Consider the following 65,553-nt stretch of genomic DNA (forward strand, 5'->3'; position numbering starts at 1 on the left):
TATGAGATTAGACCTAATGACCACTGAGGTCTCTCCAAGCTCTAGATCCATGATGCCATGATCCTAAATATCAAATAATTGGAGCGTTGGCAACTATAGGACTCAGGGAAAGCCTGTTGAAATCGGTAGTTCCTGAGCTATGCTTTTAAGGACCTGAATACAGTCCTGGAGGGGGCAGCTAGGTGGCGCAGTGGATAAAGCACTGGCCCTGAATTCAGGAGGACCTGAGTTCAAATACAGCCTCAGACACTTGATACTTACTAGCTGTGTGACCCTGGGCAAGTCACTTAACCCTCGTTGCCCTACAAAAAAAAAAAAAACCAAAAAACACACCCACAAAGAAACAAACAAACAACCAAACAAAAAATACAGTCCTGGGCCATCCACCACCTGGTCCTTTGTCTCTTACAGAGATAGATGCCCCATCGTAGACTCCATCTTTGAATGAGGACACTGAGCCCCAGAGAACAAGCTTATTCAAGGCTAAATGGTCCTAGAACCCAGGCCTCTGGACTCCCAGTGTGAGCATCCAGTCTTGAGCCGTTCTGGGTTGCAGACCACCTGACTCTTTGCCACTCAACGAAGAAACCTCGACCCACCTCTCACAACTTCCTTGCTCAGGTCACCTAACAGGAAGCCGGTGGGTCGTTCAGCCACCACCCTTTGCTCACAAGTTGCTTTCTCTGCCTCTGGATGGGGGTGGGGGAGAGAGAAGCAGCAGGAAGGGGCTTGTTTGTGTTTAGGCCTGCGGTGCCCTGGCTATACCATTCAACACTCTCCATGACAACGGGCTCCAGCGACGGGCAGAGAGATTGCCACTCATTAGAGACAATGCAGGGTCGGCGGCGGCAGCAGCCGCTGGGCGTCTCCACAAGCCTCATCTTCCCAAATGGCCTGAATTAGCCCAATTATTCCCCATCACCTCCAAACCCAGCAGAAAGCGGCCTCTTACATAAAGCTAGTCTGTTGAGCTGAGTATTTCTCAGACAGCCCCGGACAGACAGGGCAGAACAGAGCAGGGCAGCACCAAGGGAGAAAGAAGCCCAGAATCAAAAGACCTGGGCTCCCATTCTGTATCCTCTACATGATAACTGAGTGACTGTGGTCAAGTCACTTCCCTTCTCTGTGCCTCAGTTTCCTCCTCAGTAAAATGAATGAATGAAAAACTATGTGCCAGGCACTGTTCTAAGGTACAGTTGATGGACTCCTTGGTTGAGAGTCCAAATGGTTCTCTGACCAACTTACTTTAGTGCAATATATGCTTATTAAATGCCTACTATGTGCAGAAGGCAGCTAGGTGGCACCATAGTGCACAGACTGCCAGGTCTGGCATCAGAAGACTCATCTTCCTGAGTTCAAATCTAGTCTGAGACACTTACTAGCTGTGTGACCCTGGGCAGGTCATTTAATCCTGTTTGCCTCTGTTTCCTCACCTATAAAACGAGCTGGAGAAGGAAATGCCAAACCACACCTGTATCTCCGCCAAGAAAACCCCAAATGGGGTCACAAAGAGTCAGTCATGACTGAAAAACGACTGAATGACAGCATGTGCAGAGCCTGGCCGGTTTAGCAAAAAGATGAATAAAGAGACAAGACTAACTGATCATTCTGAAGGTCAACCTCTCAATGTGCATCTAAACAGCCTGCCAGTGTACAAGCAAGTCCATTTCAAGTCTTCATAGAGTCCAAGGCTTAGAGCTGGAAGGATGCTCAGAGACCGCTTGGTCCAACTTCCACATTTAATAGATGAGGGAATTAAGTCCTGAGGAGATCAGCAATTTGCCCTGAGTCACTAAGGCATTAATCTCCTGACTCCCCTGCACCGTGCTGCCTTCTGGAGACAGAATGGATAAAGCTCTGGACTTGGAACCACAAGGACCTGGCTTCAGTCAGCTTCAGGCACTTATTAGGTAATTCATTTATCCTCCCCAGCTTCGATTTCCTCATCTCTACAATTGAGGGGGTTGCAGTGGCTTGCATGGGCCTCTAAAGTCCCTCCCACCTCTGAATCCATGGACCTGTGATCTCTGATTACCTCCATTGATCAGGCTTCATTTGGCCTCTTAGGTAGCCTGTCAATCATTGATGTTGTTCAGTTGTTTCAGTCGTGGCTGACTCTTCCTGACCTCATTTGGAATTTTCTTGGCAAAGATAGAGAAGTCAATCATTAGGCATTTACTAAGTGATTGGTATGTGTCAGGTACTGGGGTAAGTGTATACAGAATACACACACATATATGTATGTACACACACAAATAAATACCTGGTGATGGGGGGGGGTAGATTCTACTAACAATGGAAGGAATGGAGGGGAGGAGGGTCTCTTGAAGGAAGTGACACTCTAACTTGGCTTCCAGGGGAGCCAGGGGATCCAAGAGGAGAGAGAAAGTTCAGGAACCGAAAAAAAGGAAATTCTCTCTTTTTTTCTTCCTTTTAAATTTTTTTCCAATTACAGGTAAAGATAATTTTAAACATTCATTTTCAAAATAAAAATTTGAATTCCAAAGGCAAAGTCTTTAAACATGTAAAATAGACCATGTTTACCAGTCCAGCAATAGAGAGGTGACCCCTAAACCAGGAAGACTTGGGATCACATCCTGCCTCTGGACAAATATTGAGTGAATGACCCTGGGCAAGTCAACCTCCCAGGACTTTAGGCCAGTGGTGTCAAACTCAAATAGATAGAAGACACAGGGGCATGAATCCGTGCCCAAGAATTCCTGCTGGCTACATATTGATTTACTTTTAAAATGTGATGTATGTTTTTATTCTATTATTTATTTTGTTCACCATTTCCATTTTTGTCAGGTTCAGAGGGCACTAAAATGTTTGACAACTCTCAAAGACTGTGAATTAGATGGTAGAGTTCCCTCACCAATGAAATCACAGATCTAGTCTCCATCCTTATCTCAGTCTAGCTAGATGGTCATGTGTACATAAATGCTGTTATCAATTTAATAATTTATCCAACAAACTTTTTTTTTGTGAGGCAATTGGGGTTAAGTGACTTGCCTAGGGCCACACAGCTAGTAAGTGTCAAGTGTCTGAGGTCAAATTTGAACTCAGGTCCTCCTGACTCCAGGGCCAGTGCTCTATCCACTGTGGCATCTAGCTGCCCCTATCCAACAAACTTTTAAACGATCTAATTAATAGCTTTTGTTTTTATGTCATCTATTTAATTACAGATCCCTCAGGTCCCAAAGGAGGTAAGGGACTTTCAGTCTATCACAAAGGGGTCCCCACCTCTGGGCTCATGCTCAAGAACCTGGGTTTTGTTCTGTCTTCTTTAAAGACAGGGGTCAACAGCAATAGCTGGGCCATTGCCAGTTATATTGATTTATGACTTGCTACTAGACTGCGATGTCTCTGAAGGAAAGAATGAGGATCATGACTGAAGCTCTGAGGCCTCACTTAAATCCAATTCACTTGAAAGTCAAGACATCCCCTTCATGATGCCATTGGTCCTCTTTGAGAAAAAAGGATGAACAACAAATAACAACAATAATAGCACTGCTAGTTCTGTATCCCAAAGAGATTTTTTAAAAAAAAAAAAGGAAAAGGAAAAAGACCTGTATGTACAAAAATATTTATAGTAGCTCTTTTTGTGGTGGCAAAGAATTGGACATTGAGGGGATGCCCATCAACTGGGGAATGGCTGAACAAGTTGTGGTATAATTGTGATGGAATACTATTGTGCTATAAGAAATGATGAGCTGGATGCATTTAGAAAAACCTGGAAAGATTTACATGACCTGATGCAAAGTGAAATGAACAGAATCAGGAGAACACTGTACATATTGTAACATGATCAATTGTGACTTAGCTCTACATTGATCCAAGACAATTCTAAAGGACTTAAGATGAAAAATTCGATCCACCTCCAGAGAGAAAGAACTTATAGAGTCTGAATACAGATTGAAGCATACTTTTTTTTTTAATTTTTTTTTTTTTTGCAAGGCAATGAGGGTTAAGCGACTTGCCCAGGGTCACACAGCTAGTTAAGTGTCAAGTGTCTGAGGCCGGATTTGAACTTGGGTACTCCCGAATCCAAGGCCAGTGCTTTATCCACTGCGCCACCTAACTGCCCCCAGAAGCATACTTTTTAAAACTTTCTTCATTTTTCTTGGTTTTTGTCCAAAATCTGTGTTTTCTTTCATAAGGTGACTAATGTGGAAATATGTTTTATGTGACTGCACATGTATAACATATCAAATTGCTTACCTTCTCAAAGAGAGGGGGAGGGGAGGGAGGGAGAGAGAATTTGGAACTCAATTTTTAAAAAAAGAGTTAAAAATTGTTTTTAATATATAACTGGAAAAAATATTTAAAGCACTTTATAAACATAGAGATAGTTTCATTCTTTGTGTTTGTATCCCTAAAGAAGGAAAGGGAATAAATATATATTAAGCACCTACTATGAGCCATGCACTGTGCTAAGTGCTGGGGATACAGAGAGACAAAAGAGAGTCTCTACTCTCAAGGAGCATACAATCTAATGGGAGATACAGTATGCAAACACATATATACAAAGCAAGCTACATATAGGATAAACTGGAAATAATTAAGAGGGAAAGCACTGGAATTAAGAAGGATTGAGGAAGGCTTCCTATAGAAGGGGAGATTTTAGTTGGGACCTTAGGATAGCTAGGGAGGTCAGTAGTGGTTAAATGGTTTGCCCAGGGCTAAACAGCTACACAGTGTCTAAGGCTAGATTTGAACTCTAGTCTTCCTGATTAAAGACACTGCATTCTATCCACTGCACCCCTTACCTGCTTCTCTCTGCTGTACCACAGCATATAGTAAGCACTTAATAAATGCTTGCTGATTGATTGATGGATCGTAGTCACTTTCTTAGCATAAATCCAAATTGTCTTCCAGAAAGTTCTTTTTTTGGGGGGGGCAGGGCAATGGGGGTTAAGTGACTTGCCCAGGGTCACACAGCTAGTAAATGTCAAGTGTCTGAGGCCGGATTTGAACTCAGGTGCTCCTGAATTCAGGGCCGGTGCTTTATCCACTGTGCCACCTAGCTGCCCCTTCTAGAAAGTTCTAACCAATTTACAATCCCACCAATAGTGTACTAGTGTGCCTCAACAAATATTAATTACCCAACTTCTGAATATAAAGCACTATCCTTAACACTTTAAGGATAGAAAACTTAGGCAAGACATAGGGCTTGTCCTCATGGAGCTTATAGTCTAGCAGGAAGAAAAGACATACAGATGATTCTACGGTGAACACACTGAAGAAGTGCCAAAAGAACAGGCTATATACCTAAGACCTAAGGTCTGAAAGAGAACAATAGGGAGTATAGCAGTTGGGTTGTTCTTTTGTTTTTGTTTTTGTTTTTTGCAGGGCAATGGGGTTTAAGTGACTTGCCCAGGGTCACACAGCTAGTAAGTGTCTGAGGCTGGGTTTGAACTCAGGTCCTCCTGAATCCAAGGCTAGTGCCTTATCCATTGCGCCACCTAGCTGCCCCCAGCAGTTGGGTTGTTCTTTAAATAATAATAGTTCACATTTCTATAGAGTCATGAAGATTTGCAAATCACTTTACTTACATGATCTCATTTGATTCAAACAACAATAGGCTGAGGTATGTGCTTTTGTTATTCCATTTTACCAATAAAGAAACTGACTTAGGGGGCAGCTGGGTGGCGCAGTGGATAGAGCACTGGCCCTGGATTCAGGAGGACCTGAGTTCAAATCCGGCCTCGGACACTTAACACTTACTAGCTGTGTGACCCTGGGCAAGTCACTTAACCCTCATTGCCCCACAAAAAGAAAAGATTTTTTAATTCTTTTTTTAAATTATAAAAGTATTTTATTATTTTACAGTTACATGTAGAGATAGTTTTCAATATTTGAAAGAAACTGACTTTGGGGCAGCCAGGTGGTGTAGTGGATAGAGCAGCAGCCCTGAAGTCAGGAGGGCCTGAGTTCAAATCCGACCTCAGATACTTAACACTTACTAGCTGTGTGACCCTGGGCAAGTCACTTAACCCCAATTGTCCAGCAAGAAAGAAAGAAAGAAAGAAAGAAAGAAAGAAAGAAAGAAAGAAAGAAAGAAAGAAAGAAAGAAAGAAAGAAAGAAAGAAAGAAAGAAAGAAAGAAAGAAAGAAAGAAAGAAAGAAAGAAAGAAAGAAAGAAACTGACTTTCATCCAAGTAAAATGACTTACCCAGAATCAAACAACTCATAAAACTCTGAGATGGGACTCCCACCCAGACCTTCCTGACTCCAAGTTCAGGTAGGGATCTCCTACATGAGCGAATTGGGGGGATTAAAACACTAACTGGTAGTGGGAATTGAGTGAACACTGCCACATCTTGTAAGTCAATTCTGGAGCTAGCTCAGTTCCCTTTCTATCCAATTATGGGTCTGGTCTGACTTCTTTCTTGTGAGAAAGCTATTCAATTATGGGAATTGGGAGAAAACCTTATTGTATTGTTTGAACCTAGCCCTGCCTAGCTGGGAAGCTAGACCACCTATACGAACCTGCTGTTGTATGTTTTTTTTTTTTTGGGGGGGGGGGTTGAGGTCAAGTATTAAAATTTAATATTTTATTTTTTCTAATTACATGTAAAAACAATTTTAACATTCTTTTTTTCTTTTCCAAATTTTCAGTTCCAAATTCTCTCCCTCCCTCATGCCTACTGTTTAGAGACCCTTAACTAGGGACCTGGGTTATGCTGACCAGAAACCGGGTCATATCCAAAGATTGATGCAAGGAGTTTTCTCACAGTTGTCCATCTCAAACAACTCCTTTACTTTATCTGAAAACTGGCCCCGTACTGCTCAATCAGTTATTGTTTTCTTTGATTGTGTATAGAGGCGGGGGGGGGGGGGGGTGGCCCGTGGGCAGCCACACGCATCTCTTTTTCTGATTTCAGGGAATTGCACCTGTACATATTCTCCCCTTCCCAATTTGGAAAGTCTCTAATCTTTCCTCCAATTAGAAATCAGATTACCTAATGTTATATCCTGGTTAGTTGTTTCCTTTTCATCCAATAGTCTTAGTTGGTTAATTTTTTTTTTTTTGTGGGGCAATGGGGGTTAAGTGACTTGCCCAGGGTCACACAGCTAGTAAGTGTCAAGTGTGGTTAATTGTTTTTAATATATACAAGTCTGTCCCCCACCCCCGCCCCATTCAGGGTCCAGGCCCAAGCTGAAGGGTCAGGTCGTGCTTTGTCAGTCAATTGCCGTGGATCACTTTTGGAAGATGAAACCTTTGTTTCCTCTGTCATTTCATCTGTCACCCGCCCCACATGGCCCCGTGGCCTCTTGTGGGAGTGGGGTGGGAAAGGAGGCTCAGGGCACCAGGAACTCTGCTCTGCTCAAGACTTTCTGTGTGACCTGGAGCAGTTTTCCCATCTGTCAGACAATTTCCCTCACAGGAGCTGTGTGTGTGTAATGAGGATCAGAGGAGAGCAAATAAGGAAGATTCATGAGAAGAAAAGAGAAAACACCAGGACTGGAAGCAATCCCCAGCAGCCCGCTGGCCTGTCAGTTCCCTCTCCCCCACCCCTACTCCCTTAAGTGCCCCAGGGTGACAAGGCTGGCCCCCCACTGGCGCCTCTGAAAGCTTAATGTGCCTCGAGGCGCCTGCAAGTGTTCTCGGCCCTCCCCAGTGGACTGCAGAGCTGGGAGGAAAGGCCTGCATAGTTGATAGCCCGTGCACTTAACCTTCGGGCCCTTTGGCGGGAGGCGCCTCGGAAGGCCCCCCCTGCCTCTGGCCAGACAGCCCAGGGAGAGGACTGGCGAGGCTGGGAGGGCTGAGGTCCCCTCCCCCGGACTCCCTGGCCAGACTCTGGCTTGGGCTAATTCTAGAGAAAAGAACCCACGGCTAAATGGTAACTTAAGTATTACAGAAATGCTGTCCTCACAACAACCCTTCCAGGAGGTATGTGCCTGAGTGTTGCCATTTTTCAGATGGGGAAACTGAGTTTCCGCTATGTGAAGCAGCTTGCCTGCAGTGGATGGAAGAACTTGGGAGCCGGCAGACTGAGGGTTTAAATCCTGCTTCTGCTACCTGCCAGCCGGGTGACATTTTACTCATCACTTCAGCTCCCCTGGCCTCAGTTTCCTCATCTGTAAAATGAGGGGGATTGGGCTAGGTGGCCTTTACATCTAGTTCCTTCTAGTTCTTCATCTGTGAGCCCATGATCCCAGGTCTTATACCCTTTCACAGAGGCCAGTTATGGCAAAGAAACTTGGTCCTGGAGGCCAGGATTTGACTCCACTCCCCATTCCTCCCTTCTTGCTACCCCAAGTCAATTTTTAAAAATAATAAACATTTTTACTTATAGTTTTGAGTTCCAATTTTTAAACCTTTTCCCCTCCCTCCCCGCCCCCTTCCCTGAGGCGGCAAACAATCTGATATGGGTTATACATGTATGATTATGTAAAACATTACCATACTTGTCATTTTGTACAAGAAAGCTTGCTTACAAGGAAAAAAAATGAAAGGGGAAAATAGCATGCTCCAGTCTGTTCTATCGATATCAGCTCTTTCTTTGGACGTGGATAGTATGTTTCATCAACAGTCCTTTGGGACTGTCTTGGATCATTGTATTGTGGAGAATAGTTAAGTCATTCACACTTCTTCATCAAACAATATTGCTGTCTCTGTGGACAATGTTCTCCTGGTTCTGCTCACTTCACAATACATCATTTCATACATGTCCAAATCAATTTTTTCATTTTTAAAAATTGTTTTACTTTTTTGTGGCGTAATGAGGGTTAAATGACTTGCCCAGGGTCACACAGCTAGTAAGTGTCAAGTGTCTGAGGGCAGATTTGAACTCAGGTCCTCCAGAATCCAGGACTGGTGCTTTATTCACTTTGCCACCTAGCTGCCCACCCCCCAGTTGATTTTTTAAAAAAAGATTTTTATTAATATCTTTTGGTTTTACATCACTTGTATTTCTCCCTCCATGTTCTTTCCCCCTCCTTCTTCCAGAGAGCAATCCCTTACAATAAAGAATATTTTCTTAAAGAAGAGGGGGGAAACCAATCAACACCATCCCCCAAATTTGATGCTATTCCATACCCATGGACCCCCACTTCTGCAAAGGCTAGGGAGTGAGATGTGGTCTCCTATCTCTACTCCTAAGCCAATTTCTTTTCTTCCTTCCTTCCTTCCTTCCTTCCTTCCTTCCTTCCTTCCTTCCTTCCTTCCTTCCTTCCTTCCTTCCTTCCTTCCTTCCTTTCTTTCTTCCTTTCTTGCAGGGCAATGAGGGTTAAGTGACTTGCCCAGGGTCACACAGCTAGTAAGTGTCAACTGTCTGAGGCTGGGTTTGAACTCAGGTACACCTGTATCCAGGGCTGGTGCTTTATCCACTGTGCCACCTAGCTGCCCCCAAAGAACATTTTTGTTATCAAGCACTGTTTTTTGTGTTGTTTTTTTCCTGCGGGGCAATGAGGGCCAAGCGACTGGCCCAAGGTCCCATAGCCAGTAAGTGTCAACTGCTTAAGTCAATTTCAATTCTTCCTCCTGGATTTCATTCTATCAAGACTGGCTCTCTCGAGGAGACCACAAGCCATTTTGATTCCCCATCTCTGCACCTTTGCACAGGCTGTGCCCCATATAGGGAATGCTCTCCCTCCTCACTTCTACCTCTTAGAATCCCTTGATTGATAGGTTAATTCCTCCTCCAGGAAGCAATAACTCCCATTTATAGGGTACTTTAAGATTTACAAAGAGTTCTCATCTCAATAAGCTCCTGCAGTAGTGGACAGGTGGGGCAATGTGTTCATGTCTACCCTACAGATGGAGAAACTGAGACTTGGAGAGGGGGATGGTGTTGATATTAATAAAAATCTTTTTTAAAAATTGACTTGGGGGGCAACTAGGTGGCTAGGTGGTATAGTGGATAAAGTACCAGCCCTAGATTCAGGAGAACCTGAATTCAAACACTGAGCTTAGAGTCAGGAAGACTCATCTTCCTGTGTTCAAATCTAACTTCAGACACTTACTTTGTTGTTGTTGGTTTTTTTTTTTTTTTTAGTGAGGCAATTGGGGTTAAGTGATTTGCCCAGGGTCACGCAGCTAGTAAATGTTAAGTGTCTGAGGCCAGATTTGAACTCAGGTCCTCCTGACTCCAGGGCCGGTGCTCTACCCACTGTGCCACCTAGCTGCCCCAACTTCAGACACTTACTAAGCCGTGTGACCCTGGGCAAGTCACTTGACCCTGCTTGCCTCAGTTTCCTCACCTGTAAAATGAGCTGGAGAAGGAAATGGCAAACTTTTCCAGTATCTCTGCCAAGAAAACCCCAAATGGGGTCATGAAGAGTTGGACATCACTGAAAACCACTGAACAACAAATCCATTAGAAGGCTATATCAGAGCTGGAAGAGCTCTTAGAACAGAATGTCACAGTTGAAAGGGACCACAGAAATCATGAAACTCAAGTGCTTTTTTCTTTTATGGACAGGGAAAGTAAGGCCCAGGGGCTGGAAAATAAGTTGCCCCCAAATCCCATATCTAGTCAGTGGCAGAGCCAGGCAGTGCAAGTTGTCCAAGGTCCCTGTTTGAAGTTATCAATATCTTTCTTCCTTCCTCCCTATCCCCCACCACCCCCATTGCCCTTTCATCCAGAAAAAAACCCCCAAACCATTGCACCTTGAGAAGGCAGGGAGGGGAATCTTTATTTTTAGGTGTTGCCTTCTCAGAAATAGCTTTCCGAGGATTGTGCCCAGCCCTTTGTTCAAACACCCCCAACCAATTGTTTCAGAATGGCCTCAAAGGATCCCTTTCCAAATTGCCCTCCTCCAGGGTTTACTGCCCTCTGGGGGACTGGGGTTAATGATCAATTGTGTGAGCCAGGGCCCCCTTTGAACACCAAAACCACGAAGTCATTTTATTGCTTTTCCTGGGGAAAAAGAAGGTGTTGGGAGGATCCCGACCTTTCTCCCTACTTTCTCCCCCTTCGGCCCTTCCCTGGTATTTTCTGATAAGAGAAGAGTTGGAGAAAGTTTCCCTTAGGCCCAGATGTTCCTCCCTAGGCTGAGAGGCTGGAATTCCCCCTCTCCATCCTCTCCTTCTGTATAAGGTGTTTTTTTGTTGGTGGTGGTGGGGTTTTTTTGTTTGTTTTTTGTTGTTTTTTTTTTTTTTTAGTGAGGCAATTGGGGTTAAGTGACTTGCCCAGGGTCACACAGCTAGTAAGTGTTAAGTGTCTGAGGCAGGATTTGAACTCAGGTACTCCTGACTCCAGGGCCGGTGTTCTATCCACTGCACCACCTAGCTGCCCCTTGTATAAGGTGTTTTTTCCCAAGAAGTCCCCTACAGGAAAGTAAAAGGGTAGCCTGTGTAATAGTAATAAAAGCAACAAAGGAAGCAAGGGCAACAGACATTTATGAGGCATCAACTGTATGCAAAACCCCGTTGGAGCATTGGGGAAGATACAAAGTTTAGGCATGACCCATCTCCTCGTCTTCCTGGAGGTGTACATCTAGTTAGGGGATAAGATGAGCAAGACTGATACCTATAGGGGGCAGCTAGGTAGTGCAGTGGATAAAATGCCTGCCCTGGATTTAGGAAGACCTGAGTTCAAATCCGACCTCAGACACTTGACACTAGCTGTGTGACCCTGAACAAGTCACTTAACCCTCACTGCCCTACCAGAAGAAAAAAAAAAGACTGATACCTATAAAACACAATCAGAGCAAGCATTTCTATAGGTTTCAAAGCCTTCACATAAACTATCTCATTCTAACCACATACTATCCCTAATTATTGTACAGGCACTATTAATCCCTTTGTGGGCAGCTAGGTGGCACAGTGGACAAAGCACTGGTCCTGAAGTTGGGGGGCTTGAGTTCAAATCTCGTCTCAGATACTTATTAGTTGTGTGACCCTGGGCAAGTCACAACCCTCATTGCCTTAAGTATCCGGGGCCATCTCTATCGTCATGATATAGATCTCGCCACTGGACCCAGTTAGCTCTGGAGGAGAGAGTGAGGTTGGTGCAAGTCATGATATCACCCAAATGTCATGGGTCCTCTTTGAGAATGAAGGACAAACAACAAGAAAAGAAATTGACTACCTGTGTGACCCAGGGCAAGTCACTTAACCCTATTTGCCTTAGTTTCCTTATCTGTAAAATGAACTTGAAGGGACAGCTAGGTGGCGCTGTGGATAAAGCACCGGCCCTGGATTCAGGAGGACCTGAGTTCAAATCTGGCCTCAGACACTTGACATTTACTAGCTGTGTGACCCTGGGCAAGTCACTTAACCCTCATTGCCCCCCCCCCCAAATGAACTGGAGAAGGAAATGGCAAATCACTCCAGTATCTCTGCCAAAAAAACCACAAATGGCGTCACAAAGAGTTGGATACAACTGAACAACTATGTACCAGGCACTGTACTAAGAGCTGGAGATACCAAGAAGGACAAAGGATAGTCCCTGACTTCATGGAGCTCATAGTCTAATGAGGGAGACAACGTGCAAGGTACATCCAGGAGAAATTGGAGCTAATCCACAGAGGGAAGGCACTAGCATTAAAGGAGACCAGGAAAGACTTTTTGCAGAAGGTAGGACTTTTTTTTTTGGTGGGGTAATGAGGGTTAAGTGACTTGCCCAGGGTCACACAGCTAGTAAGTGTCAAGTGTCTGAGGCCAGATTTGAACTCAGGTCCTCCTGAATCCAGAATGGGTGTTTTATCCACAGAAGGTAGGATTTTAGCTGAAACTTAAAAGGAATCCAGGAGGCAGAGATGAGGAGGGAGAACATTCTAGACATAAGAACAACCAGTGAAAATGCACCTTAGTGGTTTTTTGAGGGACATATAATGTCCAGTGTCATTGTGAGGAAGGGATTCAAGTGTAAGAAGACTGGAGAGAGAAGCTAGGTTATGAAGGGATATAAAAGCCAAATTGAGGGTTTGGGGAGCCATGGGGAGTATATAGAATTGGGGCGGGGCGTAACTTGGTCAGATGTGGGCTTTAGGAAGCTCACTTTGGCAGCTGAGGAGAGAGTGGACTGGAGTCCCTGGAGACCTGTGGCAGAGAGACCACCCAGCAGGCTGTTGTAATAGCCTGACTGTGACATGATGAGGGCCTGCATTGGGGTAGTTTTGGGAGAACTTTGAAGTACTTAGGAATTAGTGGAGCTTGGGAGAGAGTTACTGGGCCATGGGGGACAGCCAGGAAAAATGGAAGGGAGTCCAAAGATGGAATAGCAAGGAGGCTGGTATCATCGGATCACAGAGGGCAGGTGTCCAAAGTGTAAAAAAACTGGAAAGGTAGGAAGGTGGGCAGGTTATGAAGGACTTTAAATACCGAATGGAGGGTTTTCCATCAACAAAGAGATGATAATTGAATAATGGGAGCTGATGAGATTACCAAGCACAATAATATAGAGGGAAAAGAGAAGAGGTCCCAGGATAGAGCCTTGGAGGATCCCTATGTTTAGTGGATATGACCTGAATGAAGATTAAGCAAAGGAGACTAAGAAGGAACAGTGAGATAGCAATCAGGAGAACCCAGAGAGAGCAGAGTCATAAAAACCTATGGAGAAGAGAGTATCAAGAAGATGGTGCTCTATAATGTTAAGGCTTTGCAAGTATTAAAGGTCAAGAAGGTTGTGGATTGAGAAAAGGCCATTATATTTGGCAAATGAGAGATTGCTGATAATTTGTGGAGAGGGCAGTTTCAGTTGAAATGATGACATGAGAAGCCGGATTGTAGAAAGTGAAGAAGACAGTGAGAAGAAAGGAAGTGGAGGCATCGATTGTAGGTATTCTCAAGGAATTGAGCCTCCCCCAATGGAGGAGAGCTATGGATAACTGGTGGGGATGTATAGAACAAGTGGGAATCTTTTGAGGATGAAGAAGACGTGAGTATCAAATATAGAATTCTTCTATTTGGCATTCAAAGCCTTTCATCACCTGCATCCCTCTTCCCTTTACAGCCTTCTTATACCTTATACCCCACCATGTATTCTGGAATCAAGTGACACTAGGATCAAGGGACTCTTTGCTGTCCCTTGAACAAGACACTATCTATTGTCTCTAGCCATTTTCACTCTCTTTTCCTCTTCCCAGGAATATTCTCCTTCCTCATTTCTGTTTCCTGACTTCCCTGGCTTTCTTCAAGGCCCAACTGTAATCTCACATTATATAAGAAGCTTTTCCCAGTACCCCTTAAAGTTAAGAGCCTCTCTGATGTTTATTTTCTCTAATTTATCTGGTATTTAGTTTGTTGATATGTTGTTGTTGTTCAGTCATATTTTAATTGTATCCAACTCTTCATGACCTCATTTGGGGTCTTCTTGACAAAGGTACTGAAGTGGTTTGCCATTTCCTTCTCTGGCTCATTTTACAGATGAGGAAATGGAGGCAAACAGGGTTAAGTGACTTGCCCAGGGTGACACAGTCAGTAAGTGTCTGAGGCCAGATCTGAACTCAGGAAGATCAGTATTCCTGATTCCAGGGCTGGCACTCTATCCACTGCAATGCCCCCTAGCTGCCTGTTTATAAGTAGTTATTTGCATGTTTTCATGTTGTCTGTCCCATTAGATTGTGAACTCCTTAAGAGCAGGGGCTATCTTTTGCCTTTCTTTGCATCTCAGCACAGTACCTAGTATATAGTAGGTGCCAAATAAACGTTTAATGACTGACCAGTTATTGTAGGCAGTTAGGGAAGAGCAGCCAGTACATAAGGAGAGTTTGAAGATCAGTGAGAGTGGGGATGATACAGGAGAATATCATGTTGGAGAAGACAAGATGGAATAGGATTACACGTGCATGCAGAGGGGTTGCCTTGTCAAGGAGAAGGGTCACCTCATTGGGTGAGAGAGGGGTGAAGGAGATGATGGCAGGAGGACATCTGAGTGATGAGAGATGAGGAGGAGTGCTTAATAAATGCTTGTTGATTTGACCTGTAGAAGAGAGGATAGAGGGGGCGGCTAGGTGGCGCAGTGCATAAAGCACTGGCCCTGGATTCAGGAGTACCTGAGTTCAAATCTGACCTCAGACACTTGACACTTACCAGCTGTGTGACCCTGGGCAAGTCACTTAACCCCCATTGCCCCCCAAAAAAACAAACAAAAAAAGAAGAGAGGATAGATATAGGCTGATAGCAGAAATGGTAGGATCTAGGGAGGGGTTTTTAATTTAATTTAATTTTTAAAATTAAATTTTTTTTTTAGTGAGGCAATTGGGGTGAAGTGCCTTGCCCAGGGTCACACAGCTGGTAAGTGTTAAGTGTCTGAGGCCGGATTTAAACTCAGGTACGCCTGACTCCAGGGCCGGTGCTCTATCCACTGCAGTTGGGTGGTGCTCTATCCACTGCGCTACCTAGCTGCCCCTAGGGAGGCTTTTTTAAGGCTGGAGGTGACTTGGGAATGTTTGTTTGTAGGTAGCCAGGAGATTGAAGATTAGAGAGAGAGCAGGGATAATAATGAGGGCAAGATCTGCTGGAGAAGATCCAAGGGGATGGGATCACTTGTATACTTAGAGGAATTTTCTTTGGCAAAGAAAAGGGTCACTTCTTTTTTTTTTAATTTATTTTATTTTATTTTTTGTGGGGCAATGAGGGTTAAGTGACTTGCCCAGGGTCACACAGCTAGTAAGTGTCCAGTGTCTGAGGTCAGATTTGAACTCAGGTCCTCCTCAATCCAGGGCCAGTGTTTTATCCACTGGGCCACCTAACTGTCCCGAAGGGTCACTTCTTTATCAAAATTTTAAAAAGGAGTACCTAGAAGGGTATGGGGGGCAGTTGGGTGGCAAAGTGGATGGAGTTCCTGGCCTGGAGTCAGGAAGAACTGAGTTCAAAACTGGCCTCAGACACTTTTACTAGCTGTGGGATCCTGGGCATGTCACTTAACCCTATTTGCCTCGGTTTACTCATTTGTAAAAATAACTGGGAGAAGGAAATGGCAAACCACTCCAATATCTTTACCAAGAAAATCCCAAATGGGATCACAACTGAACAACAATAGTGGGGGATGACTTTGAGGAGGTATGAGATGAAGAAGAAAGAAGAGGGAGATTGAGGCCAATGGCTTTGATTTTCTTCTTAAAGTATGAGGTAAGGTCCTCAGCTGAGAGAAGGGCGGGGTTGGTGTTGTGGGAGTTTTGAAGAGAGAATAAAAGGTTGTAAGTGGGACAGAGCATCACTTAGCAAGGGGCAAAAGGATTTCCTTGCTGCAATAAGGGTCCAGATGAAATGAAATAGCATAAATCTGTCATGATTTCAGTCAGCACTCTTCTTTCAGCTCTGACTTCCTTCAATTCTGTTCAACAACTTGGTCATTAAGAGTAGAAGCAGGGGGCAGCTAGGTGGCGCAGTGGATAGAGCACTGGCCTTGGAGTCAGGAGGACCTGAGTTCAAATCCGGCCTCAGACACTTGACACTTAACTAGCTGTGTGACCCTGAGCAAGTCACTTAACCCCCATTGCCCCTCGCAAAAAAAAAAAAAAGAAAAAAAAGAGTAGAAGCAGGGGGCAGCCAGGTGGCGCAGTGGATAAAGCACTGGCCCTGGATTCAGGAGTACCTGAGTTCAAATTTGGCCTCAGACACTTAACACTTACTAGCTGTGTCACCCTGGGCAAATCACTTAACCCCAATTGCCTCACTTAAAAAAAAAAAAAAAAAGAGTGGAAGCAGCAGATGTTGGGAATTTTCAAAGTTTGGATTTTAGCAAGATGTGATCCAGATAGGACAAAAGAATAAGGGATAATGCTTTATACCTTTCAAAACACTTGAAACTCATTCCATTTTAAACTTAACTAGGACAAATGCATTAAAGATAAGATGATGCAATGCATGGCCTAGTGAAAAGCGCTTTGGATTTGAGGTGAGAGGACAAAGATTCAGATCTTGGCTTTAGTACCTGACCTTAGGCAAATCATTGAATTTTTGGTGCCTCGGTTTCCCTATTTGTAAAATGAGGAGAGTGGATGGGATGAGCACTAAAAGCTCTTCTCACTCTAAATCTATGACTTTGTGGCCTCAACAGACCCAAATCATAGATCTGTACACAGGAAAGTTTCATTGGGTGGAAATTATTCTTCCCATTTCACAGAGCAGAGAAACAAAAGCCCAGATTGATTATGGGACTTGCTCAAGGTCACTTAGTTAATCATTAGGAGAGTTAGAACTAACATCTGGCTCCCCTGACTGGGATTCTCTGGATATTGCCTTCCTTTCTGGCAGAAAGCATTTGATGCTTAACAAGTCAGGAAACAGCTTTGGGTAAACCTGAAAGAGCTGAAGTTCATTCATTCATTCATTCATTCATTCATTCATTCAACAAATACATAATAATCATAATAGTATGTATATAGTACTTTGAAGTTTGCAAAGGGCTTTGCAAATGTCCTCTCATTTTATCCTCACAACAATTCTGGGAAGTAGGACCTGTTATTATCCCAATTTTACAGATGAGGAAACTGAGACAGAGGTTAAGCAACTCACCCAATATCACACACCTAGAAAGTGTCCGAGGCTGGATTTGACCCCAGCTCCTCCATCGCCTTAGCCAGGGTTCTTTCCATTGTACCACACTGCCTCCCATGGGTGGTATGAGTGGCAGCAGATTTCAAACTTCCAGCCAAGATGTCTCTCAGTGCTCCTAGACTCCCACCCTTTAGTGGGTTGGGAGTATAAAGGAATAAGATTATGTTGTCTTTTTTTAAAAGAAAAATACACTCGTTCAGGGGCAGCTAGGTGGCACAATGGATAAAGAACCCGCCCTGGATTCAGGAGGTCCTGAGTTCAAATCCGGCCTCAGACATTTGACACTTACTAGTTGTGTGACCCTGGGCAAGTCACTTAACCCTCATTGCCCTGCAAAAAAAAAAATACACTCATTCAAATAAACCTTTCCCAGAAGTTCTTATCTCCTCTGCAGAGGTCCTTCCAGCCTCCCTCCTTCCCACCCTGGCCACCATACTCAGTTTCCTGTCATGGATCAGTCCAGATGCTTGCTATCCCACCCATGAAGTCCCTTCTCCCCAGCTCCAGCTGAAAGCGTCTTAAAGAGGTGATCTCATGGATATTTTGTATATCTCTCAAGCCTTTATTCAACCCTGAACTCTATGTACTTGTGGGCATGGATTGCTCCTGCTACAATCTAGCTTGTCCTGCCTTGGTGGTAATTCAATTCTGGGTCCTCAAAGGTGATGTAAAAAGTACACAAGCTTCAGCAAGTTCTGCCAGGCTGGAAATCAAGCAACCTACCTGCAAATATTTACAAAGTGCTGAGAGAGGTAGACTGCTGGATAAAGTGCTGGACCTGGAGGCAGGACCTGGAGTTCAAACCCTGCCTCAGACTCTCATTGGCTGTGAGATCATGGGCAAGTCACACTGTCTCTTGGTCTCAGTTTCCTCATCTGTAAAATGGAGATAAAAAGAGTACCTGCCTCATAGGATTGTCCTGAGGACCAAATGAGTTAATAAATGTAAAGTGTATCACAAACTTTAAAGCATTATCTATTATTAATACTATGTGTCAGCCTGTTGTTGAGTGTCTCAGTTGTGTCTGACTCTTTGTGACCCCATTTGGGCTTTTCCTGACCAAAATACTGGAGTGGTTTGTCAATTTCTTCTCCAGATCATTTTACAGATGAGGAAAATGAAGCAAACAGGGTGAAGTGACTTGTCCAGAGTCACACAGCTCCTAAATGTCTGAGGGCAGATTTGAACTCAGATCCTCCTGACTTGAGTGCCTGTGCTCTGTGCACTGAGCCATCTAGCTGCTTATGAGTCTACTTAAGCTAAGCTCAGATAGGCTCATCACCAGGTGGGTCTCAGGATAGGGGACATTTTGGCCATAGTAACTCAGGAACCATGAAAAGGGCAATGAACCTGGAGTCACAGGATCTGAGTTGAGACTCAGGCACTTAGCAGCTATCTGCAACCCTGGGCAAATCAATTAACCTCTGTCCCTCAGTTTCCTCATTTCTAAAAATGAGGGCATTGGATTTGATGGCTTCTAAGGTCCTCTCCAGCTCTAAAGCGGGGCAGCTAGGAGGTACAGTAGATAAAAGATGAGCCTGGAGTCAGGAAGACCTGAGTTCAAATCCAGTCTCAGATACTATCTGTATGACTCTGGACAAGTCACTTAAATCTCTGTTTGCCTCAGTTTCTTCATCTTTAAAATGGAGATCATAACAGTACCTACTTCCCAGGATTGTGCTGTGGATCAAATGAGATAATAATCTTAAAGTGTTTTGCACAGTACCTGGCACATAGTAGGCACTATGTAAATGTTAGTTATTTTTATTGTTATATCAATGATTCAATGAATCTCTCTGTTCTGCTCTGCTTTATTCCTGTGTGACCTTGGAGAAGTCATTCAACCTCTTTGTGACTCAGTTTCTTCTGTAGACTAGATGTCCTCTAAGGTCCCTTCCAGAGCCAGGATGGTGATCCTTTGAGGAATATTCCATACCAGATTGTAAACTGACTGAGGACAAGAACTATGCCTTTTAAAAACTTTGTATCTTGCCCCAGTTCCCAGCTTAAGACCCTGTGTGTGCACAGTAGCCATTTAATAAGTGTTTGTTGAATGACTGCATGAATGTTGAATGCTAAAGTACAGAAGGGCTGAGATCTGTGCCGGTGAAGAGCAGATATACAATGACGATGTCAGATCCCTGAAGTAGTGATATAATTAGAGTCTACTAGGTAGTGCTTGGAGTCAGGAAGACCTGAGTTCAAATCTGGCCTCAGACACTCACTAGCTGTGTGACCTTGGACAAGTCACTTAATCTCTATCTGCCATAGCAACCTCTTCTATAAAATGAGGATAATGATATTAGCTGTTCTAAGGGTTGTTGTAAGGATGAAATGAGACTAGTAAAGTGCACTGCAAATCTTAACGTGCTATCTATGTAAATGCTCTCTATTATTAGTAATAATATCATCACTGTCTTGTGAACTCCATATTTCCCTGCACCGGACTTTGGTTTTCCCAACCTTCCTAAGTCCAAGACAAATGAGACAATAAACTGAGCTCCTACTATGTGCAAGTCCTGTTCTAGGCCTTATAGATCCAAATAGGTTTTACTCTTTAAAAAATGGCCATTTGTTCAACAAATATTTATTAAGTACGGACTGGGCACTAGGGGAGAGACAGAGTTTAGTTAAAACATTATTTGTGACCCAAGAGAAGTCAGACTGTAAGTCGAATCACATTAAGGGTAAGTGCAGAGAGAGGCAAAGGTGCAAAAAAACTTACTCCCGGGAGACTTCCATTTCAGTATCAATCAATCAACAGGCATGGGTTAAGTGTCTATTGGTGGCAGCAGCTATGCTCAGCCCTGGGTCACAAAAGCAGAAGTCAAGCAGTCTCTGTCTTCAAAGAGTTTAAAGTCTATGGGGAGGGGCAGCTAGGTGGCGCAGTGGATAAAGCACGGGCCCTGGATTCAGGAGTACCTGAGTTCAAATCAGGCCTCAGACACTTAACACTTACTAGCTGTGTGACCCTGGGCAAGTCACTTAACCCCAATTGCCTTACGGAAAAAAACAAAAACAAAAACAAAAACAAAAAAAAACAAAAATAAAGTCTATGGGGAGAGACCACACATACACCTAGGAATATATGAAAATGTATGCAAAATACATGCAAAATAAACAAGGTAATTGGGAGGGAGGGAGAGGTACTAGCACCTGGGGAGAGCAGGGCTTCATGTGGGAGGTGACGCAAGGGAAGTTATGAAGAAAACTAGGAATTCTATATAGGCAGGGAAAAGGAACGGAGAGAAAGCTATTGCAAAGGACGTGGTGTGTGAGGAACAAGAAGATGGTGATTTTGGCAGACCTCCAGAGTGTGTAAAGGGGAGTGAGATGTACACACAATGTTGTTGTTGCTGTTCCATTGTTTCAGTAGGGTTTGACTCTTTATGACCCCGTTTGGGGTTTTCTTGCCAATGGTACTGGAGTGGTTTGCCATTTCCTTTTCCAGCTCATTTTACAGATGAGGAAACTGAGGCAAACAGGGTGAAGTGACTTAGACCCCGGGTTACACAGCTAGTGTCTGAGGCCAGATTTGAACTTAGGAAGATGAGTCTTCCTGATTCCAGGCCTGGCACTCTATCCACTGCACCACCTAGCTGCCCCTAAGCACACGTGCACATGCGCACACGCACACATAGCTGTGTGTGTATGTATAGATATGTATGTGTATATATGTTATATAATGTATATGGTCACTATGACTATATTCTCTATCACTACATAGTGATGATATATCCCTATATATCACATAACATCTATTATATATTATATAACTTAATATAGTATATCACTAAATTACTATATTCTATTACTAAATATGATAATACATTATTGAAAGTCCTTCACAAACTAGCTTTCACCTACCTTCCTACTCTTAATATATGACTACTATATATTATAGTGATATATTACAATACATTATACATAATATATATCACTTACTATAGCATATTATTATAATATATTATATATCACTATATAGTGATATACTATATTATAATAACTTTATATGGTAGTTTGTATTATAACATATATTTAAATGTATTATTATATAACATCCTATAATAGATAATGATATATTATCCATCTATCTCTGTGTCTATATTAAGGATGGGAAGGTAGGTGGGAGCTAGGTTGTGAAGGGCTTTCAAGGCCAAACAGAGGAATGGGAATAGGGAACCACTGGAGCAGGGGAGGTACATGGTCAGACCTTGCTTTAGGAAATCACTTTATTCACTGTGTAAGGATGGATTGGAAAGGTCAGAGACTTGAAGTACCAATGCCAGTTAAGAGGCTTTTTCAATATTGTAGGTGAGAGGTGATGAGGCTCCCCTCATTAGGGGGTTGATTGTATGAGCACAAAGAAAGGCTAAGGTAACATTAAGTATAGGTCGGACCTTTTGTAACCTAAGAAAAAATGAAAAGGACTTGCACCTAAGTCTATATAAAGTCAAAACAATTCTCCTACCCTCTGTAGGGAGCCCTATCCTCCCTAGGAATGTTTATAATCCTCTAGTGGGGGTAGGGACTGCTAGGTGGTGCAGTGGATAGAGCACTGGCACTGGAGTCAAGAAGACCTGGGTTCAGATCTTACTTCAAACACTTACTAGCTTGGTGATCCTGGGCAAGTCACTTAACCCCAATTGCCTCACTAAAAAAAAAAAAAAATCAACAGTTCCTGTTCTCAAGGAACTGACATTCTCCTGAGGGGGTGAGGGTGGATTATGTAGTCCTGCTGATTTATATGGTAGTACCCTGAAACTGAGCCCTCCCCCCTGCCCCAGCCCCTGTAACGGGAAAATACTTGAGGTCATTAGGGGGTCAACCCATGTCCTTAAACCTGGACAGTCCACATAACTCACAATACCAGAGAATGGAAAGACCTAGAAGTGAGCTTCTATAAAATGACTCTCTCCTGATCTGATTCTAGGCTTCAGATCCCATTTGGTCCAGAAATTCCTCTGCAAAGTCCAAGAGTCTTAGTCAAGAATTCTCCCATTGGTCCAGAAACTCCTCTATTTTTCTGATCCAGCCTCTTGACTGCTATTGGTGGTCATTCTTGAAGATGCCAACTTGGCGCAGGAACTCCTCACCGATTAGTCGCTGCCAATCCCTGCTGCCCTCTCTGGGGGCATGTGGTTCCCTCCAGGTTTCCCCTATAAGAAACCAAGTCTAGATCTCAGTGTGAAGCCCCCCTTCCTGTTGTTATCTTTCTATGTTCTCTCTTCCCAGGTTAAAAAAAAAATCAATGCTCAAGTGTTACCTACTTCATGACAGAGAGGGGACAGATGGATTAAATATACAGAATGGAAAAATATTTTTGGACATTGTCAATATGGGGATTTGTTTTACTTGACTATACATATCTGTTGCAAAGGTTTTCTTTTCTTTCTTTTTTCTCTAGTTGGGGTGGTGGAAGAAAGATGAATTAAAATTGTGGGGATAATTCAAATTCTGAATCACTTTAAGAATTATAAAAGCACTTTCCCTGAAACAATCCTGTGAGGTAGGGAATACAAGTATTGTATATATACAAGTATTGTATATATTGTATAAGCCCAGAAGGGGCTTAAAAAGGTCCACTTGAAGTCCTCTTGTGTCTCACTAAGTATATGAGAATCCTTTGGGTTTTTTTGTTTTTTGTTTTTTTGCGGGGCAATGGGGGTTAAGTGACTTGCCCAGGGTCACACAGCTAGTAAGTGTCAAGTGTCTGAGGCCGGATTTGAACTCAGATACTCCTGAATCCAGAGCCGGTGCTTTATCCACTGCACCACCTAGCCGCCCCCTATGAGAATCCTTTGTAAAGGTCTTCTATAATATGTAAAGCTACCTGGCTTTAGGATAAGCTAGAGTACTATATTGCTAAGGAAAGATACACAAAGCTAAGTAATACATTACTTTTCCTTTTCATAGCTGATGTGCGGTTGGGACATATCAAGGAATTTGAGACTATTAAAGTTTAAACTGGCCAGCTAAACTAAAGGATATGGGTCTAGGATAACTGTCCTTGAGAAGCTAAGCTATCAGTCTGGACCTACCTAACAAGTAAGGGAGATAAATCCATTAGGTGTGGCTGCTGCCTGTTTGGCACAGGGGACAGAGATAACTCCAGAAGTCAGGACCACCACCCCTCACTCCCCATCCCCAAAGGGAACTTTCCATTGTCAGGTGGTCACCCCATCTGGTCACCATCTATAATAATAATATATATAATTTATATATTGTAATAATATATTATTAATATATAATATATAATACAATACGTAATAATGGAATAATAATAATCTACCATCTATAATAGCTTTTGCCTTTCTTCTGTTCAAGAATTATGTCGGGGGGGGGGGGGGAGGGGGCAACTAGGTGCCGCAGTGGATAAAGCACCAGCCCTGGATTCAGGAAGACCTGAATTAAAATCTGGTCTCAGGCACTTGACACTTACTAGTTGTGTGACCCTGGACAAGTCACTTAACCCTCATTGCCCCGCAAAACAAAACAAAACAAACAAAGAACCAAAACAACAACAAAAAAAGAATCATGTCTCTGAACCATATTCCCTTTAGGCGGTCTTTGACTTCCCTCTTGGTTCCTTTCTCAGGCACCTAAATAAAAGATTATTTTATTCTAATTGGATTTGTGTGTGAGAGGGTGTATTTCTTTAAAGAGGAATACCTAAGGACCTCCACACCACTCATTTCCCTGTGACAACAGCCCAACTCTCCAAATTCCTAGAAAGGGTCATCTTTATTCCTCATTTCCTTTTCCACAACTGCTACTTCTTTCTCAACCTCTTGAAATTCCACACCACTGAAATCCTGGTCTCCAAACTCTTTTAGCTGCCAGATCACATGGCTTTCTCTTGGTTCTCATTTTACTTGACCTCGATGCAGTTTTGGACATAGCCGGTCACTTCCTTCTCCTAGAATCTCCCTTCTCCCTTGGCTTCCATGACATTGGGACCTCTCGGTCCTCTTCCTATTTTTCTGATTGCTCCTTTTTACTCTCCTTTGTTGGATGATCACCTGCATCACTCCTCTGATCGTTAGCATACCCCAAGGTTCTGTCTTGGAGCCTGTTCTTTATTTTGTCCTGATGTTCGTATCAGCTCCCATGCCATCTATTATCATCTCTGTGCGGAGATGTCCCAATAGCCCTAACCTTTCTCCAGAATTCCAGTCTTGCGTTGCTAACTTTCTGCTGAGCATTTCTACCTGGATTTCCCATCATCACCTCAAACTCCACAGGACCCAGACAGAATTTGTTACATTCCTCTGACATATCAAATCCATTCTTCTAGTTGCCAAGTCTTGTTGATTCTAGCTCTCCTTTACTTCTTACATCTGTCCTCTTCTCCTCACTGAGGCAAACAACACCCAATTCAGGACTTCATCACCTCTCTTCACTGGACTATTACAATAGCCTTGTATTCTATTTGGTCTTTCTGCCTCCAGTCCCACCCCTCTTCAATCCATCCTCCATACAAATGCCAAATTTATATTCTTTTTTCTTTCTTTCTTTATTTTCTCTTCTTCTTCTTCTTCTTTTTGGTGAGGCAGTTGGGGTTAAGCGACTTGTCCAGGGTCACACAGCTAGTAAGTATCAAGTGTTTGAGGCTGGATTTGAACTCAGGTCCTCCTGACTCCAGGACCAGTGCTCTATCCACTGCACCACCTAGCTGCCCCCAAATTTATGTTCTTAAACCACAGCTCAAGAAGCCCCAGCGTCTCCTTATCAATTCTCCTATTAGGTATCAACTCTTTGTTGTTGTTGTTTGGTTGGTTTGGGGTTTGTTTTTTGGTTGCTTTTTTTTTTTTTTTTTTAGGCAATTGAGATTAAGTGACTTGGCCAGGCTCATATAGTCAGAGTAAGTATCTGAAGTCTAATTTGAACTCAGACCCTCCTGGCTCCAGGGCCAGTGCCCTATCCACTGAGCTGCCTCTTTCCTGCAACTCTTTTGTTTAACATTGAAAGCCCTTTACCCAGTGTCTGGCATATAGAAGGCAGTAATGAATGTTTATTGACTGAACTTGACTTTGAAATCAAGCTCCAGACTGCTTTTCCAGATTTGTTGGGTATTGCTTCCTTTCACACATCCTTCAGTCCTCTCTAGCTGGCCTACTGTGGCTGCTTCTCATCTGTGACATTATATTTCCCTGCTTCACTGAGAGGTAGCCAGATGAGGGGTAGTGGATCTAACACTGGAGCTCAGGAAGACTTGAGTTCAAATATGACCTCAGACACTCACTAGTTGTGTGACCCTGGGCAAGGGGCAGAGTTTCTGTCTGCCTCAGTTTCCTTATCTGTAAAATGGGGGTAATAATAACAACGACATCTTCTTCCTAAGGCTGTTGTGAAGCTCAAGTGAGATTATATTTGCAAAGTGCTTGGCAAACCTTAAGGCACTAGATAAATGCTCGCTATTACTTGCCTTCACATGGGTTGTCCTCCATGAGTGGAGTGCATGCCTTCTAAACCTCCTCTCCTCTTAAAACTTTAAAGTAGGGGCAGCTAGGTGGCGCAGTGGCCATGGAGTCAGGAGTACCTGAGTTCAAATCTGGCCTCAGACACTTAACACTTACTAGCTGTGTGACCCTGGGCAAGTCACTTAACCCCAATTGCCTCACTAAAAACAAACAAAACAACAACAAAAAAAACCTTTAAAGTATCCTGGGGCCGGCTAAGTGGCACCAGCCCAAATCTGGCCTCGGACACTTGACACTTACTAGCTGTGTGACCCTGGGCAAGTCAACCCTAATTGCCTCACAAAAAAAAGAAAAACTTTAAAGTATCCTAATGGAAATAGGTTTTACGTGATTGTACATATATAACCTTTATCGTAATTATTTACTGTCTTAGGGAGGAGGGAGGTGAAGGAGGACAAAAGAAAATTTGAAACTCAAAGTTTTATTTTTATTTATTTATTTTGGGTGAGGCAATTGGGGTTAAGTGACTTGCCCAGGGTCACACAGCTAGTAAGTGTCAAGTGTCTGAGGCCAGATTTGAACTCAGGTCCTCCTGAATCCAGGGCCAGTGCTCTATCCACTGTGCCACCTAGCTGCCCCCAAAGTTTTATTTTTAAAATGAATATTAAAAATTGTCTTTACATGTTATTGGGGAAAAATTTTTTAAAAATAAAATTTACTTGACCTAGAAAAAAAACCTTAAAGTATTATTTTGGTGGGAGCCCTATTTTGACCCTCCTAGTTCCTAGTGCCTCCCGATTTCTTTGGGATACATAAATAAGTAGTGCTTTAAGATTTATAAAAATATTTTAATCTGTTGTCTCATATTTACTTTGTATCTATTTTCTATTCATTTTCCCGTGTACCTGTTGTTCTCACACACCTCCCTGTCTTTCTTTGCCCAGTCTGTCTCCTGTACCTAGGATTCACTCCCTCATCTCACCCTGTTAGAATCCACTGGCTTCCTTTAAAGGCTCAGCTCAGGTGCCGCCTCCTATAGGAAGCCCTTCCTGATGTACTCGGTTAATTATTAGTGCTCTCTCTGGCCTCCTGGGTGTGGAACTGGCTTCCATTCAAGGCCTGTCTCTGACACATCCTAGTTACATAACGAGTAAAATCATTTAACCTCCCAGTGCTCCACACCAGAGGCATCTAACGCATAACCCACTTCGACAAGCTGTAGCAAAAACCTCAAGTACAGCCCAACAGTATTAAAATAGGATTGGGAAATTTAACAAAATAAACAGAAGTACAATGCTATGTAGACAATGTTAATTTGTGGTTTTCTAAGTCAATATGCAGCCTGCAGGGGTTAATTTCTGCTTGAGCTTGATACCATTGCTACACACAGCTCTAAGGTTATAGGCACCATTCTCCTAATTCAGGAATTCCCAATAATACTAATGGAATAACAGATCTGATCTATATCAATGAAGGAATAATAACTGGGGGGGGGCAGTTAGGTGACGCAGTGGATAGAGCACTGGCCCTGGAGTCAGGAGGACCTGAGTTCAAATTCGACCTCAGACACTTGACACTAGCTGTGTGACCCTGAGCAAGTCACTTAACCCCAATTGCCTCACCAAAAAAAAAAAAAAAAACCCCAAACAAACCAAAAAACTAGCATTTCTATAGCACCTACTATGTGTCATGCACTTTGCAAATATTATCTCATTTGATCCTCTCAACAAGCCTGGGAGGTAGCTGCTATTATGATCCCTATTTTACAGATGGGAAAATTGAGGCATTTGGAGGTCAAATGACTTGCCCAGGATCACACAGCTACTGTCTGAGGTTGGATTTGAACTCAGGTCTTCTTGATTCTGGGTCCCAGGATCTATTTACTACAGCACCAAAATTACAACTCTAGTCTCTATCCCTTTTCAAAGTACTATGTATTTACTTATCTCTGTATTCTCCCTCAAGTAGAATGTAAACTCCTTGAGGGAAGGGATTTACTTTTCTTTTTCCTTCCCTCTTTTCTTCCTTCTTTCCTTCCTTCTTTCTTTCCCTCTTCCTTCCTTCCTTCCTTCCTTCCTTCCTTCCTTCCTTCCTTCCTTCCTTCCTTCCTTCCTTCCTTCCTTCCTTCCTAAAACTTATTGTTGAACTTAATCGAATTTTTCTTTTTCGCGGGGCAATGGGAGTTAAGTGACTTGCTCAGGTTCACACAGCTAGTGTCAAGTGTCTGAGGTCGGATTTGAACTCAGGTACTCCTGAATCCAGGGCTGGTGCTTTATCCAGTACGCCACCTAGCTGCCCCCGAACTGAATTGACTTTTTAGAGCTGGAGATAAATATAGTACCAGTCTGGGCCATCCTGTACAAAGGGGAGTCAAGGGTTAAAAGACCCACCCGGAAGGGCATGTAGATCAGGTAAGGATTCTTCTGGGGAGGCAAGCATCCAGCTGCATATGAATTGAGAAGAATGAGCCCGGATGAAATGCCGGCCCCAGAGCTGTGAGAAAACCCCAAGGCTATGAATGGGGAAAGGCCGGAGGGCCGGCCAGGGGAGAGCTAGGGAAGAAGGAAAGCCAAGATCTGACCCCCGATCTTACGCTGAGGGGGTTGGCCAGCTCAGTAAATCCCACAGATCGGAGGATTAAGTGAACCCTCTGTTCTCCAAGGAGGATCAAGTGGTCAAAAGAAGGAACGCAGCACCTGCTCAGGCTTGGGGTGAGGTGGGGGTGGGGTGATAAGGAGAGGAGACTGGCAGACAGAAGGAAGTATCTGGAAGTAACAATTTCCTGTGTCCTGATTTCTTATGAAAGGAGAGGAAGAAATCCAATTGTCTCCCCAGCTTCACGCCAACCCCAGTATCCCTTAAATCCCTTCCTCTTTCTCCCTCCTCAAAATATCGGTTAAGTCCTTTTCTCTGCAGGACTCCTAAATAATGTTCACTCACACCTAATCAGAGTTCTAGAAGATGGTGTAATGTCTGAGTTAGGAAGGGCCTAGAGGACACAGAATGACAACTCAAGAGGGAGGCAGATCTTTCAGTGTGAGGGCTGTGACGGACGGGGTCCAAATCCAACCCCTTTATTTTGCACAGGTGGAAACTGATGCCCAGGGAGGTTAACTGATTTGCTCAAGGTCGTATAAATACACATAACCTCTTCCCCCGCTGCAAACCAAGAGAAACATTTAACTAGGAAAAGCCAGTTAAGTGATGGGAAGAGGCTAGGTGACCAGGGAGACTAGGGAATGAAGAGTTTTGGCAGGGTAGGGAGGGGAAAGACGTCCCCCAGCTTTCACATCTAGAGACTCAGTTTTCCTGATTCCAAGGCATTCACTTAGCGTCCACCTGCTTCTGGCTCTGTGTGAAGTCTGCAGTTTAGTTATTTTTTTGTTTCGTTGGCACAATTGGGATTAAGTGACTTGCTCAGGGTCACACACCTAGTAGTTGTCTGAGGTCAAATTTGAACTCAGGTTCTCCTGACTCAAGAGTATTGTACATATTCATCTGAGAAAACTGAGGTGCAGAGAAAGAACGTTTCTTGGGCAGAGTCACAGTGGGAATGCCAGCAGAGATGTCATTAGGACTTAGGCCTTCTGACCTCTGCTCCGGGAAAGTAGGTTAGCAGAGTCCTGGAGCAGAGCCGGGCCGGGTCGGGCCGGGCTCTGGGAGGGAAGAGGTGGGAGACGCTGGAGCGACAGTGTAGGAGACCGAGGCGAGCCAGAGAGCCAACTGTGCGCCCCTGCCCAGCTATCTGCCAGGGCCCTTTACTATGCTCCTGGCCTCACTCTCGATTCAAACTGTCTAGATTGGACTGAGGAGGAAGGGTTGGTAAAGGGGAGGAGACCATTGTGGGAGTGAGACAGAATTGACTGGTGGGGTTCAGTATGAATGCCTGAGAAGAGCCACTAGCGGCAGAGGACAGAACGCTGGACTTCAGGGGAACCAAAGACACGGAAGCTTGTTCCAGTCCTGGCCCATACGAGCAGCGTGATGTCAGGCCGTCTCACCCCGTCATCGCATTTCTGAGCCTCAGTTTCCCCATCTGTAGGATGTGAGATGTAGATGACCAAAAGATTTCTCCTTTAAATCATACAGTCTCTAGGGATGACTGACTAGTGCCTTTGGAAAGGGAAGGGAAAGCAGACGAAAAGTTAAACTGTCCTTAGCAAGTGGGCGGGGCTGGGAGGAGTGGGCAACTGACCAGGTGGGGGGTGGCCAGACGATGAGGCCGGGCCTTCGGGGGCGGGGCCGGAGCTGACAGCTGGGGCGGAGCAGTCGGAGCCGGGCCCATCATGTGAATTTCCACATGTTACATTGGCCACCTCTGCTCCGGGAAAGTAGGTTAGCAGAGTCCTGGAGCCGAGCCGGGCCGGGTCGGACCGGGCTCTGGGAGGGAAGAGGTGGGAGACGCTGGAGCGACAGTGTAGGAGACCGAGGCGAGCCAGAGAGCCAACCGTGCGCCCCTGCCCAGCTATCTGCCAGGCAGCTCGTCCCTAGGAGTCCATTCTCCTGAAGGGGTGGTGAGCAGCCAGCCGGCAGCATGAGAGGTAGGGAGGCCAACCGGCCGGAGGGTCTGCTACGTGGGGGAGGGGGGTGTCTGGGTTGGTGGGGGGGGGACGAGTTGAACTGCGTGGGGAGGCCCCTCTTCAAAGGTCACCCCAGTCTAGCGGGCCCCGTGTCCTACTTTGAGAAAGGAGAGGGAAAAAAGGGAGGGAAAGAAAGGGGAGAAGAGAGTGAAAGAAGAAATAAAAAAGGAAAGGAATGAAAGAGAAGATAAAGAGAGGAGAGAGGGAGAAGGGGAAAGAGAAAGGAGGAAGAGAAAGAAGGGGGGAAAAGAAAGGTAGGAGAGAGAAAAAAGAGAGAAGGAGAGGAGGGAAAGATAAAAGGAGAGATAAAGAGGAAGGGAGGGAAAGAGGGGAGAGAAAGAAAAGTGAGACTAGGGGTAAAGGAAAGAGGGAGAAGAGAGGAGGAAAGGTAGAAGAAAATTCAGGGAGGGGAGAAGAAGATAAGGGAGGAATAGATGGAAGAAGTGGGTGAGAGGAGGAAGAAGGGAAGGGAAGAAGATGAAAGGTAAAGAAGAGAAAAATAGGGGAAGGAAATGGAGAAGGGAAAAGGGAGAGGAAGTAAGGAAAGAAAAGGAAGAGGAAGGAGAGGAAGGAAAGGGAGAGAGAAGAGACAGGGAGGAAGAGAAGTTGAAGTAGGAAAGAGAGGGAGGGAAGGGAAAGAATGGGAGAAGGAAAGAAGGAGGCAGGAAGAGAAGGGAGAGGGACAGGAGGTGAGAAGAGGGTGGAGGGAGACTGAAAAGGAAAGATTGAGGGAGGAAGAGGAGTGAAGCAGAATGTGACCACAGCCGATGACAAGCACCCAGCCTTTGACATTCTCCTCTCTCTCTCTCTCCCCTGCCCTCACCCTGGCCTGGGACCCTCGGTATGTGCTGGGCCAGCCCTAAGGAGAGCCGGCTCTCTGAAAAAAATATTTTCCACTGCTCAAGTTGTTTGTTGCTAGGAGGGGTTTCCAGTTTCCTCACCCTCTGCGTGCCCAGGCGGGAAGTGCGGACGTGGGACCTGGGTCCCTCCCATTCAGGCTGTCTTCCCCCTCCCTCACCCGCCTGCTGTTCCCTGCACCTCTGGCTAGTGCTCTCCCCAATTTCTCCAGCTCTCCTTTCCCTATTGCCTGTTATCAATTCACTATGTACCTGGGTCCTTCTATTTGGGCAACCTGACCTTTCATACCATGTCCCACCCCACCCCCAAGCTTTTTCCTTTCTAGCCTCCTTCCTCCACTATTTGTCACTTCTCTCTTCCCCCCTCCTCATCTTCCCCATTCAGTCTTCTCTCTTCCCCTTCCTCTCTTCTATTCCCTACCCTTCTCCCCCATCTCCTATTTTTCCTCCATCTCCCTTTCTCTTCCCAATCTTTCTCTTTCCCAACCCCTCTCTTTTCCCCATCCCTTTCCATCCCATTTCTCTCCATCCCCTCTCTGTCTTCCTCTTCTTCCTCTTCCTCCTCCTCCTCCTCCTCCTCCTCCTCCTCTTCTTCTTCTTCTTCTTCTTCTTCTTCTTCTTCTTCTTCTTCTTCTTCTTCTTCTTCTTCTTCTTCTCTTTTCTCTCCCTCTCTATCCCCTTCTCCCTTCTTCCCTCCTCTCTTTCCCATCAGCCCTTCACCACCATTCTTCCTCCTCATTCTAATCTCTACCTATTTCCCTCTTTTCCTTCTTTTTCTCTCTTCTTCCTCCCTTTTCCTCTCTTGCTTCCCTCCATCTTACTCCTTTCCTTTCCTCCCCATTCATTTTCTCTGTGTGCCTTTTCTGACCCCCTTCCTTCCCTATGACAGTGACATGTCTCTCCAAAAATATCTCCCTTTCACTGATCTCATTCTACCTTGTATCTTAGGTATCCATCTATCTTTTTATCCATTAGATTATAAGCCCCTTGAGAGCAGCACCTTTGTCATAGCTCCCTTTGTGTCTCCAATATTAGGGATGTATAAATGTGATTTGAACTGGATATTTATTGAGAGGTAAGCTTCTTGGTGCTGGGAAGCTAAGTCACCTAGAACCTCCCTTGAGGGCAGTGAAGCCCTAATCCCAGAAGACATCTGTCTTTTTGACTCTTTTCCTTGCGGGTGAGGAAGGTAAGGAAACAGTTGCAATGCCTTACTTCATTCCCTGCCCTGACACTTTGCACAAGTCGCTTCTTTAAGACTCAGTTTCCTCACCTGTAAAATTAAGGAAGTGGACCAGATAATTGCTAGGGAATGGGGGTTCTTAATCTTTTTTTGTGTCTTGGGCTCCTCTGACAGTGTGGTGGAGCCCTTCTCAGAATAATATTTTTAAATATATAAAATAAAATCCATAGAATCCTAAAGAAAATCAAAGATGAGTGAGAATAATGATGTGCAATCAGAAGATCGGGCTCTTTCTTCTCTCCCAAGCTCTCCACAACTCCATTCTACTGAATAATCAGTCTCCATCAAAGAGGAGAGTCTTATGCAAATGATCTTTGAGATTTAGAGAATGATTTTCCCCCCCATCCAAGTTCACATACACCTTGAAATCTAATCCGGGTTAATAGCTCCTGCTCTCTGGTCTCTTCTAGTCCTAGATTTCAGGATCCTGTGACCTGGCCCATGCCCCTCCATCCCTCCTTTCCCCCTTCCAGGGTCTGGAGGGTTAGGCCCTAGTTCTCTTTACTTCCCAGGGTCACCTAGGAAGCCAGCGCCTGCAGCTGTCACTCCTGGGGTTTTAGGCTTGCTTCTGGCAGCTTGTCCTACTGGGCCCCATCCAGCTCCTTCCCTCCTGGGTAAGAAAATGTTGATGCCCCCAGGAAGAGAGGGCAAACAGATAGATGGCTCAGGAGACACAGCCCACCTCAGGCCCTTCTCCTGACACCAGCAGACCAGGTCAATCCATACCACACACACGCATGCGCTCTCTCTATATTGCGCTCACACTCAGTACACGGACCTCACACATGAATGCAAATACACATAAATGCACATACAGAGGAATGCAAATACACACACACTATATACCCAGACACACACACACACACACACACACACACACACAGAGGAATGCAAATACACACACACAAATACAAATACATACATACTATATACCCTCCACGCATACCATATACCCATACACACACAAATATACACAATACCACACACACACACACACACACACACACACACACACTCACACTCTCAATGGCATTCGGCTCAGACTCTTTTCTTGTGGAAAGCACTTAGAAGCCCACAACATCTGGTGGAGGACCACATTAAGAACCAACAGCAGCCAGGCCGGGCCTGATTGTCCATCCAGAGGCTCTTGGAGGCTCTCTTTGTCCTAAATCCTTCCCTAGTAATGACTCTCAGCTGCTCTGCTTTGTCTTACCCCTTCCCTTCTTCCCCCTCCCAGTCCCTCTCCATTCAGCCTGCCCTTACTCCGGCAGTGTGGCCCTCTCTCCAGTTCTCTCCAGCTCTAATCCTGTTGGCTTTACTGGCCTCCTGTGGGCCTCCGGAAGAGCCAGGAAGCGAAGGGGCTAAGTAGTCACAAATCCCGAAGCGTGGCCTAGTGACCTAGTTCTGTCGCTGAGGAATAGGGCAGAACAGGGCTGCACAAGGACTAGCTCAGGTCGAGGGGAAGGGGGTCAACTCCTGGGATGGTGATGACTTGTCGGTGAGCCTGGCTGGAAGCAAGACAGAATGAGGTGCTGGCTGTCTGGGAAATGGGGGCAACAAATGCAGCCTCATCTGGTAGAATGGGTTTCCCCCGTATTTTGGAGGCTACTTTGACTCTCCTGAAGGGCTCCGGGTCCAGCTCCCAGGCTCCCAGATGTGTTTCCCAAAGTGTTCTATGCACCATAGAACTTCTAAGCTCCTCGAGGGTAGGGGTTGTTTTTGGTTTTGTCTTTGTATTCCCTGTGCCTCCTATTAGGCCTAGCATATGTTTTTTTTTTTGTTTTGTTTGGTTGGTTTTTTTTAGTGAGGCAATTGGGGTTAAGTGACTTGCCCAGGGCCACACAGCTAGTAAGTGTTAAGTATCTGAGGTCAGATTTGAACTCAGGTCCTCCTGAATCCAGAGCCAGTGCTCTATCCACTGCACCACCTAGCTGCCCCCCTAGGATATGGTTTTGAATGAATGACTAAATGTCCTGATCTTATTCATTCGTTCAAGAAAAGTCAACTTTGACAGGATCTCCCTCCTCTTCCCTAGAACCAAGGACTCCCAATATAACTTCCCCTGGGTATGAGAAAGATGACAAGGAATGTGGGCACCCTCCTTGGTTTCCCTCTTCTCTCTTTAGGTCATTTTAATTTTTTTTTTTTGTCAGAGACCACTTTGGTGACCTGATGAAACCTATGGATTCCTTCCCAGAAAAAATGTTTTTAAATATATAAAACAAAGTAGCTTACCAAGAAAAACAATTCTATTGAAATAGTTGTTGGAATAGATTTTTCTAGAAAGTGAATTGACCCCAGGCTAACCTAATTTGGGAGAAATTTAATTAAAATGAATGATAAGGGTAGCTGTGTCTGATATAGAGGAAATAACTTCTCCTTGTAGGAGTTAGCTTAGATGGTCCTGCTGACATCCTGGGTTCTAAGGGCCCTCCCAGCTCTGACATTCTATGTTCTAAGGGCTCTCTCAGCTCTGAAATCCTGGATTCTAAGGGCCCTTCCAGCTCTGACATTCTGTACTCTAAGGACCCTTGGAAACAGTCATTTAGTCAACGTGCATTTATTGAGCACTTACTACATGCCAGTCACTGTGTAATCCTGCCCCCCCCATATATATATATATATATATATATATATATATATATATATATATATATATTTAGCGAGGCAATTGGGGTTAAGTGACTTGCCCAGGGTCACACAGCTAGTAAGTGTTAAGTGTCTGAGGCCGGATTTGAACTCAGGTACTCCTGACTCCAAGGCCAGTGCTCTATCCACTGCGCCATCTAGCTGCCCCTGAAGGGCAATAATTATACATAATAACTGACATTTCTCTAGCACTCTAAGGAAAATGTTTTCCTTGAGATAGATTGTGTCAGTATTATTATCTCCATTTTATAAATGAGGAAATTGAGGTTTAGAGAAGGGAAATAACCTGGTTTCAATCATGGACCCAAACCCAAGTCTTTTGTCTCTAGGTCCATCATGTTGGCTCTCTTACACTTCTCTCTCTCTCACCTCTCTCCACCTGTTCTGGGTTTCTCCAGGCCTCTGCCTGCTTCTTGCTCTGGGTGGTCCTGAGCACTCCACCCCCACCAATAGCCTTTCCTTTTTCTTTTTTCTTAAGTGTTTTTTTTTGGGGGGGGGGCAATAAGAGTTAAGTGACTTGCCCAAGTCACACAGCTAGTAAGTGTCAAGTGTCTGAGGCCAGATTTGAACTCAGGTGCTCCTGAGCCCCGGTGCTCTATCTGCACCACCTAGCTGCCCCTCTAGCATTTTTTTAAAGCTTTTTTTTTTTTTTTGGTTTGGTTTTGTTTTAGTGAGGCAATTAGGGTTAGGTGACTTGCCCAGGGTCACACAGCTAGTAAGTGTTAAGTGTCTGAGGTCAAATTTGAACTCAGGTCCTCCTGACTCCAGGGCTGGTGCTCTATCCACTGTACCACCTAGCTGCCCCTAAAGTTTTTTTTTTTTAAACAAATAGAAATCTATTTTCTCTCCTTCCAACCCCTTAGCCTGTTGGAAAAGAGAAAAGATAAACAAGTTTCTTGTAACAATTGTAGTCAAGCAAAACAAATTCCCTCATCGGCCATGTTAAAAAAATATATTCGTCCTTCTGTACCCCATATCCATCACTTCTCCATCAGGAGGTGGGTAACATGCTTGTTTGATCATCAGGTTTTGGAACCGTGGGTTGACATCGCGTCCATCACAGTTCTTACAGCTTTCAAAATTGTCTCTATGGCATTGTTGCTGTGTAAACTATTCTCTTGATTCTGCTCGCTTCCTTCTTCATCACTTTAGGAAAAGTCTTCAAAATTGTTCCCCTTTGTAATATGGACATTAAACTGGGTGTCCCCGAAAGAATTAGGATGGCTTTAGGTTTAAAACTCATTCAAGTCTTTAAAGCTTAAAAACTGCCTTAAGACTTTTGGGACACCCTGTAGTTGGAAATCATTCTTCTGGTTCTGCTTACTTCCCTTTTCATCAGTTCGGACAAATTGCTCCATGATCTCTTTTTTTGTTGTTGTTGTTGTTGTTGTTTTGGGGGGGGGCAATGAGGGTTAAGTGACTTGCCCAGGGTCACACAGCTAGTAAGTGTCAAGTGTCTGAGGCTGGATTTGAACTCAGGTCCTCCTGAATCCAAGGCCAGTGCTTTATCCACTGCGCCACCTAGCTGCCCCCTCCATGATCTCTTTGAAACCATCTTTTTCTTCATTTCTTCTGGCACAACAGTTTTCCATCCTATTCATAGATCAAAGTGTGTTCAGCTGTTTCCCAATCGATCTCCCCACCCACCCCTGCGTTAGTTTCCAGTTGTTTGCCAACACAGGCACGCAGGGTGCATTTATTATATACCTAGTTGGTGTAGGTGTTAGTGTATGGTGTTAAAAAAGGCAAAAAAGGGGGGCAGCCAGGTGGCGCAGTGGATAGAGCACCGGCCCTGGAGTCAGGAGGACCTGAGTTCAAATCTGACCTTAGACACTTGACACTTACTAGCTGTGTGACCCTGGGCAAGTCACTCAACCCTCATTGCCCTGCCCCCCCCCAAAAGGAAGTCAAGAGTTGGCACAAGAGCTGCTCCAGCTTTTGAAGGCCTTGTGATTAATAGCATAAGGACAACTCACCCAAGGGCACACAGACACACGTCTGCCTATGTGCATGTGGGTGCCTGTTCAACCATGCAGGCACAGATAAATACGTGTGTGCTCACCTTCACAGACATGGCTCTTCATAGATGTTTGCTCACCTGGATGTTTACACTCTATGCCTAATAATGCTTCCTCAGGTGTGTAGGTCACATTCACAATTTATAAAGCTCCACCATATGGTGGATGGAGTGCCGGACCCGGGGTCAGGAAGACTCATCTTCCTGAGTTTAAATCTAACCTCAGACACTTCCTAGCTGTGTGACCCTGGGCAAATCACTTCACTGTTTTTACCTCAGTTTCCCCATCTATAAAATGAGCTCGAGAAGGAAATGGCCACCCACTCCAGTATCTCTGCCAAGAAAACCTCAAATGGGGTCACAAAGAGTTTGATACAGCTGAAATGACTGAATGATACCATCCATTATTTTATTTGACACTTTTCAGATTCCCCACACACCAAAAATTACCTTTATTTTGTGTACTCATATATGTTCATGTCTTTTCCACTGCTAACACGGAAGCTTCTTGAGGTGCCCATTTGACAAAGGAGGAAACAGAGGGTCAGAGAGGGATCATAGAGTGTAGAGTCGGAAGGAAACAGAAATTTTCAAGTCCAAGCCCTTTATTTATTTATTTTTAGGGCAATGAGGGTTAAGTGACTTGCCCAGGGTCACACAGCTAGTGTCAAGTGTCTGAGGCTGGATTTGAACTCAGGTCCTCCTGAATCCAGGACCCGTGCTTTATCTACTGCGCCACCTAGCTGCCCCCTCCAAGCCCTTTATTTTTAAGATAAGGAAACTGAGGCTCTGAGAAGAGAAGTGATTTCTCTCTAGTGTCACAGGTTTTAAGCAGGAAAGGAAGGATTTTAATCCAGACCTTCTAACTATAACTCCAGGGGTCTTTCCATTCCATTAGACCAAACTCCTTGGGAGCTTGAGAGGGCAAAGGATTCCAAGATGATACCTGAGGCCAGGGCCCCCTGGCCCAGGCTGAAGCAACTAGACTCTATGAACCTATCTGTCTGTTCTTCTAGCCCCAGCATGGGGGTTCCCCCTCCCTCTCACCCGAGGACTCTGCCCTCCTGACGTCAGCAGGAGTCAGCCTCTGGTGCAGGGCCAGGGACACCCCTCCCAGGCCCTTGCTCTGTCAGGGCCCACAGGGAATGGGGACCCCACCCAGGAGAGGGAGGAACAGCTTCCAGGCCACATGGGGAAGAGGAAGCCACCCTGGCCTGGGAAGCCAGAGGGCTGATTCTGGTCCCAGCAGGAACCGACCCCTAATTCGCTGTGTTTTCTTGGGCTACACTACATTAGAAGCCATCACCTCCTCCTCCTCCTCCTCCTCTATGGCCTAGTTTCCTCATTTGTAAAATAAATGGGTTGGGCTGGATGACTTCTGAGGGCCTGGCTAGTTCTTATAATCTGAGTCCATGTTTTAAGGCCCCTTTCCCCAGGTCTGACATTCAAAATCCATTCAGTGAACATTTTTAAAGCCCTGCTTATGGAACAGTGGGAGAGATAAAATAAAGCTAAAACGAAGGTTCTTTGGGAGTGTAGAGTTCGGAATGGAGGGATGACACCCCAATGTATTTCACTCTGACACATCATTGCACAGTGAGAGCATCAGAGAAGTCAAGTCTAAGGGAAAGGTGAGAAGGGGAAAAGAATAGTGAGGACCTCACACAGTTATGAAGATCAAATGAAATCATGCTTAAGTGCTTTGCAAACCTAAAGTCGGGGCAGCTAGGTGGTGCAGTGGATAAGCACCAGCCCTGGAGTCAGGAGGACCTGAGTTCAAACCCGGCCTCAGACACTTAACACTTACTAGGTGTGTGACCCTGGGCAAGTCACTTAACCCCAATTGCCTCACTAAAAAAAACAAACAACAAAAAAAAAAAACCCCTAAAGTCACTGTATACATGTGAGATATCACAGATTACTAGAAGACCCAGGAAGGCTTCCTGGAGGAGGAATTGATAAGGACCCTTGGAGGCCTAGATCACAATTTGCTGTGATCTCAGTGTCCTCCCCCTCCCCCATTCTATTCTTACATGGCTCTAGGCAGTGTGATGGTTAGGGGATTTAGGGCCAGAGAGCCCTGGCCTACAGTCAGGAAGACCTGAGTTCAAATCCCACCTCAGATCCTTGCTAACTGTGAGACCCCAAGCTAGACATCTAACCTCTCCCAGCCTTGGTCTCCTCAACTGAAAACTGAGGAGGTTCGACTAGATGACCTCTGAGGTCACCGCCAAATCTAAGATCATCTCTTCTTGAGTTTTGTTTTGGGTGCCTGGCACACACTAGGCATTTAATAAGTGATCATTGATTTGAATTAAATCGAATCTTGTTGGTTCTGGTCATCTGTCCATTCTAATCTAGGGAATTCCACCGCATTTCTCCCTCCCCTCCCAAATCCTGAGGGAGATTTAAGTGCTCAGTATCTCTCAAAGTCACTTTGCATTCGTGTGGGATATTGTGGGGCCAGTGCTGGGAGACTGTCCTTTTGTTTTGTTTTTTGTTTTTTTTTTTAGTGAGGCAATTGGGGTTAAGTGACTTGCCCAGGGTCACACAGCTAGTAAGTGTTAAGTGTCTGAGGCCGAATTTGCACTCAGGTACCCCTGACTCCAGGGCCGGTGCTCTATCCACTGCGCCACCTAGCTGCCCTTCCAGATGCACTCTTATCCATGAGGCAACCTCAGGTACCTTCTCTATAAAATGAGGGGAGTGGACTCTGTGGTTTTAGATTCATGGATTGTTAGAACTGAAAAGAAACCTCAGAAGTCTAACCTCTTCATTTTATGGGAAATCAGCACCCAGACAAGTTAAGTGACTTGGCCAACGGAGCACAACCCATTAGTGGGACTCCAGGAATCTTGAGATCCACCCCCCCCACCCCAGTGGGCAATTGGGGTTAAGTGACTTGCCCAGGGTCACACAGCTAGTAAGTGTTAAGTGTCTGAGGCTGGATTTGAACTCAGGTACTCCCGACTCCAAGGCCAGTGCTCTATCCACTTCACCACCTAGCTGCGCCCCCCAGTACAATTTCACTGAACAAACATCATTAATTCTTCTTCTTTTTTTTTTTTTTGCGGGGCAATGAGGGTTAAGTGACTTGCCCAGGGTCACACAGCTAGTAAGTGTCAAGTGTCTGATGCCGGATTTGAACTCAGGTCCTCCTGAATCCAGGGCTGGTGCTTTATCCACTGTGCCACCTAGCTTCCCTGAACAAACATTTATCAATCACACTGTGTAGTGATACAAAGAGGGAAAATAGTTCCAGTCCTCGAGGTCTTTATACTTCACTCAGGGTGGGAATGGGGTAGGAAATAGTGGCTAGACTAGTCCACAGAGCTCAGCCCCGGGGTATCTTCTGCTCTTTTACCAATGGTAAGAAAAGGAGAGGTCTTGAAGTCTCTTCCAAACCCTAGTAGTAGCTGATTGAACCTTGGAAAGGATGGGGTTAATCTCCCAGAGGGCCTGTTATACAAGGAGTGTCCCTGGCAGAAGTGTGTCAGTGGGACAGTGAGTGGGTAAGTGACTGGGTAGGACAGCTGGGCCTGAGGACGCCCTCCCCCAGCTTTGAGGCCCAATCAGGGCCTGTCCCGCCCCCCCCCCCCCCCGCTTCCCCCCTCCCTTTACAGGATGATGTCACAGATAGGTTTAACAGCTGCCCTTTATATAACTGCTGTTATATAATCTCAGGCAAGCCAGAGTTATAAGGGACTGTGTGTCAGTCTATGAGGAGGGAAGGAAGAAATAGAGGAGAGAGGAGAGGAGAAGAGCGTCACAGAACCCGGAATGTCAGAGCTGGGAAGACCCTTAGAACATAGAATGTCAGAGATTGAGAGAGCCCTTAGAACAGGGAATGTCAGAGCTGGGAGGACCCTTAGAACACACAATGTCAGACCTGGGAGAGCCCTTGGAACCCAGAATGTCAGAGATGGAAGGAAACTCCTGATTTCTTTCCATACTAACTTTATACTGCTGTCATGGTGCCCAACTGACACAGGACCTTCCTAGGTGTTGTTTGGGGCTTGAGGGAAAAGAAAGCATAGGCTTCTTCCCTTCTTTCAAAGCTTGGGGTCCTTTAGGGGGTACAGGGACAGGTCAGAATGGTGTCAGGGCGGCATCTCCTGGTCACTGGGGGAATTGCAGCCACCTCTGGGGATTCTGGGCCCATGGGTGGAATACAGACATTAAAAGGATTCCCTGGAAATAGCCTACAAAAGGGACTCTGTCCCCCTCCCCCTTAGAGCAAGCTCTAGTAACTGAGCCCTGAAACCCAGCCAACAACTTTGAGAAGCAGGTATACAGCGAGTTATGGCTCAGTGATTCGCCCATGGTTATATAGGGAGTTAGTGGGAGAATTTGAATCAGAACTTGTCTGTCCTATCATCTCCAGTCCCACATGAAACCCAGGCAGCCAACCCTCTCTGGTAGTCCTGGTGGGGGATGTAGGGTCCAACCCCCTGATTATGTGATAAAGCCTACAGGAGTCAGGGTTGGGGGAGCATCCCCTCCTCCTTCACTCCACCGTCTGCTACATGTGCGGCTCTGTCCCCCTGCAGCTCAGATTGAAGTGATCCCCTGTAAGATCTGCGGGGACAAGTCCTCAGGGATTCACTACGGCGTCATCACTTGTGAAGGATGTAAGGTAAGGGAAGGCTGGAAGAGGGAGAGATGGAGGGAAATAGTGAGGAGGACAGGATCCCAAAGTCTGAGTCCCAGGGTTTTGCCCCCTTTTAAGCACAAAATAATTTATTTTCAACTCCTTGGGGCAAACCACCCGCCCCCCCCCCCAACAACTTGCTAAAATGATTTATTTCTCTTCTTTTCTCGCAATGATGTTTTCGTTGCCTCATGAGGACTCTGGGCTGTCATTGTGGAAATCCTGACTCACATTCTGATGTGACAGGTCTGGGGCCACTTTGTCATTTCCTGCCTCCCTCTTCAATGTCCAACTTAAGAGGGAGAAAGAACCAAGGGCATGATTGCCAAGTGACCAATCATCCTGTCGGGTAGCATACCCAGGGACTAGCTATGGCAAAGGTGGGAGGCCTAGAGGCCTGTTCCTGACCTCTCCCCAATCCCCTCCCCCTTCCCTCTGGGCCACAGGGCTTCTTCCGTCGGAGCCAGCAGAACAACGCCAGCTACTCCTGTTCCCGCCAACGAAACTGCCCCATTGACCGCACCAGCCGAAATCGCTGCCAGCACTGCCGCCTGCAGAAGTGCCTAGCCCTGGGCATGTCACGAGATGGTAAGTGAGCATATATCACTCAGTGCCTTGACCATGACTGAGCCAGACCAGTGCCCCAGCACATGGAATATGAGAACACCAGAGTTGGGAGGGACCTTAGAACCCAGAATGTCAGGGGTGGGAGGGCCCTTGGAACACAGGATGTCAGAGCTGGGAGGGCCCTTAGAACAGAGAATGTCAGAGGTAGGAGGGCCCTTAGAGCATAGGATGTCAGGGATTAGAGGACCCTTAGAACCCAGGATGTCAGGGGTGGGAGGACCCTTAGGACCCAGTCCTGATATCCAGGATATCCAGGATATCAGGACTGGGAGGGCCCTTAGAACTCAGAAGGTGAGAACTGGGGGGGGGGCCTTAGAACTCAGGCTGTCAGAGCTGGGGGTGATCCTAGAACCCAGAATGTCATAGCTGGGAAAACTCTTAGAACCCAGAATAGCAGAGCTGGGAGGGCCCTTAGAAGATAAAATATATAATTCCAGATATAGACTCATGATACAGTCAATTCTTATTATTATACTTCAAGGATTTATTATTTTCTTGTCTATGGATATTTCTCCCATCCATGGAGATTTCAATTCCTGTGACTTAGTAGTTCTTTTTTTTTTTTTTTTACTTAGTAGTTCTTAAAATTAAAAAAAAAATTCTTTGCTGCTTTTTTTTACAAGATTCTAACTTTCCAATCAATTAATTAACAAGCATTGATTAAGGGTCTATTATGAATCAAGCTCTGTGTTAATTACTGAGATCCAAAGACAATGTTAAAATAGGCTTTACCAGGAGAAGCTTTCTTGGGGAATAACTTACAGTGACTTCTCAGTGATTCCCTCCCACCCTTCAGACAGACCCTTTCTTTTAACCAATCAGTCCAGTGGCTAAGTCTGAAATTGTATACTTCATCTGGCACCAGTAGTTTACCACCTTTCTGTTGAGAGGTGAGAGACACGTTTTACCGTCAAGTGCGCTGAAGCATCACCTTTGGGCACAGGACTGAGCATAGTTCTGAAGTCTTTTTGTGCCAATTTCCTTTTAAGTTATTGTGATCATTATGTAAATAATTCCCCTGCTTCTGCTTACTTTATATATATAATATGTATATATGTATATATACATTTATGTATAGTATATATACTTCTAAATATATATCTTCCCAAATTTCTTTGAATTTTTCCTATTTATCATTTCTTACAATATAATAATATTCTGTTGTTTAATGTAACATGATTTGTTTAACCCTTCTCCAATTAATAAACATCATCTTCTAGTTCTTGGCTGTGTCCAAAAAAAAAGAGTTGTTATAAATATTTTTGTATTTTGAACACCTTTTACTCTGCTCTGAAATTCTTGGAATAGATCCTCACTAGTGGTATCACTAGTTCAAAGGATAGGTACACTGTAAGTGACTTTCTTATGATTCCAAGTTGCTTTCTAAAATAGCTAGGACAATGCATAGCTCTTCCAATAGTGTATCTGTGTGCCTGTCTTCCCACAGCCTCGCCATCATTTGCCAGTTTTGGTTTTTGTTGTCTTTGCTGAAAGATGCGAGGTGTGAGGTGAAACCTCTGAGTTCTTCTTTTTAATTTGCTTATCTCTTATTATTAGAGTTGTAGCATTCTTTCACCTGGTTGTTGTTGGGTTGTTTTTGGTGTTTTGGTTTTTTTAACAGTTTTGATTGGTTTTCTTTGTTTTCACATATTGTTCATTTTCAAATATATTGTTACATCCCCCATTCCTAAAATTCCCATAGTTTTTCCATTTCCAAAGAGTTTTGCCAATTCCCAACTCCAATTCCCATAGTGGTTTATTTTTTTATTTTTTTAATTTAAATTAAATTTTTTTTTTGGTGGGGCAATGGGCGTTAAGTGACTTGCCCAGGGTCACACAGCTAGTAAGTGTCAAGTGTCTGAGGCTGGATTTGAACTCAGGTACTCCTGAATCCAGGGCTGATGCTTTATCTACTATGCCACCTAGCTGCCCAATTTTTTGGGGGGGGTTTTGGTTGTTTTTGTGAGGCAATGACTTGCCCAGGGTCAAGTGTCTTGAGTCTAGATTTGAACTCAGGTCCTCCTGACTCCAGGGCTGGTGCTCTATTCACTGCGACACCTAGCTGCCCCATAGTGTTGTTTTTTTTAAAGATGAGAGTTGGGGGAAGGCAGTTCAGCAAAACTAACCAATATATCACCCAAGTCTGGCTGTATGTATTCAGTGTTCTACATTCATAGCCCTCCAGCTCTGTGTTGTCTCCTATCTTCTAGAGAGCTTTCCCATGGTTGTTGACACCTTCCTATTAATGACCCTTCATCTACTGAGGAATGGCTCTCTTTCTTATATGTAGAGAGTCTTCAAGACATAATTATCTCCATGGTCAAAAAATATATCCCCCTACAGCCAACCTAGTGAAGACTAACCCTTCCAAACCCATCCAGCCTGGTCCTTTGGATGACATGCCAGAACCTCCTCTGGGCTGCTGTTCCCTGGCACGTTCTAGGTCCCTTGAGGTACTTTTTTAGCTGGAAGGGACATACAGGAGACTGTCCTCAGCTAGTGTGGCCCTTGAGAGAGGTGACCCTGGGTTCTTGAAGGCTTGACCACCAAAGTTCTCACAAGCCAGAAGGCCTTTGAGAGGTAGAGAAAGGATGGCTTGATGGGTAAAGCACTGCAATTGGAATCAGGAAGACCTGGATTCAAATCCAGCCTTAGGTACTTACTAACCATATGACCACAATTAATTTCTCTGGGCCTTAGTTTTCTCTCTATAAAATACAGAAGTAGAATTTGATGGTTTATGAGGGACTTACCAGCTCTAAATATGTGATCTAGATCCTAGAAAACAATGTTGGAGTTGAGAAGGCCTTTGGAACATAATATGTCAGGGGGGGAAGGCCCTTAGAACACAGAATGTCAGGGATGGGAAGGCCCTTAGAACACAGAATATCAGAGCTGGGATGGCCCCTAGAACAGAAAATGTCAGAACTTGGAGGTCTCCTAGCACAGAGAAAGAGCTGGGAGTTCCCTTAGAACAAAGAATGATCATGGCCTGTAATTGGTAGAGTTGGGATTTGAACACAGGTCTTCTGAGTCCAAGTCGAATGCTTTTTCTGCTGTACTTCATCTAAATGACCCTAGAACCAAGAATGTTCCACCTTGGAGGGATGTTACATAGCATCTCATTCAATCCTGCTTTATAAATGAGGAAGCTGAGGCCCCAAGTAAGGGGAAGCTTGCTGCAGGTCTTACAGCAGATCTCAGGTGGAGGCGGTGAGATCCCAGGTGTTGTGAGTGTGCCCAGTGCTCTGTCGACTAGGGTCAGGTACTACCTAATAATGTTGGGTTCCAGCGGCCAGATGTTGCCCGGGGCCTGGTTGTAGAGTCTTTCTGCTGATCCCACATCCCCATCCTTGCAGCGGTCAAGTTCGGCCGGATGTCCAAGAAGCAGAGGGATAGCCTGTACGCGGAAGTGCAGCGACACCAGCAGAACCAGGAGGCCAGCCAGTCCCTGGATGGCAGTGGCCTGATTCCCAGAGATGGCCCCAACATGGCCAGCAGCCTCTCTGACCTGGACCACCTCTCAGGCCTGCCAGATGGCTTACTCTTTGACATGCCTCTGAGCCCAGAAGAGACCGAAGCCAGCACCACAGCCCCCACTTACTACACCCTGGATCTGCTGGGTTCGGCCCAGCCATCACCAGAGCCAACATGCCTGGAGACGCTGTATGAGATGGGCCTAGACCCTGGGGTCCTGGTGCATGGCGGAACTCCTGGGATGCCACCTGATCGTGATATTGGTCAGTGATAACAAGGCTATCGAGGGCTGACTGGTGTTGAATCTGGGGATAATCTATTCTAGTCCCATCTCCTTTCCTCCATTTTGTATCTTTTCTAGAGAAGGAGGGAAGAGCACCAAGGTCATTGGTAATCAGGCTACTCTCCTCTCTATCTCCAGTGGGAAACTCCAGCCTGTCCCTTGGGAGTGGGGCAGGGTGTGCAGACCACCTCTGAGGAATCTGAGGGCTCTTAACTCATCCTGATAGGAGTATGGCCATGCCAAGTCAGGGTGTGCCCACCTAACGGTGCACTTCCTGCCCCCTGTCAGATGGTCCAAACTGCATGGGAGAAGTGAACCTTGGATGCTCCTCTGACACATTGGAACAGAGATGGAGCTTAGAAACATCTCTTAAGGCTCCTGCAGAGCAAAGGCCGTCTGGCTATGGCAAATCCCCCTATATGCCCAATGTACAAGGAGAAATCAGGTTGCCATCAACCAATCAACAAGCATTTATTAAGCACCTACTCTGTGCCAGGAATTTTCTAGGGGATTTACAAGCCAGGTCATGTGTCCCTAGAGGTATATGCAAAATCAGCACAAGGTGATTTGGGGTCCAAGGCGCTAGCAGCTGGGGGAAGTCAGGTAAGATCTCATGAAGAAGGTGGTACTTCAGCTGAGTCTTGCAGGAGACCAGGGATTCTGAGAGAAAAGGAGAAAGTGCATTCTTGGAATGAAGGACAACCAGGGCAAAGGCAGGAGGAGGCAAGGGACAGAGTGGCAGCTCTAGTGATTGGGTAGAGAAAGGGAAGAAATAGGTCCTCCCCAGTGTACCTGAGTGATGGGGATCCATGGACTAATTGTAGGACTGGCATACCCAGGGCTGTCTAGAGTAGCAGCTCTAGGGATGATGCTGCTCCCTGCCTTCCAACTACTTGCCTTTGAGATTCTGTCCAGCAGGTAAGTGTGAGGCACTAGGAAAAAGCCCTGGTTGTCTGCTATCTCCTTCCGTGTCCAGCTCAGGCTATTTATATTATGTTTTGAGGGATAGACTCAGACTGAGAGGTCGTGGGGGGGGGGAGTGAGGGACAAAGCCAGCCTGAGGTGAGACCTTAGCTTGATCCACAGGCAGGCCATAGAAAATTGGTGTCTTCAAAGTGCATTTAATGTCATAAAAGAGCCATTTTTATCAACCACAATCTCTCCAGCTCACAGAGAATTTAGAACCACAATAATGGAAAGGGACTTTTCAGATCTGGGAGGACTCTTAGAACACAGAATGTCAAAGCTGAGAGGGACCTTAGAACACAGAAGGTCAGAGCTAGGAAGGCCCTTAGAACCCAGGATGTCAGAGCTAGGAGGGCCCTTAGAACACACAATGTCAGGGCTGGGAGGGTCCTTAGAACCCAGGATGTCAGAGCTCGAGGGCCCTTAGAACGCAGGATGTCAAACCTGAAAGAAACCTTCAAAAAACCAAGTCCAACCCCACCATTTTCCAGATGAGCTGAGTTCTAGAGAGAAGTCATTACTTACTCCCTGTATCATAGAGAGGATTAAGACTCAAGTTATAAAATCTTAGAATTGGGACAGTGGACTTATCTAAATTCCTCAAGGTCTCCCAGACCCTGGCCCAAAGCTTTTTTGTCAAATACTGTCTTCCTCTTCCACAAAATCCTGGGGGTGCTTGCTCTCAAGCAGCAGGGTACAGTACTGCTTCACCCCTCATTAACTGGACAGGTGGGAGCACAGGAGCTGTGGAGACCTCAGGGCTATCACGTGGGGACAGACTAACTCAGAGGTTGCTTTTGCCTGGAAAGGCAAAGTCTGTGAGGCAATTGGGATTAAAGTCTAAAGTCCATAGGATCATAGCTTTAAAGCTGGAAGGGATTTTGGAAGGTGTCTAATTACCTTTTTTTAGACATAAGGGAAAACTGAGACCCAGAGAGATTGAGTGGCTCATCCTCAAGGCCCCAGAACTTTTAAAAGTTGCAAAGATGATAACAAGGGTGATGTGACCTTGCTTCTTAAGTCCCATCATTCTAGGATGAATGCCACCACCCCCCTCTTCAAGCCTGAAAGAAGAAAATTTAGGACATATTTCTGGCTGCCCTACTTACCCAGCAGGGAACAAACTTGAGGTAGGACAGGCTGAGATTATAAATAGATTGAAACAAGGCTAAGAGAAATCCCCTGTTGACATATGGGACTTTTAGGAGGGCTGGAGCAGGGGGCTAGGATCCTCTTTGGAAGGGACCCATGAAGGGGAGTCTTCTCCAAATTGTACCTATTAGTGCCAGGGACCCCAAGAGACCCAATGGATCATAGAGTCAGAGCTGTGAGGACTTTTAAAAACCATCTGTTCTAACTCCCACATTTTACAGATGGGGAAACTGAGGTCTGAGAGTAGAAGGGATATAAGTGAGACAACAATAGACCTGGAAGTGGAGCCAAGATCTCACTTTGATCCGCTAATGATATATCTAGGGTTTGGGGTAGAGGATAGATAGATAGATAGATAGATAGATAGATAGATAGATAGATAGATAGCGTGTGTGTATGTGTGTGTGAGTGTATGGTTGCCCAAGGCTTTCCAACCCTGCCCCTTTTCTTTCCATCATAGAACATAATTAGAAAGTAAGCTTACATTCTGATATGCAGAGAATGGCGAATGTTTTCATTTGCATATTCCCAGCACCTCATGTAATGTTTTATGTCCCCTCTTTTGGGGGGTTGGGGTTAGACCCCTGATTTCCTTGGAGTAAAAATATTCCCCAATATGAAAATTTCTCCTACCAATGCAGATGAAAACCTGTTATGCAATTTGTGGCCTTAGAACAAAGATTCTTAACTCTTTTTGTATCCTGGATGCCTCTGACAATCTGATAAAGCCCATGGGCCCTTCCTCAGAATACCATTTTTAAATAATCGAAGGAAAGGCTAAATTTCAATTAGAGACAGTGAAAAAAGAAAAGAGATATTTTTCTAACCCAAATTCATGAACATGGTCAATCTTTCTTCAGACACCACCACACCACCCCATCCCAGGAGGGGACCAAAGGTTAAGAATCCCTGTCTTGCAGTATTTCCTAGGGACATTACAGTATGAAATGACTTGCCCAGTCATGCAAACTATCTATATCTAATCAATATGTATATCTATATATCCATATCTATGTGTATGTATATGTATATTTGTATGTGTGTGTGTGTGTGTGTGTGTGTGTGTGTGTATGATGGAACTGGAACACAATATTTGCTGACTCCAAGGCTAGCTCTCCACTTTGTGTTACACCTAGTAGGCCCTTACTAAGTCTTTCTTAAATTGTTGCTACCTTGGACAGTTCTGTGTCTCATATAGTCTCCCACCCTGTCCAAGAGCATTTGAATGGTTCTTCAATGCCCTGAGGTGTAGTTGAAAGAGCCTCGGTCTCACAGCCAGAGGTCTAGTCTTTGGGTCCTGGCCTCCCCATCTCTTAGCCTATTTCATTACCTGGCAAATAGGGATGAAAATTGAACTATCACCCTCCCCACAGGAACCATTCCAATAACAGCTATCGTCATAGGGCTTTAAGGTTTCCAAAGCGCTTTGCAAATCTTATCTCATTTGATCCTCTCTCAACAACTGTGTGAGGCAGATGCTACTATTATCCTCATTTTACAGATGAGCAAACTGAGATAGCATTTGAGTGATTTGTCTAGGATGACAGAGCTAGTAACTGTCTGAGGCAGGATTGGAACTCAGGTCTGCCTAGCTTCGGGTTCAGCAGTCAATTCACTAGTTGACTTAGTTGCTTAGGATAAGTCAATGAATGCTTTGTAAAGTCAAAAGTGCTATAGAAGAGATGGCTATTATTACTTTTTTAAATTTAAATTTTGTTTGATCTTTTCTCAATTACATGTAAATAAACATTTTGAACGTTCATTTAAAACATTTTAAATTCCAAATTCTCTCCCCCCTTTCCCTCCCTCCTCCTTAAGAAGGCAAGCAATTTGATATAATGGGTATTATCATGGTTGATGTAATTATACTCTTTTTTTTAAAGCAGGCTTAGGGGGCAGCTAGGTGGCACAGTGGATAAAGCACTGGCCCTGGATTTGGGAGGACCTGAGTTCAAATCTACCTCAGACACTTGACACTTACTAGCTGTGTGACCCTGGGCAAGTCACTTAACTCCCATTTCATAAGTGTCTCCTTCCCCCTCACAGAGCGAGTGGCCCAGAATGTCATCAGATCCCACCGGGAGACCTGCCAGTACACAGCAGAAGAGCTGAAGCGGCTAGCATGGACCCAGCACACCCAGGAGGAGCTGTGCAACCTGCAGGCAAAGGTATGGCCCCTTCTGCCAGCCAGTCAGCCACTCTTCCACTTCATCACTAGCTAGCCCCTTAGGGTATCTGTGCAAACTCATCAGAGGTTAGAATGGGGAGGAGGCAGTGTGGTTTAGTAGTTAGAGCACTGGCCTAGGCAGTCAGCAGAACTGGGTTTAAGCCTTGTCTCTGACATATATTGCCTTGTGTGACCCTTAACCCCTTTGTGACTCAGCTTCCTCCTCTGTAAAATGAGGCTGTTGGACTTGAGGACTTCTAAGGTCCTTCTAGCTTGGTAGAAGGAGTTCCTCCCCAGGAGCTCCCTTACCCCAAACGAATTCACAGCTTTCTCCCTCATCCCATCCCCCGCCCAATCTTACAGCTGAAAGGATCATTAGAAGTCATGGGGGACAGTGGTGGGGTATTCCTTCAGTATCCCCTATATGTCATCCCTAAAAGTTCGCAAACTCTGAACACTTGCAGAGATAGAGAATTCTCCTCCCCCTGCTTTATCAGAAGGTCTTTCCTTACTCTGAGTTCAAAACTTCTTCCCTATACCCATGCACTCATTGAACCTGCTCCTAGCACCTCTTGGGCCAGTCACAACACTGATGCTTCCTCTTATTTCTGGTAGCACAGTTCACCCTCCCTTCCTCAGCCATAGGAGGAAGGGATAGAGCATCCAGGTGGGGTCCAAGCAAAGAATTTTTCTAGATAGGTTGAACAACCAAGATACTGTAATTCTATGGCATATCAAGAAATCAAAAGAAATAACATCCACTTTAATCACTAATGGTCTTATAATTTTTTTTTCTTTTGTGGGACAATGAGGGTTAAGTGACTTGCCCAGGGTCACACAGCTAGTAAGTGTCAAGTGTCTGAGGCTGGATTTGAACTCAGGTCCTCCTGAATCCAGGGCTGGTGCTTTATCCACTGTGCCACTAATATGTTCATTTTCTTTTTCTTTTTTTTTTTTTTTAAGTGAGGCAATTGGGGTTAAGTGACTTGCCCAGGGTCACACAGCTAGTAAGTGTTAAGTATCTGAGGCTGGATTTGAACTCAGGTACTCCTGACTCCAGGGCCGGTGCTCTATCCACTGTGCCGCCTAGCCACCCCAATATGTTCATTTTCAAAAACTGTGTGTCCCTCTTGTCAACTGACCCCTGGAACAAAAAAATAAAAGAGAAGCAAGTCAGCAGAGTGAACCATTCATTATTTTATATGAAACACTAAGATTTTCTATTTTTTGGAGGCAATCAAGGTTAAATGACTTGCCCAGGGTCACAGAGCTTGTAAGTATATGAGGCCAGATTCAAACTCAGGTCCTCCTGATTCCAGGGCCAGTGCTTTATCCACTTTGCCATTTATCTGCCCCCGAACAATAAAATATTAACAGATTATGGGATTTAATAACAATAGCTAAGACCTGTTAAACACTTACAATATGTCAGGCACTGTGCCAAGCACTGCATAATTATTATGTCATTTGAGCCTCACAACAATCCTGGGAGGTAGGTCTTATTATTATTCCTATTTTATAGATGGGGAAATTGAGGCAAAGAGGTTAAGTGATTTGCTCAGGGCCACACAGCTAATATGAGGCCAGATTTCGACCTTAGGTCTTCCTGACTCCAGACCTGGCACCAACTAGATGATAGCATCATATATCTAGGGCCAGAAGGGACCTAAAAACCTCGATCCCCTCATTTTACAGAAGAGGAAACAGAGGCAGCCTCTCTGAGGCCAAGAGAGATTAAGTGACTTACCCAAAGTCACACAGCCAGTAAGTAAGTAGGGACTCCAATTTCAGTCCTCCTGATGAAAGTCTGGGGCCAGACCTGAGGACCAACAGGGAGGGAATGTGAAGTTTTTTGTTTATAGCAACTCATGAATAATGGCTACTGAGACTTTACTGGACTTTGAAGGGAGGGCCCATGGGGATAAAATCATGGATCCTTGAAACATTGAACATGGAAAAATTATAGCTCCCATTCTTGTAGTGCCTTTTTTTTTTCAGATTCCAGACCTTTATTTTTTCCCCCCAATTACATGTAAAGATAGTTTTCAACATTCACTTTTTTTTTTTGGTGGGGCAATGAGGGTTCAGTGACTTGCCCAGGGTCACACAGCTAGTAAGTGTCTGAGGCTGGATTTGAACTCAGGTCCTCCTGATTCCAGAACCTGTGCTCTATCCACTGCACCACCTAGCTGCCCAACATTCACTTTTGAAAGATTTTCAGTTCCCAAATTTTCTCCCATCCTCCTTTCCCTCCCTACTCCCAAAGCCAGCAAGCAATCTGATATAGGTTATACATTACAATCCCTATAGTGCTTTAAGATTTAAAAAGTGCTTTCCTCTTCACGGCCCTCAGAGTACAAGGATTATTATGCCCATTTGACAGAGGAAGAAACCGAGGCTCAGAGATGTGAAAGATTTTTCTTGGATAACAGAGCTAGGAAGTGACAGAGCTGGTATTCAAAACCAGATCTGATTTACTTTTCATTTCTTTCCATTTTTTTTTGCTTCACTTTAATTTCTCAATATACCCTACACTGCCAGCCACTACCTATAACAAAGAATTTTTTCAAAGGGAAAAGAAAAGAAGCAGTCCAACAAAGCCAAATGGTGGATCAACCAAGTCTGATTTATCTGCACTATTTCACACCCCCTACTCCCCTAATTTTTCAGAGATGAAAAGGAGGCCCAGAATTCTTTTTATTTTTAAAATTTTAATTAAAGTTTTTAATTAACAAGAAAATTATTTTTTTCTCTCTTACCTCTCTTCACCCCTTATTGAAAAATGAAACCAAACCAAACCGTTATGACAAATATTCATCATCAAGCAAAATAGATTCCTACATTGGCCGTGTCTAGATATAGATGTCTTATTCTGGACCCTGAGTCTCCCTCATCTTGGTGGGCAGCATTCTACGAAGACCTGAGTTCTAGGTCCACCTCTGACATATGCTCTGTGATCCAGAGCAACTCCCTTGATCTCTCAAGATCCTCGACAATTCTCTCAAGACTATAAATTAGAGAATGATCGCCAATCAGGGAGTTTTCTCTCCAAAAAATCCCTAAATAGACCCAAGATCTGGATAGACCAATAAAATCCAAGATCTCTACACCCACAAAAATGGTCATACAGAGTTGCTAGGGGCCTAGGATCTGATCTGTGATTGTTCAGGTCCAGGTACAAAAGGAGGAGGAAGAGGAGGTTGGGTCGGAGACGGGGAGCAAAGCCTGAGGCCTGATCCCCATCCCCGGTTCTCCCCAGCCTTGCGAGGTTCTGTGGCAACAGTGTTCGATCCAGATTTCCCATGCCATCCAGTTCGTGGTGGAGTTTGCCAAGCGTATCTGCGGCTTCATGGATCTTGACCAGAATGACCAGATCATCCTACTCAAAGCAGGTGAACCCCTCTTCTGCCCCACCCCACCCCTTTCTCCCAGACCTGGGTCCTGACCCTCCTTCCCTCCTGGCCAGGAAGCCTAGAATTGTAGCTCCTGGAATCCTCTGATCTTCAAGCTTAGAATTGGAAGGAATCCTTAGAAGTCATCCAGTTTACAGATGAGGAAACTGAGGCAAAGGGACTTGTCCAAGGTCACACAGGCAGTAACAGAGATAAGGCTCAAAACCAGATCTTCTGGCTCCAAAATCATGATCTTTTCCCCCATTTTTCAGGGCTAGGAGGCACCTTAGAGGCTAGACTTGTAAGAAAAAAGAAAACCCCTCAACTGCCTTCCCAGTGGCTTCTTGCTTGAATACCTCCAGTGATGGGGTGCTCACTACTTCAAGTAGTGAACCATCCCAGCTGTATACTTACTGCCCAGTCCAGACTGTGTATTCACCCAGTGCCTTCTATGTACCCCCAACTCAACCCTGCGGAATCTTATGTTGTTATTTCATGCATAGGCGAGTCTTCTCTCTGTCCTGCCACCCTGTGAGTTTTCCTCAAAGGTCAGCTTGTGGCTCTCCCCTCTCTCCCCCCATCCACAATTTAGAAGACCCCCCCCAATGTGAGCATACCCCGGTTGCTTAATAAATGCTTCTCATGGGGAGAGGGGTTTCCTTCTTTCAGATACATTTAGATTCCAGATGGAAGCCTAGTTTTTATTTTTGTCTTATTTTTTGTTTGTTTGGGGCTTTTTTTGTTTTTGTTTTTGTTTTTTGCAGGGCAATGAGGGTTAAGTGACTTGCCTAGGGTCACACAGCTAGTTAAGTGTCAAGTGTCTGAGGCTGGATTTGAACTCAGGTCTTCCTGAATCCAGGGCCTGTGCTTTATCCACTGTGCCACCTAGCTGCCCCCTGAAGCCTAGTTTTTAAAATGTATTTTGCCTCTGGGGAAGGAGTGGGAGAAAGATGGTGCTGGGCCATTGGGATCAGCTAGCTCCTTTTCTTCTCCTCTCCCTTTGGCTGTCTCAGGTTGCCTAGAAGTGCTGCTGATCAGGATGGTTCGGGTCTTTAATCCTCTGAATAATACTGTGCTCTTTGATGGAAAATTTGGAGGGATACAGATGTTCAAGGCCTTGGGTAAGGAAGCCTTTCAGGCCAACAGAGACCTTCCCAACAAGGCAAGGTCTGGGTTTGAGGCCCCTGTTCTAGCATCCAAAATGGCACCCATGAACACGGGCTGCTCCTAGCTACAGCTAGTGCTTCCTGCACTCCTCTCCAAGGAGAGGATATATCACCTGGAAGGGGGCACAGATTTACCCCGAGGCATCCACTAATATCAGCACAGATCCAGAAAGCCAAAAAACGAAGCCCTGATGCAAGGGGACATTGGGTGTGCAAGGGTCACTCGGGACGAGATTTGAACCCAGCTCCTCTGCCTCTGGTACCCTGCTCTTTCCACTTCATCACACACCTGTACCTGGGGCCTCCACACCTGGCCCTGGGGGATCAGCATTTCCTACTTCCTTTCCTCCCTGGAGGTAGGGACAAGGGGAAGTCTGACTCTCAGAGGGGGCTGACAGCAGGACTGGGGCAGACTTTGGACACCAGTCTCAGAGTTCCTCTCTTCCTCTCTTCCACCTGTGCTTTCTGTCCACTCTCTGTGTCTCTCACAGCTTGTGATGACTTGATCGGGGCCATCTTTGAGTTGGAAAGGGGCCTGTGCCGACTGCAGCTGTCAGATGAGGAAATCGCTCTGTTCACGGCAGCTGTCCTATTGTCCCCAGGTAATGATGCTGGATGGTCCTGTCCTGATTAATGTGCCCTCAGAGAACTACATTTATTCACAGGATATGAGATCTCAGAAATGGAAGAGCCCTTAGAACACTGAATGTCAGAACTAGAAGGGCCCTTAGAACACCGAATGTCAGAACTGAAAGGACCCTTAGAACTTAAAATGCCAGGACTGAGAGGGCCCTAAGAACCCAGAATGTCAGGGCTGAGAGGGCCCTTAAAACCCAGAATGTGAGGGCTGGGAGGGCCCTTAGAACCCAGAATGTGAGGGCTGGGAGGGCCCTTAGGACACAGGATGTCAGACCTAGGAGGGCCCTTAGAACACAGGATGTTAGGGCTGGGAGGGCTCTTAGGACACAGGATGTCAGAGATGGGAGGGCCCTTAGGACATTGAATGTCACATCTTTGGAACATATATCATAAACAGAATCATGGAGTCTCGGAGTCTCTGAGCTTGGAAAGACCTCAGATGCCAATCTGTCCCTTGTCCCAGGTGGGACCTAATCCAGCCTGTCCCTGAACAGAATTCCCTTCCACAATATTGCCAATAAACAATTATCCAGCCTCCAGCGAGGAGGAATCAACTCTCCCTCCTGAAACGGCCCCTCCCTCTTTGGGATAGCTGTTAGTGTTGACATTTTTCCATGAAAAGAGCTAAAATCAGCCCCTCTGTATGTTCCATTCATTGCTCCTTGTTCTTCCCACAGTGTCCAAGTAGAGTAAGTGAGCCCTTCAGACACCTGAAGGTAGCGATTGTGTCACTCCTGAGACTTCTCTCCTCCCAGCCACACCTCCCCACTTCCTCTCTGTGATCAGCCTATCACTAAATCTCCACCTTGCTCACTAGTTTTCTGTCTCTTCTCTGGACATGTTCCAGTTCTTCAGCGTCCTTCCTAAAATGCTGAATGCACAAATGCTCACAATACCTACATGGAGGCCAACTAGGGCAGACAGGGACAACCTCCCCACCCTCCCCATTTTGGACGTTAAGACTCTATTAAGATCACATGATTTCCAGCTCTAGAGCCAGGAGGGGACTTGGAGGCCATGCAGTCCAAATTCTTCATTTTACAGATAAGGAAACTGAGACCCAGAGAGAAGAGGTGACTTTCTCAAAGTCACCAAGGTAGTAAATGATAGGGCATGAATTCGAACTCAGGCCCTAAGACTCCAAATTCAGTATTCCAAATTAAGAGTTCTTTTACTGTTCGGTGTCTAATATATATATATATTTTGGTGAGGCAATTGGGGTTAAGTGACTTGCTCAGGGTCACACAGCCAGTAAGTGTTAAGTGTCTGAGGCCAGATTTGAACTCAGGTCCTCCTGAATCCAGGGCCAATGCTTTATCCACTTGGTGTCTAAAATCTTAAGACTGGAATCATCTCATCCAAGGCTTCTTCTTCTTCTTCTTCTTCTTCTTTTTTGGGGGGGGTGGGGCAATGAGGGTTAAGTGACTTGCTCAGGGTCACACAGCTAGTATCAAGTGTCTGAGGCTGGATTTGAACTCAGGTCGTCCTGAATGCAGGGCTAGTGCTTTATCCACTGCGCCACCTAGCTGCTCCCTCATCCAAGGCTTCTTTTTTTGTTGTTTTTGTTTTTGTTTTTTTGTTTTTTGTTTTTTGTGGGGCAATGGGGGTTAAGTGACTTGCCCAGGGTCACACAGCTAGTAAGTGTCAAGTGTCTGAGGCTGGACTTGAACTCAGGTACTCCTGAATCCAGGGCCAGTGCTTTATCCACTGCACCACCTAGCCGCCCCCCCATCCAAGGCTTCTTAAATTGGGATCCGTGAACTTGTCTACTTCAATACAACTGGTTTCCTTTATAATCCTATGTATTTAAGGCATTCAAAAGCATTTATTCTGCCAAGGAGTCCATGGGCTTCACCAAATTGCCAAAGGAGTCCAGGACTCAAAGAACGTTGGCCGGGTCCAACCTTCTCATTTTATGAATGGGGAAACTGAGGCCCACAGAGGCCCAGAGATATGCCCATCTTCATAAATCAAGTCAGTACCAGAGCAGGTACTAGAACTGTGGTTTCTTGTCTTCCAGCGCTTAGACCCCCTTAACAATCTCTTTTCTCCTGCTTGCCCTCGGGTTGGTTTATTCACCCTGCGCCTGGCAGACCGACCCTGGCTGCTTGAGGCCAAGAAGGTGCAGAATCTTCAGGACCAGATTTTCCTCGCTTTACAGCATGAGATCCAGAAACAGCCTTCTCCAGAGGACAGGCTGTCCAAGGTAGGGCCCTTGGGGGAAAGGGAATGCTGAGACTTGGAAGGCATAGAGGTGGTACTTAAAGGGGTCACAAACCCAACATAACCGTGGGCCCCTCCCTGCCTCAAGGGTGCTGACTGGTCATCAGCAGGTCTATGTTGAGCACCCAGACTCAGCAATGGTGTCCTCTTCCAGTGTCCAATTCACCAGCCCCATCCCAAATAATCTTTTCAGGCCTGGAATGTCATCCTCTTCTATCCCCCCCTCCCCTCGCCCATTCCCAACATCTCCTCCTGTCAAAGTCCAGCCCATCCTTCAAGGCTCAGCTCCAATTGCTCCTCCTCCAGGATACTCCCCCTGACAGCCTCAGCCGGGAAGTGGCCTGGTCTCCTCCAGAGGCTCCATTTTCTCTTATATGCTTCATTCCCCATTGCTAGACTGCAAGCTCCCAAGAGCAGGAATGTTGTTTTCTTAATTACTACTATTCACGTAAGTGATGCTTCAAGAGAATTGTCTATAGGAATCGATGGCCCAATTTACATAACATTTTATTATGATTTCTGGAATGTTTTCCCTAACAAGTGCCCAGCATAGCCAGGTAGGGCTAGTATTATTCTTCCCATTTTATAGATAAAGAACCCAAAGTCCAGAGTCAAGTCAACAAGCAATTATTAAGCACCTCCAATGTTCCAGGCACTATGCTAAGTACCAGAAGCATGAAGCTATAGGTCTCAGGGTCATACTAGGAAGTGTAGTGGACCTTTGGATTCAAACCCAGCTTGCCAAATTCAGAAATTAAATTATAAAATTAAATTAAATTATATAAATTTATATATATAATTATATAAAATTAAGTTAAAATTAAAAAATAAAGTTTTTAAGCAGCAGATTTTTCAATCAACAAATTTTTGTATTAGTACAGTAGGTGGTAAATAGATGTATGTTGAAGCTTTCCATGCTGCTGTGTATCCCTTTGTTTGCCTAACTGTGGGACGGACTTTCAGCACATGGAGGGAATAGAAACCATGGGCACGTCAGAAAGTATACAGGACCTCTACGAAGAAGACCAGGATGTAATGGCTCTAACCCTGGTGTGTGGCCATGGACAAGTCCCTTCCCCAATCTGAGCCTCAGTTTTCTCATCAATTAAATGGGAATAGTGACCCTTACCTTGCAGACCTCATAGAATCGTGGTCATGAAAAAGCTGGAGAGAGACAGACAGACAGAGACTGAGAGAGACGGACAGAAAGAGAGAGAGAGAAACAGAGTGACAGAGAGGCAGAGAGACAGAGAGAGACAGAGACAGAGAAAGAGACAGAGAGAAAGTGAGACAGACAGACACAGATAGACGAGAGAGAGAGAGAGAGAGAGAGAGAGAGAGAGAGAGAGAGAGAGAGAGAGAGAGAGAGTTGGGATGTGCAATAAGAATGATTGACCGGGGGCAGCTAGGTGGTGCAGTGGATAGAGCACCGGCCCTGGAGTCAGGAGGACCTGAGTTCAAATCCGGCTTGTGACCCTGGTCAAGTCACTTAACTCCAATTGCCTCACACAAAAACCCCCAAAAAACCCAAAAAACAACAACAAAAAGAATGATTGACCTGACAACTACCAGCTAGGAGCGAAGGGGGGGAATAAGCATTTATTAAATGCCTACTATGTGCCAGGCACTGTGCTAAGTGCTTTACAAATTTCATCTGATTTGATCCTCCAACAACCCCAGGAGATAGGTGCTGTTATTAACCCTATTTACAGTTGAGAAAACTGAGGCAGACTGAGTTAACTGAAATCATGCCCTTGCCCAGAGTCACTCAGCTAATAAATGTCTGAGGCTGGATTTGAACTCAGGTCCTCCCAATGCCAAACCCAGAGCTAGCTGACCCAGGAAGGGAGGGTTGGGACCATCCCCAAGCTGTCCTTTGCTTCCCATCCTGACAGTTTTCACCTTTCTTCCGTGTAGCTGATCTCCAAGCTGCCCCTGTTGAAAGCGATCTGCCGCCTCCACCTGGATAAGCTGGAATGTTTCCGCCTTCTTCACCCAGAAACAGCACGTCTCTTCCCCCCACTCTACAAGGAAGTGTTCAACACTGAACTTCAATACGGCAACCTCCGGGAAAGCTAGAGGCTGAGTGTCCATCTCTTGGAGGGGAGGAGGGGGGAAGTGGACGTTCTATGTCTGCAGGGGGCCAGGGGACAAGAGGCAATACCTCAGATCAGAGAAGGGAGAAGGAGAGTGCAGAAGGGAGAAGGGGGTGGACAAGGGGGCATGCCTGGAGCCAGACCCAACAACAAACTGTTCTGAGCTGCTTTCATTTCCCCTCCCGGTGGCTGCAAAGCTTTGCTGTGAATTGGAATAGCTCTGGAGGGTAGCACACCTGGATGGAGTCAGTAATGAGGATGCTGCCCTCACTGGGGAAATGAAGGGAAAGTCTCCCCCTGGCCAAAGGAGGAGGACCCTGTCAATGATGGACCAAAGCCGTCACCTTACATAAGCTCTTTCCCACGGATCTGAATTCTTCACCCAAGGAGATAGACACAGAAAGCCAGCAACCAGTGTGGAGTGAGGGGGCTGGACAGGGACTATACAGATCTGCTAGACCGTCCTCCCTCCCCATTTGACAGATGGGTAGAGCGAGGTCCAAAGAGGTGTCCTGGGACTTGCCCAAGGTCACACACCAGATTGGAAATTTATCTGTGCTATATTGGCTCGGTGGGCCAGAGACCCGTCGCTTTCTCTGAGAGGAAGCAGGTTGATCTTGATTCACACACTGGGATTCTCATGGAAAATGAGTTGATGGATTCTGACTGCCCCCACCCCCATCCTGTCTGGAGCAGGAATGGTGAAATGGGGGAGCAGATCGCAAGGAGGAAAACAAGATGGTGGAGCTGCTGGAAGCCATGGGGCATGGGACAGCCATGAGGGGTAGGAGAAAGAGCTGTGTCAGGGTGTCAGGAGATGTGGCTTCGATTCCGGCCTCTTCTGCTGAGCAGCAGGCTGATTGGACAAGGCATTTGCCCTAAAATCATGACCCATTACCTAAGAGTGTAGCCTTAGAGCTGGAAGAGACTTTAGAGACCAGTGAGTTCAACCTCCACATTTGACAGATGGGGAAACTGAGGCCCAGGGAGATGAAAAGATCTGCCTAAGCTCACGCATGTCACAAGTGACAAAGCTAGATTTGAATTCTAAGCCTCTTTCCAAATCCAGCATTCAGTAAAGTGGGTGGGGTGGACTAAATGACTTCTTAATTCCCTTCTAGCTCTCAGATCCTAGTTTCTATCCTATAGCTCTTCTTGTATGTGCCACTGATTCTGTGTGTGTGTGTGTGTGTGTGTGTGTTTGGAAAAATGAGTTTGTTTCCCTGAGCCTCAGTTTCTTCATCTGTAAAGTAAGAGAGTAGCACTCAGGGCTCTCCGAGGTTCCTTCCAGCTCTGATACTCTGTGATTTGCTGTAGCTCCCTGTGGGAAAGGGCAGCAGGGAAGGGAGGTAGGCCCTCCTGCAGGGGCCAGATCAAGGCCCTTGGAGTTCTTGTGTTTGGGGGCAGGGCAGAGCTAGGGGAGGATTCCAGATCCAATGGTCATCCCTTGGTGTATTGTAGTTCTCTGCCCCACCAGAGGTGACTCAGGCTCTAGGGATGGATGATCTGGGGGAGGAAAGCAGAGGGAGGCGATTCAAGGAATTGTGCATCCCAGCAATAAGCCCAAGAGACCCATCCTTTGAGTCATACCCAAGTTCTCATGTCTAGATCAAGGCAGGCCTTGAACAAAAGGAGTTTTCTCCTGGTGCAGAGAAACCCTGGAAGGGATAGTGTGGCCCTGAGTTTAGTGGGATCCTGTGGCCGCTGGGTCAGTCAACAAGATCAGTTCTACAAGTAAGCCAGAACTTGGCCATTTAAAAAAAAAAAAAAGGCTGTTCTCTTCAGGCTGTCCACTGGTCAGCCGTACTCTTATTCCCATGACAATTTGGGAATGGCTTCTGAAACTGCTGTACAAGCCACATAATATGAACCAGCTCCCTCACATAGGCAGTGATATGGAGTTCAGCATCGACTCACTGGATGACCTTAAGCGTGTCATCTCCCTTTTTAGGGACTGTTTCTTGTTGCTAAGATAAGACGAGGTTGGTAACAATCTGCCCTGCCTATATCATAAGGTTGTTCAATTCATGGGATCGTAGATAGAGAGATGGAAAGGACCTCAGAAGTTCTAAATGTGTGTGTGTGTGTGTGTGTGTGTGTGTGTGTGTGAGAGAGAGAGAGACGTAGAAGCATTCTGTAAAGCCAAACAGCAATGTGCTATGCACATATCTATTATTCATATGAGAAGACCCACCTTGTTTGTGGTTCCAGTTGGAATTCCCCAGTTGGATTCTCGATCTTATTCACCAGAAGCAGTTCCCAAAATCCAAACCCACCCACAAAGGATAAAGCTTTGACCCCAGTGAGGAGACTCCAATGCGTGAATATGCCACAGGCTCTGAAGGTCAGATCTCAGGTGGGACATCATCACTGGGTTATGTCTAGCCTCCCGATTTCACAACTTTGGAGCATTCGTTTTTCTCTTTGTGTTTAATAGATTAATAGAACATCTATCCAGGCTGGAAGAGACAACTAGAACACAGAATGTCAGAGCTGGGAGGGCCCTTAGGACGCAGGATGTCAGAGCTGGGAGGGCCCTTAGGACACAGGATGTCAGAACTAGGGGGGCCCTTAGGACACAGGATGCTTGAGCATATTCCGTACCTCCCCTCCCCTCAAATAGTTAAGGAGAGCAGCCTTCATAAAACCAGAATACTTAAATGGGAGTTCACATAGTCTGGCTAGTAAGCATAGTACCAGACTCTCAGTCAGGCACCTGGGTTCAGGATCTGTTTCTAGTGTCCCAGCTGGCTGGCTGTGAGCAAGTGACTTCAGGCCTCTCTCTGAGCCTCAGAGGGTTTTCAGTCTGTAGTCAGAACTCCATTACTGTGGGACAGACATTCTTAGACTCTTTGGTTTTCAGGGTGCCTGTATGCTCTTAAAAATGATTGAAGGTTCCAAAGAGTTTTTGTTTATGTGGGTTACATCTATCAGATTTTTAAGTATGAGAAATTAAAACATATATTTTAATAGTTCTTAATTCAGTTAAGATAACATCAATAAGCCCATCCATCATATGTTAACATTTTTATGACAAATAATTCTATTTTCCAAAACAAAATTTAGTGAGAAGAGTGGGAGTATTTTACATATTTTGGCAAATCTCCTTAATGTCCGGTTTTATGGATGACAGTTGGATTCTTCTATCTGTTTCTGCTTTTGATCTGTTGCAATATGTTGTTTTGGTTGAAGTATATGAAGAAAATTTGGCCTCATCTAGCTATGGAGTTGGAAAAGCAAGGAGTAACCTAATAAGCAAATAACATCTTAGTATTATTATAAGAACAGTTTGGGTCTCAAGTATCTCCCAATAGTCTCTGGTCAAGGACCCCCCACTTTGAGAATGTTGCTCTAGGGAATTTGTGGTGAGGAAGCCTATTCTACCAATGCAAATGGGTATCTTTGCATTTTATTCTCTTAAAAGAGTGGTTTGGGGGGCAGCTAGGTGGTGCAGTGGATAAAGCACCGGCCCTGGATTCAGGAGGACCTGAGTTCAAATCCAGCCTCAGACACTTGACATTTACTAGCTGTGTGACCCTGAGCAAGTCACCTAACCCTCATTGTCCTGCCAAAAAAAAAAAAAAGAGTGGTTTGGGGCACCAGGGGAAGTGATTTACCTAGGGTCACACAATCTGTGTCAGAATTGAGACTTGAACCCGTTTCTTACTCCCAAGGTCAGCTCACTATCCATTATAACACACTGCTACTAATATTCATTACCTGCTTCACCAAGTTGGGTATGTTTTTGCTTGCTGGAACTTAAAGCATTCTAGAGATGCCAAGTATTTTTACTAGGCTCCTAGGAAAGACCTTAGAATCTTAACCAATCTTATCCCCATTTTGTAGATGAGGAAACTGAGAAATCATGCAGAATGTTAATGGCAACCTTGGTACTCTACTCCTTCCTTGACTTTGTGGTCACTCCCAAGGAGCTGGGTGATCCCGAGATCCCCAAGGCTTGGGTTTCTGTGGACCCCAGTCCAGGAACTCCTTCCCTCCTTGAATTCAGCTGAGTGGACCTACACAGACTTAGGCTAGACCTTGGCCTGCCCCTAAGAGAGGCCTGGCTGTTCCCCATGACTTTAGCAGAGGAAACTCACTTCCTTTCTCCCGACTCAGGCCAGGCCCCTTTCAATCATCTACTGCCAGGGTACAGCACACCAGTGCCTCATTCCTGTTTCTTGTGAGATAATTGTAGGTTCTTATTATTGTTTTTATTCTGGATTTGTTATTTCAGCAGAGGAGGGTTGGTCCTGGTGTGGAAACTCTCTCCAATAATGCAGGTGGGCCCTGGGAAGTTATGTGACTTGCTCCTGGGTTTTTCAGCCAGTAAATATGTGTCATAAGCAGAACTTGAACCCAGATCTTCCTGATCCCAAGGCCAACCTTGTAGGCCTCTCTCTCTTTCTCTCTCCCTTCCTCCCTCTCTCTTGCTCTCTTTCTCCTCCACACATATACATCATACGCACATGAATATGTGCATAAACACATGTGCACACAGCTACATGCTTGCACACATGTGTTGTGTACATGCATGTGGACACACCCACATGTGTGCACACGTGATATACATTACATGTGTGCTTGTGTGTTATATATATATGAATACACACGTGTATGTATGTATGTATGTATCCTAATTGCTCTTGCTGTTTAAGATTTCCCAGACCTCCAATGGCAGCCTCAGGACCCAGAACTTTGTAAGCAAAGGGCCCAGAACTGAACGGAACTTTAGAGACCGTCCAGTCCAGCCCCCTCATTTTGGCCAAAGCCCTGAGAGTGGATGGGACTTGTCCAAGCTCATATAATGAATTAATAGAAGGAAGGAAACCTGAACCCCAGACTTGCTCCAGGGTTCTTATCTTTCTGTTGTTCTCTCTCATGTGTATCCCGCAGACTGGGCCTTGTATACCATGGTTCAGGGGCTAGGAAATGAGACTAGATTAAAGGGGTAACTGAAGCCCAGAGCCTATCCCTTTGTGCTGCCGTCACCTGCAGCCTCAGGCATCCCACATATTCCAGAGAAAATTGGACCTAATTCCTGTAAGCAGCAAAACTTTTCTTTTTGCTTTCATTTCATGTGGACAGAAATCTTTCTAAAAATAGGTTATGCATCTCTCCTTTTTCAAACAGAGGAGGCTGAACAGAATATAACCATTTCCCCCCCATTTTTGGATGAGCCAGGCAGGATCTGTCTAAAAATAGAACGGGCTGCCCTCAAAGATAGCAAGTTTGTGGATATTTTGAGGGGATGGGGAAGTGGAAGAGAATTCATGCTTCAGATAGGGGACAGACGACAGCCCTCAGAGGTCCCTTTCAATTCTGAATCTCTGGTCATTTTGAGGATTGCTAAGCACACTTCCTTGGAGCATAGAGATCCCTTCAGGGGCTGCTGTTTCCCCCTTCACCAGCCTGCTGGACTCTTTGAGACCTGACATCTGTTCTTTATAGTTTTCTGTCTCCTCTCCCATTACCTCTCCCCGCTGTT

General features: G+C 45.3%; 1 protein-coding gene across 1 annotated transcript; it reads left to right on the plus strand.

The window, feature by feature from the left end:
* The first annotated feature begins 30,233 nt into the window (after nucleotides 1-30,233).
* LOC122735049 (nuclear receptor ROR-beta-like) lies at nucleotides 30,234-60,056 on the plus strand. Its single transcript, XM_043976300.1, has 10 exons — nucleotides 30,234-30,421; nucleotides 41,777-41,862; nucleotides 42,324-42,465; nucleotides 45,864-46,244; nucleotides 50,429-50,550; nucleotides 53,809-53,941; nucleotides 54,955-55,062; nucleotides 55,599-55,709; nucleotides 57,840-57,952; nucleotides 59,887-60,056. The coding sequence occupies exons 1-10, from the start codon at nucleotides 30,415-30,417 to the stop codon at nucleotides 60,046-60,048; spliced, it is 1,365 nt and encodes a 454-aa protein (XP_043832235.1). The 5' UTR covers nucleotides 30,234-30,414; the 3' UTR covers nucleotides 60,049-60,056.
* The last annotated feature ends 5,497 nt before the right edge of the window (nucleotides 60,057-65,553 follow it).

The sequence above is a fragment of the Dromiciops gliroides genome, chromosome 1 (assembly GCF_019393635.1).
Source record: "Dromiciops gliroides isolate mDroGli1 chromosome 1, mDroGli1.pri, whole genome shotgun sequence".
Classification (NCBI taxonomy): domain Eukaryota; kingdom Metazoa; phylum Chordata; class Mammalia; order Microbiotheria; family Microbiotheriidae; genus Dromiciops; species Dromiciops gliroides.

What these genes read in the sequence shown, in the direction of transcription:
- LOC122735049 (XM_043976300.1), top strand. An exon ending in TGTGCAACCTGCAGGCAAAG is followed by an intron (nt 50,551 to 53,808) that starts GTATGGCCCCTT and finishes GGTTCTCCCCAG; the next exon opens with CCTTGCGAGGTTCTGTGGCA. An exon ending in AGCTGTCCTATTGTCCCCAG is followed by an intron (nt 55,710 to 57,839) that starts GTAATGATGCTG and finishes TGCGCCTGGCAG; the next exon opens with ACCGACCCTGGCTGCTTGAG.